This window comes from Gymnodraco acuticeps, unplaced genomic scaffold, assembly GCF_902827175.1.
Source record: "Gymnodraco acuticeps unplaced genomic scaffold, fGymAcu1.1, whole genome shotgun sequence".
Taxonomy (NCBI): domain Eukaryota; kingdom Metazoa; phylum Chordata; class Actinopteri; order Perciformes; family Bathydraconidae; genus Gymnodraco; species Gymnodraco acuticeps.
Genome location: NW_022992258.1, coordinates 306,489 through 376,530, shown reverse-complemented (window position 1 = coordinate 376,530; position 70,042 = coordinate 306,489). Strand labels below are relative to the sequence as shown.

At 40.7% G+C, this 70,042-nt stretch overlaps 3 protein-coding genes across 4 annotated transcripts in view; 2 read left to right on the top strand and 1 right to left on the bottom strand.

Moving 5' to 3' along the window:
* Positions 1-35,950, bottom strand: part of xkr6b (XK, Kell blood group complex subunit-related family, member 6b) — a 56,486-nt gene extending 20,536 nt beyond the window's left edge. Inside the window, exon 1 of the mRNA XM_034206910.1 lies at positions 35,024-35,950. Within this exon, the coding sequence (XP_034062801.1) occupies positions 35,024-35,589 (566 nt within the window). The 5' untranslated portion in view covers positions 35,590-35,950. The remainder of the gene's footprint in view (positions 1-35,023) is intronic.
* Positions 35,951-41,651: 5,701 nt separating this feature from the next.
* mtmr9 (myotubularin related protein 9) lies at positions 41,652-52,157 on the top strand. 2 transcript variants are annotated; one of them, XR_004568152.1, is made up of 11 exons: positions 41,652-41,736; positions 42,106-42,295; positions 43,061-43,169; positions 43,265-43,390; positions 43,494-43,667; positions 43,769-43,986; positions 44,958-45,119; positions 45,226-45,368; positions 45,985-46,205; positions 46,597-46,748; positions 49,745-49,884. XR_004568152.1 is itself a non-coding variant. In XM_034206941.1 (11 exons), the coding sequence occupies exons 2-11, from the start codon at positions 42,114-42,116 to the stop codon at positions 49,906-49,908; spliced, it is 1,647 nt and encodes a 548-aa protein (XP_034062832.1). In that variant the 5' UTR covers positions 41,652-41,736; positions 42,106-42,113; the 3' UTR covers positions 49,909-52,157. The 2 variants fall into 2 exon arrangements, 1 of the variants encoding a protein (XP_034062832.1); XM_034206941.1 differs by having other exon boundaries at positions 45,230-45,368; positions 49,745-52,157.
* A 6,858-nt stretch (positions 52,158-59,015) lies between these two features.
* tdh (L-threonine dehydrogenase) lies at positions 59,016-67,699 on the top strand. The gene is made up of 9 exons (XM_034206944.1): positions 59,016-59,170; positions 60,577-60,771; positions 63,881-63,923; positions 64,054-64,124; positions 64,732-64,881; positions 64,969-65,141; positions 65,330-65,420; positions 65,671-65,940; positions 66,314-67,699. The coding sequence occupies exons 2-9, from the start codon at positions 60,585-60,587 to the stop codon at positions 66,451-66,453; spliced, it is 1,125 nt and encodes a 374-aa protein (XP_034062835.1). The 5' UTR covers positions 59,016-59,170; positions 60,577-60,584; the 3' UTR covers positions 66,454-67,699.
* The last annotated feature ends 2,343 nt before the right edge of the window (positions 67,700-70,042 follow it).

Genomic DNA, 70,042 nt, shown 5'->3' with positions numbered 1-70,042 from the left:
GCTAAGTGATGGTAACTGGACTCCAACATGTTGCAGTCTGGAAGTCTCCTGATGAATAGGACAGAGAGAGGGCAGTGGAGGGGGAGGGGGGGAGACAAGGAGAGAACCGAGCTGCGTAATGTACGGGCCAGGTGCCAAGGCGTCCATTTCATTCACAAAACCCCTGAGCATGTCAAACCTCAGGCGGAACAATCTGCTGCTACTCAGCCCGGGGGAGGGGGGGGGGGGGGGGGGGAGGCTTCTCTCCCTCCTGCATCTTCTTGCTCGCTTTTATTCTCCTCAGTTTCACCATTATTTTTCTATTTTTATTTCCTGCATTATGCCCTACCTTTTATTTTCATAAGATGTTGCCTTTTTATGCACCATTACTCTGGATTTGCCGAGAACAAGCAGCCAAACTGTTGTTGTTTTGGGGGACATTTTTTTAAATGTTGTTAATTATACCTAAAGTCTGACCATTAGCTTTCAGGGCTGTGTAACTGATGTTATTAACTGAATCCAATTACTTAGATCTGAGTGGCAATATTACCCCCTTACTTTTTTCATAAAAAAGCATCCCATCCCATTTAGCAGCTCAACTCACCCTGACAGGGTGGTCATTTGAGTCAGAGGAGTTTCTTCAGCCTGACTGGTCATCATTTTGACAACAGAAAAACAGCACACACAGAAATATATGCTTGTAAAAGATGAAACTATAATTTACATCACTTTGGTTGAGATATTGAAGACTTGTCATTAACAAATACAAAACGTTCCACTGACATGTAGAAGGTAACTCTTTGAAAGCACATAGGAGCAAACTCTTTCAAATTTGTATTTTATATTTAGAGAGCCACAGCCAGCTGATACTCACAAAGCTGACCACAAAAAGTACAAACAGCTGAGCTTCAACATAGATTGGTTGTTCAAGGATAAAGGGATACCTCCTGCATTGCAATGACTCATTACAGTTGTGTGTTTACATACATGTCTATGGGTGTGTATGTAGGTGTATCAGAAAATAAATCTAGACGCATTGTTTCCAAATACTACCATTATGTGGGCCTGTGCACATGTTGATGCATATGTACGTGTGCAAGTTAAAAATGCTGTAGTTATTCTTGGACGATAAGGAGTAATGGGTGGGTGGACAACCAACATGGGCGTTGGAAGAAAAGGCACAAAGCTCAACAAGGAAAAATGGTATGCAGCGTGATTTTGTGATTCTTAAGCAGAGGCTTGGAGCATGACTTTAGGAGAGGGTAGGGAGAGAGGAAGATTAGGAGGGGGAGAGGGGGAGAGGGGGAGAGGGGGAGAGGGGGAGAGGGGGAGAGGGGGAGAGGGGGAGAGGGGGAGAAAGTAGGACAGAGATGTGTGGGCCTGGCTCTGGAAGGACGGTGGCTCTAATCAGGACCGAGCAGCTGCTATTACTCCAGCGCTCTCTGAGGGAGGCCAGGCAAAACCCTACTCATGCTTTAACATCGGAGGGACACCTTAATCTCACAGGGAGCGATGTAAAAACAGAATGTTCCCCTGTCTTGCTATATTAAGACATGGCGAGGGCTGTACATGATTTGGTATATTGATCTGCAGATGAAGAGGATCAGGGTGGAATTAATGAAAAACCTTCTTATCAGTACACTTCAACCAAATAGTAGAGATTGATAGATCTAAGCCTTTTCTCTCAACAGGCCTGTCGAGCTTTGGGCTTCTCGACATGCCCAAACTGCATGCCTGGGAGTAGAAGAGATGAAACCAAACATGTAAGGGACTAAATCAAACATTGTGGTTATCTGCTGGTAAGCTGCAAAAGTTAGCATGTCCACTTAGCTACAGAAGCAACTTAGCATGTCATAAAGGTCTGAAAGCATGTCACGCGCCATTTGGGGGGGGGGGGGGGGGGTTCACAGATTCAGATTACAAAAAACCACAGTGGATGTGCTAGCAGCTAGTCCAAGTCCACTGTGGCTGAAGTATTTACCTAATGTGTGGAAGTTGGTTTGGGATGCTAGCAGTCTATAGGCAATTCTGTACTGCACATATTGGATTAGGTGAAGTTTCAAATTCAGCAACCCCAGCCATTGTCAGCCAAGGTAGTTTGCCGACACAATGGTTACATCACAACTTGAGAACTTTTCTTCTTTTTCATTTTTTAAGTTTAAACATGAAAACGTTGTCTTATATAACGAACAAGCATCTTAGCTAAACCAGAATTAAATTAGTTGATCTTTAACAGGGGGGACGCACAATATGTTGTTTTTTGTTTGCTATCCCTCTGTCCCTGCATCCCTAGCTAAAATACTATAGATGAAACTGAAATAAGGGCATGGCTAAGAGAAATAATTGTTAAAGAAGAGTCAGTGCGATTTCAGCACCACGGACAGCGCCATGGATTCATCAAAACACAGCACAGTTATGGCGCGTTTCCACTGCAGGCCTCGCTCGGCCTCGCTCGGTTTGGTTAGGCCTTATTAGGCCCGGCTCACTTTAATGCTGCGTTTCCATTACAGTTTAGGAACTGGGGCAGTTACTATAGTAACGCAGTGTAGGCGGAGCCGTGACGTCATCTTCAATGAGAGCCCCAGAAAAACAACACAGCCGTTAGCTCTTAGCAATCGGAGCTCACAGCTCTTCATATCTGTTCAGAAACTTGACAAAAGTTAAACAAGTACAAACCACAGACTGCCTGTGTCATGGCGAATACAGTCGCTGGTTTATTTATGTCTGTATAGGCCGTTGTTGTGAGTGTGGACGGTCGGAGCATATATAACGTTAGCTTAGCCAAGCTCCATTTAGAAAACACGCATTTTAAAAGGGTTTTTCGCCTGCCGTCTGTCTGCAGACTTGTCAAAGCATTAATTCATGGTTTTTACTAACCGGTATCAGTATGTTGTTACTTCGGCATCATTTTGAAACGTGTATTACAATTAATTCACGGTCAAATATGTTCATCTTGTTGTAGTTGTAGCCCCCTTGCCAGCGATTCTCTCTCTAGTTTAGCATACTCAGCCCGACTCAGCCTGGTTGTTCCTGGCCCTAGAACCACGATTTAGTCGGGCCAGAAAAAAGGTGAAAAAGTAGCCCCGGGCCAAAACTAGGCCAAGTGGAAACGCAACCAAAAACGGGCCCCGCACGGCTCGGCACGCTTAAAGCGAGCTACCCGCTGAAGTGGAAACGCGCCATTAGGTTCCGGATATTCCATAGCCATGATTGGGAACGCACAATATATTCCATATTGCTTGTTTAGTTGCTGGCTTGTTAGGCATAGCTTAAGAAACTATGGGGGGCGGGGCTTCCACAATGTTAAAGGGCCCATGTCATGCCTTTCCGGTTATTACTGTAGAGTTATATTTGTATTTATTCATGTTAGCAAACTATGGATAAGCTTAAAATCAGAATAATTTGGGTAAAACTGTGAGCTGGATATGGGGCCTGTTGACATGTGTTTTTGAGGACAAAGGAAGATGGGGGAAGGTGAGAGCATGTCCTGATTTGCATTCAACTTAGATCTAGCTACCGTGTTTGTGATATTAAGAGAGGTCCCTTGGGTTTCTCTGGTGCTTATCAACAGTAGCAGTTAAGTGAATACTGTTCAAACAATACCTGTGTTTGTGTTTTATATTGATTTCTCTGTTTTATCCTTTCATAAATGTAAGGACTACAAATGGCTATAAACATTCTGGGCTGGTTGGAGTAAACAGGGTTTTATTGCTCTGTGGGGGAGGTGTAGGTATGCAGGCCTTGAGACCTTTTGTTGGAAAGTGAGCCTGTTTGGTTTCCTGCTGGCCAGAGTTGCGTCTCCCAATGAGATGACCTGAAGAGATGACCAGCTGACCTAACACCAAACCCCTCCTTCTTACTCTGGTATATATCCGGTGGATCCCTGGCGTTCGGCCTCTTCTTCACATGCTGCCCTCGGGTGAAAGTAGCTCTGCAGTATGCGAACCAGGGCAGGAGTAAGCCGGTATTACTCCTTAAGCATTACAATATAACTGTAATATATCATGTTGTATTGTAATGATTGTATTGCATTGTCATATTGCCATTAAAGTAGATTATTGTTAACTGTTACTTTGTAGATATGGATTCCTTCCTGTATTATAACCAGCTTCATAGGAACGCGCGGAGATTTGAAAAGCGGACCAGTTATCCCTCCAAATCTCTAACATTACCCGTCCCCTTGTGTGTTATGAAGGTTTGTATGCATGTAAACGGTCTGCAGAGTCACAAAGTACACCCTGTAGCGAGTAAAACTGTAACACAGAAAAGACGTGTCTACAGTATGCTGCCCCAGAACGCCTCGTTGGAGATTTATCTTTTTCTTCCTGGGTACAATGACGTGCCCATACCCAAATGGACCTATTGGTCCAAATGGACCAATCCGTGGAGCCGTTAGGTCCGCGGAGCCATTAGGTTAAGTCCGTGGATTGGTCCAAATTGACCAATCCACGGACTTCCTCACACACACATACTCAATATTTTCTCAGCTGCAGCTCCGCCGATTTCTCCTCCCTGAGACAGCGGGACGCAGCGAGGCTGTGAGTCACACAAACTCCCAGCCAGGCTGCGGGTGTGTGTGTGTGTGTGTGTGTGTGTGTGTGCGTGTGTGTGTGTGTGTGTGTTCGGGCTGGGTTTCGCTGTGTCTCGCTGTCTCGCAGACGGACACTGGGCTCATAGGGAGGGGGGGGCAGGAGCTCCAACAAGCCGTTTAGGACAGAGAGTGAATACACATACTATACAGAGATGCTGTGAGAAACCAATGAGATTTTGGAAAATTGCACAATATAAATCTATTTTAGTAGACCTCAACAATGGAATTATGATCAGAAATGACATGGGACCTTTAATGAGTTGCAAAACCTTGACCAGCGACACAAATTATATAGCAGTTTAAAAAAAAGTTTTCATACCAACTTTTATCGGCACACATATTGTTTTCATGCAAGTCACCAAAGCCCTAATCGCTGCAGCAGACCCTCTAGCAACAACACCCAGAAACGCCTCACACTGAAATATTAAACGGCAAATGGGAAGCGACTGTCTCTCGAACACTCAGCACTTTGAAAAACAAGCTGTCAATACGAGCACCCTGGAAGCACATGAAAACTTGAAAGAGACAGACAGTTACAGAGATGCAGAAAGAGATGGAGGACACGCTGACGTCTTTGTCGTCGTCCCCCCCCCCCCCCCGCTGTGGGCTAAGGTGCTATAGACTCTGACAAGGAATCGTCGATCTATATCTAAAGTGGACAGCTGAACCAGAGGAGCTCATGTTCACCCAGGAGGCCATGCAAGCCCACAACAAATACTCCCTTTGCATTAGACACTTGGAACTTTTGGAGGGTGAAACTGGTTGATTGTGAGGTTTTGAACCATTACAATTTTGTTATAGGACTGTATCGCAAGATTTTCTTCTCACTGAGTGAAAATACACTGTGTCCTCAGTATATGTTAAGTACATCCACATCCACATTGTTTGATATCTACATACAATTGTGCGTCATAATTTGCTGTACAGAATTATAGCTATCTGCTTTGTCACAGAAAGTTGTTTGCATTTGTCCGTCATTGACGGAATTGTATGCTTTAGTTAATTATTCACTTTTCTGTTTTGTAAAAATGATACCAAGTTAATACTGTGATTATTTAAGGATAACTCAAACTACAGATTCTCTATCCAAAAGCCCAATTATCAAATGTAGGAGTCAATACAACTGATAGCACAATATTAACATCAATGCATCTTATGTGGGGCATGGTGTGTTTGTGCATTCTGTGTCATTATGTAGGATATTGATATTATAATAACTGCAATTTCAGTATCCATCCGTATAACCAAATCAAGGATTTGTTGGGGTAAGGGTCTGAACTAAGTTATCTAACCTTAAGTCCTACTACTCCAACAATTACTCCACATCATCAAGAATTTCCAACTATGCCCGATAATCTCTCATAAGAAGGTAGAAGAAAAGTTGCCATACATTATTGAAAATGGAGATCTTCCCTCCATTAGAGAAACACAAAAATGTTTGTCGTCTGATCAAACTTTGAGTCGTTATCAGTGTACAGAAGCAACATCCAATATGGCCCCTAATTTGAACCCAAATCAGTTCCTAGATTGTGCTTAATCAAATTAGCACACGGCCATCAGGAGGCCAGCTAGTAACCTTATTTCCTTGTTGGTGTCTCATTATAGGAATTCCCACCGCGCCAGGTTTGCAAAGCATCCCAAAACTAAACAGCTGGAGGTGGAGAATTAGCCAATGTGCGTGCCTATCTGTGTTTGCACCCAGGTCACCTCCCCAATTTGCATCAGACCACATCAAAGGGCTGCATCTCAAGTCTGTGACACACTTCCATCAAAGGCAGCACACAAGAGAGAGAACCGTCTTCAGAAAGGCTCAATATGCTCCGGTCGAGTTGCGTTCCTAAAACAGGCCAGGATATAAGCGGCATAAAGCACACTCCATGACACACATACACACAAAGTACACTGCTGGAAATGGAACCAAGGTTAAAAAAAAAAAGACACACACAAGTTGTATTCAGTAACAAAAACAGGACTTTTCAAAATAATGCAGAACAGTCCACGGCTGAATATATATGCAGCTTATAAAGCTTTTTCTAAAATGAGAATTCTCCCTGTACATCGGTGCTATGACAGGAACATTCACCTTGAAGTATTTCGTACATCTTCAGAGGCTTGTGTTTTCTTGGCTTTTTCCTATTTTGACTGTATCCTGCACAGTGACTGCCTGTGTCAGAGTGCAAGACAAGGCAGCGTTGACTTCAAACAGTCTTGTCCCATCGAACAACACTTCACAGGCCTGCCAGCTCTACCTTTGAAGCACCCCGGATGGAGCATGCTCAGTTGCGCTCAGTCAATAAGTCATTATTGGTGGCTTTAATGGCAGCTGCTCATCGTGTAAGGTTGTGCACTGACCCAGAGTCAGACGAGGGACCACCAGCGCGCCACTCTGTACACTTCATCTTACAGATCAGAAGGACAAACAGGAATGACTAAATGTCTTTGGAGGATAGGTTAGTGTTCTGTATTGGCTTCCATGTTATCTTCTGCTCATAGACTGAATATGAGAAGTAGACATAGTAGTCAACTTAATATCTTCCATTTGTGTGTGGACTGTGGTTTGAAGTCTTAAGTTTTGCATTGTGGTTGTCTTAGGCAACTTAAATGTTACAATTGACTTTTGTAAACTGAGTATTCTTTGGGAGAGAGTTTAAGTTTTAACACGCAAAGGCAGACAACACCAAGACCGGACAATACTTTTTTTTTATTTCTTTTTTTAGTCAATTTATTGAACATGTCAGAAACAAAAAACATATAACAATAATACATTTTCTTTTTAAATAATAATAATAATTATAACAAAGAGATGCAAAAAAAAGAATCTCAAATCTCTCTGCCATGTTCAACAGGGGCAAGAAGAAGCTTAAAAAAACGTTTCTGGTCCTACCCCCTCTAGCGTACATTGTTCTTGAAAATAAAAGATTAGGTCATCGTCATCAGCGTCATGTTCATCATGTTGAAAACAAATCATTTTCTTTTGTACGAAACAACCGAAAAGAAATAACTTTTACAATGACAATACTTCTTGGTAGTGACCTGTCAATCACAAGATAGTCCCGCCTCAAAGCATGACCTGTTTTATTCTCTTTATTACTTGAAACGGGTCTTCAGTTCACATAATGAACATCAATCTGCATTGAATTTATCAAGACCATTTTCATTAGGTAATAAATCAAGAGAGAAATAGGCTCATTTTCTCATAGACTTCTATAGAAGTGGACTTCTTTTTGAACCAGTGGAGTTACCTTTGATTTAGCTAAGCATCATTATTGGTGCCTTTGTATTTACAATACAGACATGAGAGTGCTATCAACATTCAAGTCTGGGAAGTCTGGCACTTCTTCCCCTCAAGTAGGTCAAGCTATTAAAATATATTTTGTAAAGATCACTGTCATCCCCACAGAAGCATTCATGTGAAAAGCATTGACACATCCTTAGTTATGCTATCTAACCTTATACTACAGGAGACTTGCAGACAATAAGACTTATTAGAGTTTATTCATTTGCGCTTCAAACATTCTGGTTAAAGCTCTGCCTTAAAGTGGACCTATCATGCTATATTTGAAACATATATTGTTGGGCCATACCTATATAAAACATGTCTGTGAAGTCTTTTTTTCAAAATACCAAACAGATCATGCATTTTAGCCATGCCTCATTTCGCTCTATTTGCTCTTTTCCAGCCCTGTTTTTGCAAGGGCTGATTCTGCTTTTGTGGCAGACTACAGCGCCACTTACAGGCCTGGCATATGTACTACAGCGTCTCCAGCGCTTTCGAACGGTCTCTCATTCCCCTGATAGGTGGAGAGTTGCCCATATAGGCGGAGCACCCCTTTTCTGACGTCAGAACAATTCAAATAATAATCAGCTCCGTTGCAGCCCCGTTTTTAGAGATTTGGGTATGGAGGAAAAGAGAGAGGGTTGTGTTTTCTGACACTTGGTGAGTTCCCTGACACATCGGGACACATATTCATGTATAAAAGACGTACACAAGTGCATTTTGCATAATAGGTCCCCTTTAAGTTAATTCAGGTTAAAAGGAGCAACAATGATCCACAACCAGGGACTGTTTTTGCTTACAAGAATGGCTTGAATTGGAGTATATCCATCCTTTCTTTGGCAGTCAGATAAGACTTTTCTGTGCAGGCAGCCAATGTGTTTGAAGTACTACTTCCCCAACGTTTAGCCAAGAACCGAATACTTGGTGAATGTTATTTTGGAAGTAGCATCTAATGGTGGTGTTGGATGGAAAGTCAGAGGATTACTAAAGCCCTTGCAATTTATCCAAAGTACCACATTGCATACATGTACGTAGATATTTTACTTTGGATTGACAAAATCAACAAACTTCTGAGAGTGAGGATATTAGCAAGCTATACAAGGCAATATACTGTAGACTACTGACTGGATACTGTAATTATATGTATAATAACTACATTTCTTTAATAAATAACTGCATCAGTGTAATAATAAGCAAAAACAATTTTACAATAAACTGGATAAACTAAGGTTAGCTAGATTTACTCTTAAGTACAGCATCTGATACCAGAGCCTCTGCCTTAGGTTCCCCATCATCCCTCTAACGTGAGGTCCCTCCGTCCCTTGTCAATTTCCTCCGTCTCTACCAGATAGTGACTTTGAGAGAAACTGTCATTTCCAGGGAGAGGCGAGGAAACCGTCTCAGTAACGGCACAGCCTGGGGCCTGACACGCAGCTCCTCTGCCCAATGCTCAGAGGAGCTGCCTGTAACCAGAACCATACCTGACGGGCTAAAAGAAAAAGCAAGGCCATGAAGCCTAATGGTGGGTGGAGCCCAGTCACAAGATATTCACATCCACCCTTGGGTTCTGGTTGCAGTGTACTCCAGGAAGAACTAAGATAGGACTGAGCTGCTGGGATGTGTTTTATAGGTCATTAATATGTGCATTGATCCAGAGGAGGCACATCATTAACAGGCCATCATCACCACTTCAAATGTCAAAGATTACACCAAACCCATCTTGCATCATGACTCTATGAAACTCCCTGCCATCTTTCTCACACTTTCACAATTCAGTGAATCTAAAGCAGGAAACCTTCAAGTTTACCGATTTACCTATAGACTTAAGGATTTGATAAATAAAATATGTATTTTCTACAGCTATAGTGAGGCCAACAAACGTATCTGGTTGGATTAATATTCCCTGAGCTGTAACACCAAAACAGGGTGTTAGTGCTTTTTAGTACTACCAGTTTCAATGAATCCCTAGAATATCTTTCTGGGTATCTTTCTTTTTCCCTCAAAAAGACCAATGCAAATGTTTGACCCCTCTTCACATGTTCAATATGAGCTGTAAGCAGTTCAACAACAGTACATTTTCCTTATAAGATTGCTTGATTTTAAAGGTCACCTATTATGCAAAATCCACTTCTTCATGTCTCTTCTACATCAACATGTGTCCCCTCTGAGACTCTGAAAGTTTCAGGAAAAAAGATTCTCTCTCTTTTTGTCCTGATCCATTTATATAAAAACCTGTCTGAAAATGAGCTGATCAGATTTTGGCCACTTTATGATGTCATAACGATTTTTTGGCTTGTGAAACCATTAGCCAATCACCAACCAAGGTCACACCCCCCACCTTATCACCTGAATCTCCTCCTAGAGCACCATTGTGTTCTTTTTAACCAAACATCTCTCAGAGGGGCGTGGGGAGTGGCTCCTTATGTTCATCTAAAGTAACAGACAGAGAATCAGCACTTTTGAAACAGGACTGAACCAGAGGGGATTCTGGGATGCTACAATGCATGAACTGTTTGGTATTTGGAGTCAAACACTTCAGAGACATGTTTGTATTTATCTGAGACCTATACTGTAATATATTGATGAAAAACAGTATAATAGGGGACCTTTAATTATTTTCCGAGTGGAATGAAAAGCAAAACTAAGGAGTCTTGTCAAACAAGTGCTATAAAAACTCCATGACGTTATTATCCAGAGCAGATCTGCCCCATCAAACTTTTACACAGAGCAGCTCTGCGGGGGGCTCTTGCCTCTCATCACCCTTCACAATAAGCAGACTGAGACAAAATGTCTTGTGCAAAACAACCGACCAAGAATCCGCCCACTACTGACTCTCCAATAAGTTGAGTGGCCCCCCTGCTGTGTGGCGCGTTGGAATGACACCATCTGCACAGGGCTTGAAACGCCCCCTCACTTGAACCTCAGCGGGGGGGGCGTTTGTACTCGCAAGTGATTGCTATGGTAACTACATGTGAGGTTTTTTTGAACACCCGTCAAATGATATCCAATGATACCTGAAGAACATGTGATAGTGTGGCTGAGAGACGCTATTGTGCACACAGTACAAAGAAAACTCAGAGACTGCATTATAGTTGAGATTCTTAGGGATTCCCTGTCCTCCCACCTACCCGCCTTTCTCTCTTATTCCCTCCACCAGTGTGAGAGACTGCTCGTATAGCTGTTTTCTCAACAGTTCACACTGCTTCCACACTTTATTCAGAGCTTGCAAGGAGACAAGAGTCTGACAGAGACGGGGCAACAAAGGAGGGGTAAGGGAGAAGGTGGGATGAGCCACACTGTGCAGCGTCTGGAGTGTCGCCGCCATTGTGTTGTTCCTGTAAACCAGAGATCTACCACAGAACCTTGCAATCCACATGATGCCGATGGAAGCCGACGTCCAGTTGAGACAGTAAAGAATATCGATGAAGCTAAGTGTTGGGAAAATACTGAATGTACTTTTCCGATATCAGAGTAGCACATGATAACAAAGGCCCAACTGTAACTGTGTACATGACAGGGTGTAACTACGCAAGAAATACAACTTGAAGTGGTTACCTGTTACAAATACTTGGGTATCTGGCTTGATGACTGTCTCACTTTTAAACTTCATGTCAATAACCTGCTTAAAAAGCTGAGGGTTAGGCTAGGTTTCTTTTACAGAAATAAGTCCTGTTTCTCACTTGAGGCCAGGAAAAGGCTAGTCACTGTGACCTTTTTACCTGTGCTGGATTATGGTGATTTGTTATATATGAATGCACCTGCCAATTACCTGAGCAAGTTAGATGCTGCGTATCACAGTGCACTGAGATTTTTGACAAATTGTAAAGCACTTACGCATCACTGTACCCTGTATACCAAGGCGGTTATGCCATCACTTACTGTACGGAGGCTCAGTCACTGGTACTTTTTCATTTACAAAGCCATGTTGGATAAACTACCATCTTATATCTGCTCCCTGATCTCTCTGCGAATTGAAAGTACTTATTGCCTGAGATCGCATGCTGTGGTTTTATTAAATGTGCCAAGTGCTAGGACTGTCTTAGGGAAGAAAGCTTTTAGATGTGCAGCTCCACTAACATGGAACAGTCTGCAAAAAGAATGGAAAATTACCAAGCTAGTACCACTACATGTTTTTAAAGCTCGGTTGGATGCTACAAAATCAGATGCTGTTGGTACCTGTACTTGTGGTTAAATATGTCAATTGTAATCCCTGTACATTTTGCTGTATGATGTCCTTTTGTTGTTCTGTTGTTTATGTCTTCTTGTGGAACCTACTGCTGCAGGTCTCCCTTGAAAAAGAGATCATTGATCTCAATGGGATTTTACCTGGATAAATAAAGGTTTTGAATTTAATTGAATTGTGTATATGATTGCCAAGAAGAGCGTCAGGACACACAGTTTTAGGCATATGAATGGTAAATGGTAAATGGACTGTACTTATATAGCGCTTTATCCAGTCTTTACGACCCCTCAAAGCGCTTTACATACTACATGTCATTCACCCATTCACACCCATTCATTCAGAGCAGTACCACTTGCTCTAGGACCTAACATTCACACACCGTTGGCCATGCCATCGGGAGCAACTCAGGGTTAAGTATCTTGCCCAAGGATACATCGACATGTTGCACGGGCTGGGATCGAACCCACAACCTTCTATATGATAGCTATGTGACAACGATTAACATGATGATTCAGCCTCTATGGAGACAGGCATATGACAAGCATGATCATTTCTGAACTAAACATTGTATACTGCTTTGAACCGGTATTCCTGCATCTTGTGACTGTGATACCCTCTCTTGTATATAAGCATGTGAAGGACACTGTTCGAGGTACCATATATTCTGTATGTGATGATACTTCCATTCTTGCAAGGATAATAAATACATGTATCCTGTTGAAGCTCAAGCCGGTGACGAGTGATATTTTTCTGATACTAAGCGTCCAAAATGCTGCAACAGCCATGGTCATCTTACACTTATGCACGACTCGCAAATGCCTTTGAATATCACGCAACATCTGGTTGTGGGGGGGAGGGGGTGAACATCTGCATAAGGGTGGGTACAGATGGTTCTTTGGTGCGGACCAAAAAGCTGTGGAAAACGACAGTGGTAAGGCTCAGTTAGAAACTCCTTAGTCTCCTTCAGTGCAACCGGGCGACTAAAGGCTCTCAGGGGAGCAGTCACACTCAGCCCACTCGTTGCCATGGCGATTAAATGTCAATCAAGAAATGGCAGGGGCTCTCTGCATTAGATTTGACACCCACATTCAGCCGCTCTCAGTCTCACACTTCCCTTATTCAAGCTAAAGCACCAAGGCAAATAAACATAAACATACGTAGGTGGACTGGAGGTCACTAATCATGTCAGGAAAATCATCCATGCTCGATGGAAAGGATTTGTTTAAAGTTAAAAAATAAATATTCAGTTGGCTTGAAATCATTTAGCGTCATCGTTTCTTTTTTTAGATTTCATTACGTACTGTATATACTGCTGTCTATCTGTTTTTCAATATTTTCCATTTACTCCCCCCTCGCCTCCCCCTCTCTTTGTCTCTGTGGCTCACACTGTGCTGCTGAGTCTCAGTGGGGCTGAGCAAAAGTGACCTCGCAATCAACTGCTAATACAACTGTCAGCGTCTGCTGCCCACCAAGGCTCACCGGGGGTAGGTCTGGGAGAAGACGCAGGGAAATGGGAGATAGAGAGAGAGAGAAAGAGGTGACTGTATGAGCAGAAATGAGTGAGAGAGAAAAAACAAAAAGGCCCTGGAGGGGAGAGAGCTGTAGCATGGTGAGCATACAGAAGGAAGGCAAGACATGCACAGTGAGACAGAACTTATGTCAGTGGGTGAGCAGGAGCACAGTGGGCTGCAGAGACAGACTGCTCAGACCGCCGTGAGTCACCGAGGTCATCGTGTGACAAGAAGGCAGACTGTAGCATCAGGTCAGCAGACAGGTGGACGGCTCTGAGGAGGCGGTGTGTTCTACCACCGGACACAACAGGGCGCACCTGCCACCGTGCGCTGTGGAAAAACAGGTGCAAATTCACCTAGATACGTGTGCTATTTGATCTCATCTTGGTCTACATCATCAACGTCCACAACATCTAGAATCTGTGGGACCTGATCCCCTTTTTCTTTTTACATAGGACTACTTTTAATCAAATTCAATTCAACGGTTTTATTGTCATCATTATGCACAAAGCTACAGTGTAGAAATGGCAATGAATTTCTTCTAACCTGAGCTCCTCCGACAATGCAACATATATAATAAAATACAAAAATACAAGATAAAAAGTAGTGCAAAAAGTCGATATACATGTCAATAGAATATGGGATATTCAAGAACAGAATATGAAATTAAATAGTGTAAATTAAGACAAAATTAAATGTGGTTTATTGGGGGTGATAACTATTTATATACATGTGTATATTGGAAGATGACAACAGGTTGATGTGCACACAAAAAATGTTCCCCAAAAAAATACAAGCCACTCCAATCCAGCCACAAAGTACTCAAGTCTGTACAACGGACTACACAAATATGTGTCATATTCTAGGATGACTTAAAACTGTACCAAACCTCTTTCAAAGTGATATTCCAATAAAAAGATGAAGAATGCACATCTTCCGGCGCAGACTGAAAACTCATCTCTTTCGACTCCACTTTGAGCGATAGAACTATTAACAAAGCACTTATATACTAATAAAGGACTGGCTTATCTAAAGCCAGTTGAGTAGCACTTGAAATGTTTGGCTCTATGAAACCTGATGTACTTATATGATTCTGTTTTCTTCAAGGTTGTGTCTTCCTGGTCGAATGCACTTATTGTAAGTCGCTTTGGATAAAAGCGTCAGCTAAATGCAATGTAATGTAATGTAATGAATGCAATACACCTATTTTCCAAAACACAATAGGACACTTGCCACCAGATTCTTCTTTGTAATCCCCCCAAAATGTTTAAAAAATCTATTAAACTTTATCTGAACAGCTCCACTTACCGATCATATATTCTCCAGCAGATTCATCCCCTCACAGTTCAGACACTTGGATAATGAAGTGTCCGATTTTTTTGTTGTAATTCTGATGGGCAGATGCTGTGCAAAGAGCTAATTAAAACTGCACCGGGATTTCAGTGGCGAATAATTAATTGCATTATTACTGTAGCTTCAGATGATCTGTTTAATAATTCTCACTGTAGAACAAATGAATTCAGACAGTCCCGCAGACAGAGCATTTTTACAATCCTCATAATCAACATCCACCGAACGCTTTCCGATGATCTCTTCGTCCTTTCTTTGTTTTTCTCTTCTTCAATGATACACAGATATTTTCCTATTATTATTTTCTCTCTATCGTACACAGATTTAGAAAAAAAGCCAGAAGCTTTAATGTGAGGCTTGTTAATAACTAGTTGGGCACTTTGGGAAACCGTGGGCAAATGAATGTTTTGGCTTAATTCATTTCACAGTGTCTCTGGCAAGGACAGGAGTAAATGAAACCTGACGCATCAAATCATCATCAAGCGTCTAAATCCAGGGAGGAGAACGCACTAACACACAAGCCAGCCTGCACACACACACAAATACAAACATACCATGTTTACATCCCTTCAGGGGACATTACATTGACTTACATGCATTTCCTGGAGAATTATAACCTTAACCATAACCAACACATGCCTAACCCTAACCCTTACCCTAACCAAGTCTTCACCCTAAAATTAATGATTCCCCTCATGGGGACCTCCCTTATGTCCCCATAAGGGACGTGAGTCCCCACACGTGACTGTGTAAACAGATGTAGGTCCCCACAAGGATAGTAATGCTAGGTCACACACACACACACACACACACACACACACACACACACACACACACACACACACACACACACACACACACACACACACACACACACACACACACACACACACAGCTGAAGTGTAAAAATGACCGTACAGCAGGGGTGCCCAACCTTTTTTGAACCGAGAGCTACTTTTAAAGTTGCCAGTCTGCCGAGATCTACCAGTCCAAATAGAGAGGCGTAGCCATTACTGACAGCCTACTACCAGGTAAATACACACTTCTACTTGTATAAAACTGACCTTTGTACGATGAATACTTCATAAAATACTGCAGATCCTTTATCTTACCTCTTTCTAATCTACACACATACAAGTATTTAACTGAAGTTAGACAACAGTGTTGTTGATACAGAGTTGGTGTTTATTCACACGTCACTACAGTGGGTAATGTTTTCAAGAAACATTGAACAGTGCTGCCACATATGACACATGGAAAAAAAGAAAAGTCTCTGAACCCTTTCTTTGCCATTATATACAAATAGTGTTGCTACAAAAGTATAAATGAGGCTTACTAATAAGACAACTCAGATCTGAAGCTACACAGGAATCTGCTGCAACAGTGCAATAAAAAAGACAAAATTAATAGAATCAAACCCTTTTTTTGTTGCATTTTAGTAGAGTATAAAAATAAATGCCTTTTTAAAATAGGATGCAAGCAACACTAGTTTCTTAACCTGAATTGATAATAGACTATAATCAATTTAAGTTTGCATTCTTATACCATTTTGTACAATAATTATAATGAATAAGTTCAAACAAACTCAAACTTACAGCTGATTAATAACGGTATCTAACTTGAGTTTTTATCATATCAAAAACCTGTTGAAATGCTACTGTTATTTTATTACGCATCGGCAGCCTTCAGGCACGCTTCTTTCACAACTTCGCCGTCTTTGAAAGACTTCATGTGTTTCTCAAGAACGTGACTGACACGATAAGATGCTCTGGTAGCAGCCTTGCTCTTGTTGTTGGGCCTGGTGAAAATGGACTGCTGTGCATTTAGCTGTCCTTTCAGGCCCCTCCCCTTTTGGAGCGTAGGGCAGAATTAGGAGGGAATTCCGTCTCATAGCGTTTGTGCACTGTTTTGAAATGCTGCTCCTAAATTACCCTTCTTCGATAAAGCCACGCTCGCATTGCAGATGAGACAGATGGACTTTGAATTGGAATAGATACAAAAATAATGATCCTCCCACTTGGAGTGAAAATTATATATGTTTTGCTTCTGCCATAATTGCGGTCTTGTGTGTGTGCGGACCAGCGGCGCCGGATTCATTTCAGAAGTGGGGGGGGCCAAAAAGTGCGTGTGTATGTGACATAGCCTACTTGCCAACCCTCCCGTTTTCCTCCCGGGGTCATATTTATCCCGCATTTCTCCCGATTTCTGACTAAATCTGATTTGTTTCATTCTAACATAACGCACCAAATGTTACTGTTTCCACTCGGACTTCAATACAGCTACACCATTGTTTGGTTTCCATGGTAACGTGTCATTTTAGTAGCGCGAGCAAATGAAAGTCTGAGAGGGTCTTCAGGAGGAAGATATTCAGAGAAAACAGAACAAGAATGGACAACTCAACCCTCTGCTCACTCCTTTCCTGTACATTAAACTATACAGACCAGCCCACACATCATTCCATCTCTTCTTTTTTCCTGCTACGCTCTTGTTTGACAAGCTGAATGTTGACTGGTGTTTGACTGAAGTAAGCTCTGTGAAAAGTTCCAGTTATTAACTCGGTATTTACAAAGCTGTCATCTCCACATTTGGAGAAAGTTACAAGCCGTTTGACAGCATCACATCTGCATATTTCACAGAAGGCTCGTTTAGTGGTTTTGCAAAGAATGAACCACTCTCTGTTTTTGTACCATTCTGCATTGAAGTACCTTCTCTTTGCCCAAATAAGCTTTTATTGGCCCATCACAATGTCCCGACAACAAACCTCCATGCAGTCGGAACCGCCTGTTTCGGTTCAACGATGCCGGCGGCGGCGGTTTTGACAGCCTCTGCGGCCGCAGAGCTGCTGCTGGGGTTCATCTGCGCTGGTTCTATGGTTGAAGGACCAGGCTCCGGAGCTGGTTCTATGGTTGAAGGACCAGGCTCCGGAGCTGGTTCTATGGTTGAAGGACCAGGCTCTGGAGCTGGCTCTATGGTTGAAGGACCAGGCTCCGGAGGTGGTTCTGTGGTTGAAGGACCAGGCTCCGGAGGTGGTTCTATGGTTGAAGGACCAGGTTCCGGAGGTGGTTCTATGGTTGAAGGACCAGGTTCCGGAGGTGGTTCTATGGTTGAAGGACCAGGCTCCGGAGTTGTGGATGTCAGGGACCTGACATTCAAGTTGTTGAATTTCAGCTTAGTTTGACTGTATTTTGTTTTCTTATGCGCAGGTTCTTCTGACATGTTGCAAGTTTATCTATCTAGGTTAACGGCTGACACACACTGAACAACGTAACACATAACGTAAACAACGTAACAAATAAACACATCTAAGCTTTGTTATTGGTTGTAATGTACATGGATACATTTGAATGGTGTGACAATGTCCTATTTGATTGGATTAAAATGTACATATTCTTCCTGTTATGTCTGCCTGCTGTATTTTACCTAATGCAAAGTGACCTGCTCCATCGAAATCAGTCATATTGATCCGAAGACACATTTTGAGTTGTATACACTGTTGGAAAGAGGAGATTCCTAGCTTTCTAATGATATCAGGATTGTTTTTGTACTATAATAAGCAAAAATATGTCACATTATATAATGACTGTCACCGAGTCATCATTTTGAGAAAAAGGCCTTAAAGTTTCCTCTTCTCTGGATCGATCTGATTGATTATTAGCGGAGCAAATTATCAAAGTAGTACGGAGGGAAGATATTTTCGTTTGGATTACTGGTCTGGGGGGAGCTCGCGAGTGTGTGCGTGTATACCACGTGTGTGTGTTTGTGTATTTTTGCGTTTGTTTCCCGGGGAAAACTTTCAGGAGAAACACCGGCTGTTGTTATGCTTGCTGTGACGTCAAAGTACTCCGTTCTCCGCTTGTAATTATGCCGGTAAAAGCTTCAAAGCTGTATTTATCATCTGAATTTGCCGAAACAAGTTTAATATTCTGAAAGCCAAGACTTTGTTTATTTGAAATCAGATGAAAACAAACTGTAACGGACCCTGCGGTGTTATCTATGATTACTATGCCTTACATTCATAATGTCAGCGGAGGGAGGGGAAGCGGCGCTGTAGAAGAGCAGAGTGGCGAGTGAGAGGCGAGCTGTGTTCTTCCCTTTACAAGCTTCAAAAATGCCTGTAGCTAATGAGAGTGAATATAACAATCAACAAAAACAAAAATATACACAGCTAGATCAGATGGCGTTCTTTTTAGATGCGACTTTAGAGTAGAGGGGAATTATTGAAACGGGATGTGTACAGGGTTCCGCGGCATCAGCTGCTGCGAAAATGTGGGGCAGGGCCGTAAAGTGGGGGGGCCAATGGCCCCCTGGCCCCCCCGCTTCCGGCGCCCTTGGTGCGGACTGTCACTCCTGTTGACACGGACAACGTTAGCGAACTAGTGCACTGCCCACTGCTCACCAGCCACGCCCCGACACATGGGGTCACGCCGGCCAATCACAAAGCTTTGATGCGTTCAAGTGCATTATTCTGGCACAGGAAAATTATGTTACAGGACATTAACGATAAAACAGAATATTGTTGTTCTATTTTTAGACACATCTCGCGATCGACTGGGAATCTCCCCGCGATCGACCGGTCGATCGCGATCGACTGGTTGGGCACCCCTGCCGTACAGCATATAAAGCATTTGGCTTGATATATAAATGTAACAGGTATGTGTAACCTTGCAGATTGTGGAGGCATCATATCAAAACTCAGAGGGAATATAAGTGTGAGTGAGCCCTTTCAAATTCCAAATTTGAACCATTTACTGAAATCATTTAAATAAATCATGAATATACAAAATGATATGGCAAAAGACTTCTAAATCTAAATTGAGAAATTGCCACCCTTTTCCATTTGTCTTTGGTTTTAGTTAATGATTTACAAAGATGTATATTCTACATGTGTGACAGAATAATAAAATGCATTAATGATTAATATCAAAAAATTTCTTTAGAAGGAAGGCACTCAAGAGTCTAGGCAACTTTTTTTGTTGGAAATCGGGGGTAGAAAATACTTTGATTGGCGCTCTAGTGTGTCAGATCCTCTGTAATATCTGGCCTTTAATTATGTCATATTTTGGTTTAAAGAAAATAGTCACATATTTGATTAATAAAGTATAGGTATAGACATTTATCAAAATGTTAACTTTAACATTTGGTTTGTCAAAATGTTACCCAGACCCACATTTAAAGATGTTGTTATTCATGCTGGTTTAAAAATGTATTCCTTACCGATTGGAAACTGCACAATTTCAACTTTTAAAGCCAACTTGTTTGAGAAGTTCTGAAAATTCTCAGAAATATGGGAAAATGAGCATTTATGCTACAATGTGACCTCTGGCCTATAGTTGCTTAGAACGATCGGCTGACAATCTTGTGAAAAGATCGACTCGTGTTTGCCGAGATACCTAAAAATAGCCAATATATTTTAGGCTAGCTCCGATTTAAAGCAAGAATCAAGGCACATAAGCACTGCATGAGGATGGCAGAAATACTATAGTGTTTATTACACTCAACCCAGAATGCTGAGGTGAGATGAGGAGAAAATAACAATTGATATGTTTTAAGATCACCTTCAGCAGCTTTACTATACGAAAAGGTTCACATGTAGCTGTGCTTATAAGAGTTTGGTTAGAGCGGCCTGTTCCAGTAGTAGCTATGTGATCCTCTGAACTAAAATCCTGATGAAAAGCAGCCTTAAAGTCTCAATTTTGGTGATGTCCTCCAGGTTGAGACTGCAAATAGGAGCATAAACCCATCACTGTGCAGATAGGATGTCTGCTGTACAGTTCTGCGTATTGCTCCATGTGTTGTTACTATGGAGTCAGATTTGTATGGAGTCAGATTTGGGTCAATATTCTCGCGCGTAAAACAAGCTACTCACGAGCGGAAAATGTGCTTTTACACGCGCATAAAATGACCCTCGCACGCAGATTAAACCCCCGCGAGCGGCTCTGCGCCCGCGAGCGGCTCTGCGAGAGAGAGAGAGACAGCCCTCTTACTTGCTCGCGGGAGTGTCAGCCTCGCGGAGTCTGTCTACGCGTGCGTGAAAAGTTTCTGGCACTTTGGGGCGGAGCCACTGGACTTTGATTGACAGCTGCCAGGAAACCCGGGGTTGCCAGGTTTGATAAATGCCTGAACTACCAAGAGCCGAGCAGTGACGCAGCAAAATCTAGGTGCGTACAGCAGACAGTAGCTAGCAGTTTTCGACGGACACAGCCCACTGAAAAATATATTGTTTTATATCAAATTAATGTATATTACATTACATTACATTGCATTTAGCTGACGCTTGTATCCAAAGCGACTTACAATAAGTACATTCGACCAGGAAGACACAACCTTGAAGAAAACAGAATCATATATATATATATATATATATATTAGCTGTACACTTTACGAATATAATAGTTTTTTATGGACAACTTTACCATTCAATCTCGTCCAACTGATTTTGCTGCCGTCACTGCTCGGCTCTTGGCAGTTCAGGCATTTATCAAACCTGGCAACCCCGGGTTTCCTGGCAGCTGTCAATCAAAGTCCAGTGGCTCCGCCCCAGAGTGCCAGAAACTTTTCACGCACGCGTAGACAGACTCCGCGAGGCTGACACTCCCGCGAGCAAGCAAGAGGGCTGTCTCTCTCGCTCGCGAGCGCAGAGCCGCTCGCGGGCGCAGAGCCGCTCGCGGGGGTTTAATCTGCGCGCGAGGGTCATTTTATGCGCGTGTAAAAGCACATTTTCCGCTCGTGAGTAGCTTGTTTTACGCGCTAGAATATTGACCCAAATCTGACTCCATAGTAACATTCACTTGTCTTCAAAGAGCAGAGCTTTGTGCCCAGTGGGAAGGTGAGAGAGAGGAGAGCTCCACCATGCCAACAAAGACAAAGACCAGTCTGGAATCTCTTCTGGCAGTGAGGGGAAAAAAGCCAGAGGACAAAAAACAAACAACCACCTCTCTCTTGAACATTAACGGTTTGGGAAAAGCCTCAAAGTCCTGCACTGAAAACACAATATAAAAAAAAGTCCAAAAATAAATAAATAAACAGACACTCAAACATTTGATAGTGCTGCTTGATTTTGTATTCCCAAGGACCAGACAGTACAGAGGAAAATCATTCCTGTGCACTTTGTCGTTTTTTTGTGCCAAACACTCAGATAAATGTTAAGCTTATTTCAAAAGGCTCCATGATTAAACAACATGCTAATCTGGCCGCGTTCTGCATAAAACGACAAAGAGCATGAATCCTCTTATTGCAAAATGTGAGGAGAGTCAAACGCAGTGGCGAACCGTGTCTATCACAACTGGACCTTCTGTAGACACACACACCCCCCCGCCACCGAGGGAAACTCTGAAAGAATACGCCCATTGGCTACAAATCAATATATGATTGGTTGATCAAACTGTCAGTCCAAACGTACGCTCTCATTCAGTGCAACGGCCAGGGCATTCGATCAAGGATGTAGAATAACCACTGAAACCACTGAAATGCGTAGTGCATGGTCCGAGAAGGACAAACAAATCAACGTAACACTGTAATATTACAGATCAACAACACAGATACGATTATCATTTATTCATTTTATATACATTTTATTACATTTTATTTATATAATTAAATCGATGTTTTTTGTTTGTTTTATCTGAGTGTTCCAGGGTATTCTCTGAATACCTTGAAGGCCCTGACGGTTCACCACTACGTAGACACAGAAGCCACAAAGGTAAACAGGGCAACTTTATAAAGAGTGTGAAAAGATGTGGTTGCCTTTATCTACTGAGAGAGGTTAAATGTTGCATGTGTGAGAAATAAAAGGAAGAGAAAGACTGAAAGTGAGTTTGTTCCGTTTGTTTGTCCTTGTCCAAGAATGAGCAGTATATAATATAGCAAATAGGCTTATATATATACATTTCAATCAATCATCAGATGTAAACTGTATCCAATGTTTGCATTCCTTATATCATTTTCTTCATTCCCAAACAACCTTCTCTCTCTTAAAAATCAGCTTCTTTAAAGAGCTATTCCTGGTCATTTTTGTGGCTTTTTATCCAAACCTGTAATCCAAATGGAGGCGATGGAGTTGCAGCAGCAGTTTTCAAACTGTTATGGCCCTTAAAGGAATACTGGACTAATCCACTCAGACACGGTGGCTGAAAATATCTCACTGACTCCATTTCATGGTGAAAACACTGCAGACCAAGTCCAATGTAGAACAATGATCATCCCCATTCTGGACACAAAATGACACGCAGAGCATTCTAGAAAAATGATTGTTATGTGTACATATACAAGTATCATTAAGAAAATGCAGTTCATTTGATGTGTACTGTGCATGCATGTGCTGTGCATTTAAGGTCAAGATTGTCTGCAAAAACGTAGTGTTCAGTTATTATTATCTTCTTAATATTATTCATGTTACCTCAACTCAGGAAACAACCTCTTTCAACGTTTTAATACCAAATTGTTGGTTTGGAATTTGGTATGGCTTTGTCTTGATTTTATACCTTATTATTTGGTAAGTTTGACTAATTGCTCAGCTCTTTGTCTCTAGTTTCCCCCTATTTTCTTCTTTCTGTTCAGCACTTTGTCAATTCTGCTTTGAAAGGTGTTATACAAGTCAACTTTGCATTCCTTTAAAATGTATTTCCACTCATGAGGATCTGAATCTATAATAATCCGATCAACACTCACACCATATCTTACTGAAGAGCCGAACTATGCGCCAAAACATCCGATTTTTGACACTATACCATACGAGATGAGTCAAAACTAATGGTAGCATAAGGCAGAAGAACATTCACACCTCCTATGCACTCACACTCACACATTTACACGTATTCTAGCTGAGAGGCAGGTGGCTGAAGTTTTATATAGGGGCATCAACGGAGGAGTGACATCACTGAACTCTTGCTTTTGGCCCGAAGCTTGCAGGCAGTTCATTTGCAATTCAAACAGGAGGGAGGAAAGAAAGCAAGAGATGAACGAAGAATAGAGTGATAGAGGAAAGGAAGAAGGAGAAGCTGGAACAAAAGGGAAGAAACGAGAGAACAGAAAAAGACAGAGGGTCACAAAGAGGTTTAAGAGTTAGAACAAATAACCAGAAAACTAAAATCACAATTTGGTGTGAACCCATATTTCTGAGCTGATGCCCTCTCTACTGTGATGCTAGTAGCTCTCCCTCAAGATCCCAATGTAGCTCTCCTGGGTTGCCACGGTCACCTGGAGAAAGGAAAAAGCCAGCCAGACACCATGAGGAGGAGAGGAGGGGAAGGACAGTGAGGATATTGTCTGAATATGGGCTGTCCTAAATATGATGAGGCCCCAGTATCATGTCAGCCAGATCAGATTGTCTTTACAGGAAATGAACACTGTGAATCAACAACACATGAGGATTCAGAATGTAGCATTTTTAAGGCAATAGTTGGGAAATAGGCGCACATTCGCCTTGTCACCAATATATAGATATGAAGGCTGATACTAGTGTTATATCTGTATGTTTAACATGAAGCGAGAGCCAGGAGATGACTGGCTTTTGTTATGCTACAGTGTGACCTCTGGCCTATAGTTGCTTATTGTTATTTTTATTTTATTTGCTATAAAACTATAATCTATGGGAAACAGCTAGCTTTATTTGATCACAAATCTCAAATTAACATGTTATATTTTGTGTTTCATCCGTTTAAAAAAGAAAGTAGTATGGGCAGGACATCTTCTGTCTTTCTGCTAAGCTTAGCTAACCATTTCCCAGCTTTAGTTTTATTTTAAACATGACATTAGTACCATTTTCTTTAGTGTACGTCCTACAAGTTAGCAAATAACTGTCCTTGTTTCCCAAAATAATAAACAATTATTTTCTGCATGGTAGATATAATTCTACATCCTAAAACAAAGATATTAATATTTAATGTTATAGCACAATTTGTTTTGTTTATGTTTGCATTACAACCACGTTCTGACAAAGCTACAGCGCCATGTATGACTTAGTTGTTTCATAGTGTCGTCATGGTTTTGTCATAATATTTTTTTGATTCGCATATTAGGTATTAATTGACACCTGGCTTAGTGAGCTGAGACGGCGTGCACACTAAGATGTTATGAAAGGATTGTGCTCTTTTGACTTTGCATGAGGCCTATCTTCACATTGCTCATTTCTCAGTGAGCGTAACAGCTCACTAAGCAGGGTATCACCATGCAGATACGAGAATGAGGAGAGACGACTGTGAATCCCTGTGAGTGTGACACCGTGAGAGCGAGAGAACTAACGGGCCTGTTCAATTATTTATAAGCAGAGATTGTCTGTTTATCAAGCTGACGCCTGGAGCGTCGGCCATGATTAGACTCAAAACAATGGTGGTCCTCTCTGAGCTCTGCTGATGCAGCTTCCAACACACAGCCCAGATATACAAAAAACACAGAAGGCTTCGAAAAGTGCTGAGAAGTGCATGTGTGTGTGTGTGTATATTATCCTTTGAATTAGGATTTGTGAAACTCTTAAGATGCTTTCTTTGTCATTGTATATACATTTCGCCTATAGAAATGTGACCAGTAACACATACTTCGTGGTAATCTGGTGAAAAATCCTTTATTTGGTCGCCCTTTATGACATTATTTGCAAAAGACTGACATTATTTCTTAATCAATATGAAAGTGCCTACATACAGTAACTGTTTGTGTTTTACTGCGTTTGCTAATCAAGTTGTGTTTTAATTATCTGGAACATTATATAAAGTTGCATTCAACTATTATTTTTTTCTGTCCCCCGGGACACATTGAAACTTTTTAAAGAAAATATATTCTTAATATTCATCATAACCTCAGTATTTACTCTTTTTAGGCCTTTATTTGAGCATACAGCTCCAGAGGAAAATATCCGGGTCCTTTTCATTTCCTGATTGTTTGACTTCCTCTGCCTGCTGCTTGTTTTCCTTCCTCTCCTCTCTGGTAGGTTTTGTTCAGCCACTGTACGTGATCTCCTGGGCTGAGTGCAGCTTCCCACAGATGTATGTGAACCAACATTGTTTTGACTCGAGCTGAAAAGTGTCTGACAGCCGCACTGAGCTGCGTCGTGGGGCCAACTCTCAGTGGGACCTGCAGTACAAGCAGCCCTTTTCACAAAAAAACGAGTTATTTGATTCAGTAGCTATATCAAAATCGTATTTTATCCACCTTCAAATGTTGGTATTAACCCATCCAATTTTGCACCATTTGGTATTGATTCGCTCTATGGTGTGTATCTTTTCGACAGACCATAAACAAGCCTGTGAAAAGCTGAACATCCAAAAGAATGGCATGAAGCGTTGAAAGCAGAGGCATTTAGCCACAGGTTGACTCGCGAATCAAGGTGTAACAGTTTCTCGCAGAAATTAGACGTTTTGTCAGAAATAAGGGGCAGAAGTGAAGAAATGAAAAAGATGGTTGAATGTAGGAGATCTGCAAATGGGCTCAGCGGGGAGTAAAAGAGGGACGGGGTGGAAGGATAAGGGAAAGAGGGAGGGGTGTTGAGTAGTAATGGGGCAGGAGCCAGATGCTCCAGTTTCCTTGACAGAAAGGGAGGTCAAGTGCAGCTTTATGTGAAGGCAACACAGGGAGTAGAAGGCCGTCTAACTACTGCAAATAAGGAGAGGATAAGACGGCGCAGTGTGGTGTCTCCTTCCAGGACAGATGGAGGAGGATAAAAGGTGTTATGAGGAGCCTAAGAATATTAATAGGTGTAAGTGATAGGGAGGGATACAAATAAAAACATATGTTAACTTCGCAGGGAGGGCAGTATATAAATAATGTAAATAATAATGTTGCCTGAGCTTGCAAAGAGTATTAATGGATGGAGAGGAGTACAGAGGGAACACATGATCGTCTGAAATTGTCCATCTGGGAGTAAGGGCACCACCTTATTCAGGAGAGAGTACAGGAAACATATATAAGGAATACATATTAAGAAAAATAGCCTTTCCCCTCACACTAGATATCCTCTGGGCCCAGGTAATGATTTTCTCTAAGCAGAATATACAGCAGCATAATGTGAAAACATTAATCGCACAACGTGCACAATGTTTTAGTTGTGAGCGCTTCAGAACGAGCTCAAAGGAAAAGTTGCAACAGGGCAGAATTAGATGTTTGTTGGGAGGAGAATGGAAATAACAGACAGCTGTAGGGAGAATTGAATTGAGGCAGCCAATATATAATTGCCAAACAGAACTAGGCCCACGCCACAATGAACAAACAACAGACTTGAAAGTCAATAAACGCGACATCAGCCAAGTTCCAAAAGCATGCAAGCTACAACTGTAGCAAGTTGAAGAGAAGAGAGCAAACATGTTAACATACTGAGAGGCAATTAGGGAAATACTCTGAACCTGGTTAATATGTGTCAGATAAACAGAGTTTGTGATAAAAGTCAACAATGTAATGAGAAGAATCACAAGAAGGGGATACCCGGCCCAAAGATAAAACTGTTTTCTGCCCAGTGAGTGTTACTCATCTTGCGTAAATGTAAAAAAAAGAAGTTTTATTTCCCAGTTATGCGGCCTGCTGAATATGCACAGAAGTTTATTTCCAGCTTGCCTTGATTACGATTTCCTACTCAAGCCATAGTTTTTATTTTAATCGTTTTTTGGCACAAGAGAGACGTTTTGTTCTAATACTGTGAGAGGCCACTAGGTACAATTCTAACCTAGCCTAACCTTATTCAGTCGTTTTAAACATCCATAACACTTCCAGACTACCATATTATGTCAGTGCATTCAGCCTTTGGGACATTGGTTCCTAAAAAACCGCCAACAAATATAAATAAAATTGGGCACTGTAGCTTTTATCAAACATCACAAACACAGGACTAAACAGTGCATTTATGGGGGACTACTTTCAGCTGTGGATTAACACACATTTAATGCTCTGGTGAGTACTTCTGGCAGGAAGACGGTGTTTGTGGGATTCAATCAAAGTAAACTCCAGTGCCCATGCTCATTATAATAAACAAACATGTCACCCGGTGCAGTGGTGTGGCTCACTGATGTGTTTTTAATAGTTTTAATCTGTGTGTGCAATGGATGACTTTTTCGTTTTTCTAGCCAGGGGGAGGGTGGGAGGAGTTCCTCGTCCACGGGCTGCACAACCTCTCTCTCATCTAAGAGCCTGAAGAAACAGGACATGGACATTTCTAATTGTTCCGTGTGAGACTGCATATAAGGAGGTTTATGAAAAAACAGCTACTCTCTACTCCCCTGAGGTTTGGTTGTGTGTGTGCACGTACACATATCTGTGTGACCTGCATACAAATCTCTGTCTGGTAACCCATCTGCTCATGTGCTTAATATTCCATCATGAGTGCCGCCTGTCTCTGTCTGTTGACCAGTGCTGAGAGACAGCAAGGGGGGCTTCAGGCTTCTACTACAGCATATTGTTTTGTTTAAAAGACAAGCCTTAGGCGGTTAAATCAAGCATCATCATCGTGTGTTTATCCTCATTTATTCTCACTGGATTTAAGAGTCTCTGCAGCACCAGAAATGTGATTACAATCGCCCTCATGTTAGCTACCCATTTATTTAAGTGCTTTTTACCTTAGTCACCAAAAACATTCCATTATGATTTCCATGATAGTTTAAAAGGTGTATCTGCCTGTTTATCAAGCACTGAAACGTGTTTGATTTCAAATAAATCCAGCATGCTCAGTCAAACCTGAATCAGTTTTCTGGCAATACTCTCCAATTCAATAACTCAGCTTGAAGTCAAATCTTGATGACTCTCAACCAAAAACAGCAATTGAATCTCCTTTTTCTCTTCCTCTGCTACTCGAAAAAGCCAGAGCACATATTTCTGTGTCATTTATTCTGTCTCTTTATCCCCAGCTGTGAAACGTTCCAGAGAAAGCGGGCTCTCTTTCGCATTTTGATAGGCTCCTCTGCCGTGTAATTGGGGGTTTTCTTTAAACGCCAGCTTTAAAGGTTTGTCCCCTGTTATCAGTGCTAATGAGAAAATGAGTAGTGTGGCACAGATATGTTCCAGAGCTACAATGGAAGTGTAATGTGCTGTCAGTAAATAACACACAGTGTAGTGATGTGTACCTTAAAGGTGGGGTAGCCTATGTAATTTATTTCAGAAACACTTATTGTTATATTCCATGGAATGCTCTTAACATCCCGATAGCAATGAATATCTTGATGAATAAATACATAAATAACGGCTAAAGTAACTGGATGGCCTACCTGCCTGTCAGCCTTCCATCTGTGCACAAATGTATCTCGTGCCCTCATTGGTCATGTCATTCGTGTGTGTTGGAGGAGGGGCTCTGTAAGGAAGTGGCAGATTTTTTCTGGCTGTGTATTTTCAAATTCTAGCGCACTCGAGCTGGTTTCTCCAAAATTACCTACCCCACCTTTAAGAGAGATAAATGGCTTCTGACTGTGCCTGTGTGCTCTTATCATCTTTTGTTCTCAAATGCATTCGAGGGACTGGTATTTTAATGTTTTTACTATAGAAGGAAGTGTAGAACTTGTAAAACACATTTCCCTCATATGCTTTTACAACAATGGGAAACAATTGGATATATAAGAGACATTCCCACACTAATTTACTCTGCCAATAAACTGAATGAGCAGCCCACTCCAGTCCCAGCCGTCTATCACCCATTCTCCTCTCTCTAAAGTAGAGGGAACAAGATGTTCTCATATTTCGCCATTTTAAACTCTCAATACATAATCATATGGAATGTCACCAATTTATCCAAGCCTTCATCTTTTCCCTTTTGTACCCCGTCAGCTGTTTTCCTTTTCATATACGGGGCAGCTGGTTGCTTTGTATCATCTCATCGTCTCGCCTCACTGCGTGTACAAACCTTTTTTGGCAACTACAAGCAGCCCAGCCAGCCAAGAGAGGCTTTAGTCGACTCCTTCTCAGTCTGAATTAATATTTACCAGGCTGGGAAACAGAGGCAGATGTCAACCATGAGGCGATTTTCGTCGCGTTGCTCGGCGGTGAGCCCGCACTCTTGTTCTGGATTAACGTGTAATCCAAGCATCAGATTTGTGGTGTCAAACATTTCGTACAATTGCAAGCCATTTCTTTGGCTGCTGCAGAACTGGAGAATTCGTCAAGAGCTAAAATGGATTTACAGTTTCAGTCATGTTATAATAAGAAGAAGATATTCGCCAGAAATACTATCACTGTGGTGTCATTTAACCCCTGCACATATGGAAGATTAGCAATTTAATAGACTGAAGTGCATTGCTTCTTAGCACTTAAGTGGAATATATTAAATCGAACAATAACACAACCCACACACTGTCTCCTCGACATAAGCCAGCATTGTGAAAAACAACAGTAATTAACACATTTTCAGTAACTCTCCAGAAACCCACTGCCAGCTCTATTCATTATAATTGACAACTGTACTCAAATTATTTAACTTAATTTTGTATTTATTTAATTTAACTCAAACCAAAAATACACTATAACCAAACAATAATATAAGTTGATTCCACCCCTTCAATATACAATAAACAACCAAGTGTGCACTGAACATAATATTAAGCCTTATATCTTATTTCAAAATATCAAAACAAGACCCACATCTATCAGATTTCATTGTGGCTCTGGTGCTGTGCACAACATTGATGTGCTTGCCTCAGGCCTATGACACCCAATAAGTCAGAGTTAATCAATACAAACTCTCATGTATACAACCTGTGTGTTTCATTTGGCTGGTATAAGGCTGCATGTTGTCGAAATGCAATAAAGCCAGAATGTCAGCACCAGACAGCTCCCGAGTCTTGTTCAACGTATTGCATCTGTTGAGTTTTTAAACAAACATAAACTGGGTTATCCAAAAATGACCACTTTACAAAGACCCCTGCAAACTACTGTCCTCACCGACATCTAATCAAAAGACATCAAAATGGTTATTGATGCCCAGGCTGAAAAGAAAAGGTTTCAATAGAATAATAGATAGGGATGTTTTACGCAAACGATGTATGGTCAGAATAACTGCATTTATTGCATATTGCCCTTGCTAAAAGTGGATGGACTTTCAACAAACAATTTAAATACCAAACAGGCCAACTTGATCCCAACTTAAACCTCCAAAAAAACTGGATCCTACATTTCCCACAATGCATTCCTATAATACATTTTTAATACAGCCTTCATTAATACCCCACTTCTCAAGCTCAAGCCAATGTCATCACCAGCTTTGTCTTTTCAACTCCTACAGAGCAACAGAGAAAATGACACAGCTGTTTCCAGATGTACTACTCACTGTGATAAGTGTGATGAAGTTCATGAGTGAGTGCCCCTTTAATTCAGTGGTAGTTTAACCACATTCAAGTGTTTGGTTACTATTTTGTTTTTTTAAATGCAGGACGTTGTCAGTATTTTTTTTAATAATACAGAGAAATATAAAGTCTACTGAATAGATGTCGATTCTCAGCAGCCACTGAACAAAAGAATGCCAGAAATATGCTACAATAATTATTACAGAAGACAACACCCAACCCAATTCTGCTGGGATTTCCTAACAACAAAGAGCTTCCAAAACTTTCTACAAGGACTTCCTTGGGGAGCCAAGATGGATGCATTTGTTTTTTAAGTCAGATGCTAATTTGGGTTTGCACTGATTAAGCTGTCCATCGTGTCGCCTCTTTGTATGTGTGATCCACTGTGTGCCTGAGCATATGTGAGTGGAATCTGAGAGGATGACAGGACAGAGGTGTGGAGAGACAGAGACAGAACGGGATTACAGACGAGAGAGGGATCCTCCCCGTTCTGTCAGCAATTAACAAGAAAATAACTGCAAAACAAGCTCTGCGGTCCTGTCATCGGCTCGGTCCTCAGGTGCGCAGAGGGAAGGCAGCAAATTGAATGAAGAAATGAAAATAGGCTTGAGTAATGAGGCATGTGTTTTGGACTCCTGTCAGCACTTCATCTTGCTTTCTTATATTAATGATGGCAACACATTTCAAAAACAGATACTGTGGCATCTTGTTAAGAATGCTGAGGACTGGCAGTTCCTTTGAAATCCTGTCATTCCCCGCATGATGAAGAAATATGAGAGATTCAGATAGTGAATTGCACCATATACTGGAACAAAAACGTACTGTTTAATAAATATATTCATACCAATTAATACAATGTAAGTTGATAGCAGATGCTGCCTATTGTTATTCTGGACTCTCACAGTGACTAACAATCTCCATATCAAGTGTTGTAGGTTGTGAACTCTCACTAAGCTGACAAGAGCAGCTTTTGACCTTCGACCCCAAACCAGCATCCAGGCAGAGGATGTCCGAGGGGAGACAGTGGACTGACAAAGATCCTCCGCCCAAAGCTTGGTGCTGTCACAACATACACACCAACACATTATCTTTCCTTAGAGTTCCTCATGAGCAGGTTTCTATGCCGCTATCTTAGGTCAAGATGTACTGTATAGCTGTAAATCTGAAGCTAGTCCAACTGCTGTACTGTGGTTTGCATGGTTCTAATATCCTGGAAAACATTTACTTGTGTCCCACTACACAAAAGTTTGTAATTTAACAACATCAAACAAAGGTTTCAAACCACAAAAGAACCGATTCAATGCTCACATCAATGGAATAGCATTCATGTCCATTACAAATACATTTTCATGCCACAAAAAATGTCTATTGCTTAAAGCCAGCTTTTTTGATCAAGTGTAATGTTAACACAGAAATACCTAAGACACAACAAAGTCGTTTCTTTTTTCAACCTTCATAAAGGAATAGTTTGACACTTAGGTTAATAGCTTTCTATGTAGCTTCAGCTAGCAGCTAGTTTAACTTAGCAATGTTAGCATTATGTTGGAAACAGCTTCTCTGTACAAAGGTCACTATTCTCCTATAAACAGCACCTCCAGGACTCAATGATTCAAATGTTATTTCATTGTTGAATTAGAAAAAAGCAATGCCATTGTACAGATTTAATCAAACCAAATAAAGCGTGTTCGTTAGTGAGCATCTCGAAAGGCTATTAGATTGATTTTGTTAGCTTTGGACAGAACGAGGCTAGCTGTTTTCTGGTGTGTCCAGTCTTTATGGTAAGCTATAGCTATCCTTCTTGTTGCTATAAATTCACTTTGACTTTCGACATGAGAGAGGCAATCTTTGAATGCCTCTGCCAGAAAGCAAATATTTACCAAAAAAATGTGAACTACTGTGTTCGTCTTTAATCCGATAATGTGGCTGCTACAAAAACTTGGACACAATCTAGACATCAATCTTACACAAAGTCTTCTTCAACTACACCGAAGAGACATAAAGTACATTATGCATACAGGAATGATTGGAGGCATGACCAAACATCTAATGTGCTAGTTAGATTATGTGACTCCAGAGAAGTTTGTTCCCCCCACACTGCTGCTTCCTGTCCAGTGACACCACAGAGAGATGTCTGCTGACTGTAAGAGAGAGGTTAGACATCTTGAGATGCTCTCACTTTACTTTCACCAACCACCGTAACCACCAACACAACCAATTACTTTGACATGTGCAACAGTTCCCAGCACGCCACATATCTTCTTACCACTACAGTTATGAGCAGAGTAATCAATTGAACCACACTGGAGTAAATAAACTTGAGCCAATACAACTGCAGGGAAATCAATATAATAGCCTTCAGGTGTAGATTAAAATGAGTCTGATGAGGAATGCAGAGTAGTCTCATTCTGGGAAAACCCATCTTGACAGGGGATGAACGGCCATCCACTAAATTAAACCTGAACATAAGAGTGGAGATGTTCTTTTCAGCCAAAAGGATATTAGGTTTATTTTTAGACTAAATTGTGAGAGTGGATATGTAAAACTGGATAAGGTATTTCATTTAGGCTTGTGGCATTTATTTTAGTTTTAAAAGGTAATTTCAGTTTGGATTTTACTCCCAGTGTATACATGTGAGTAATTTAGCCTGGGGCACACATGTTCTTGTGCATTAGACTTAAACACAATCATGGCATACACAAGCCATTGGCCTGATGAAGAGCAGAGGCAGCTACCTAACCTAACACAAACAACAGAATCAGTGGTCAGTCTGTTGCACAAAAAAACACTACAAAACACTATAAACGTCGACTGAAAACCTAAAAGTCCAGATGGAATGATGTGACCTCTTCCTATGAGTCTTACTGTGTGCTGTTTTACATTTGTTAATCCTTTGGCTGTCCTCTCAGAGCAGCCATCATGCGTTACTTTTTTTCCATTAAATGCCAGCCACTGCGTCTGTCTGCACCAAAAACAACTCGCAGCTTCCACTGAGCAGCCCAAATGGAGTAGAAGGGCTGCGCACACCACTGTCACATTTCACTAGTAGGCTGTAGCCTCTACATGCCACAGATTACGCGCAGACACGTACACCATGAGTATCCCCTCGGTCCCCAGACGCATCAATGTGTATGGTCAAAAACCGGATTTGGGGACTGTAGATGTCGAGCGTCGCCGAGGAGTCGATGACATCATGTCTGAGGGGGGAAGATGTAGTTTTGTGAGCTGTGAAAACAGATGCTCGTCTGGCCTCTATTGCAGAGTTGGAGTATTTGACGCGGAGAGGGAGAGGGGGTGAAATGAGGCAACCGTGTGCACTGCGATGTGAACGGCGCGCCTGACGCTCACTCAGACACTCACACACACACACACACACACACACACACACACACACACACACACACACACACACACACACACACACACACACACACACACACACACACACACACACACACACACACACACACGCACACGCACATACACACAAGCTGTCGGCTACTATGTCTGTCTTTGAACAAATAGCCCTCTTCCCTCCCACACAAGCGCAATGGCGCACTGTGATGAAACAATCACAGTGGTGCTAAATCTGTGCAGCTGTAGCAGTTTGGTCTGCACACATTTGGATGAGGGGCATGGGAATTGTTGCAAAGCGTGTAGAATTTGTATTTTAAACGCATGCATGTTTAACAACACACAGTGGAGACTCTGAGACGAGCGTAATGGCATCACCACGGTGCTGCTTTTCACCCCTGTCAGGTACACAGCAGCGGGTTATACCAGGTGACAGTCAGGAGGAGGTTAGAAGGCTGAGAGAAAGGATAGAGTGAGAGGAGCTGGGAACATTGTGCTTTGGACGTTTTTAGGTGAACTAAAACTTGAAGTTTGTCTTACCTCCACACTTGTCCCAACTGAAAGATGTGTATGACGGTCTGCCAGACCCAGACAGAGAGGAGGCAACACCTGTCTCTTTGCAGACTTGAAACTCTCCGGTTACTCAGCCCCTCCACGGAGCCCAGTCCTCCTCCAGTGTAATCCTGCACAAACCACCTGAAGCTCAGGATCTGGACCAGGACCGAGGGCACCAGCACGAAGAACAGGGTCAGGCCTGACCACAGGAACTCCTGCTTGTGGTAATAGTCAATGGCCAGCCACAAATCGGTCCCCACGTCCCAGAAAAAGACCAGCAGCGCTAGGATGATCCACAGGCAGTCCAGCCAGAGGCGCTCCTCCTGCGGTGGCCGCGCCGAATCTCTCCCCTTCCCCTTCCCCTTCCCCCGGAGGTAATGCAGGCAGGCGCTCCGGCAGCCCCAGTAGCACGACGAGGTGTGGCAGCAGTGGCAGATATGGAAAGAGCTGCTGTTCCGATTGTCATCCTCTCCCGTCCCCACCACCTCGTCCAGGTTGTGCAGCTGGGCGAAACCGGTGACGACCCCGCGACCATCGGATTTCGCTGCCATCTTTCCCTCTGATGTTCCCACCTCCTCCGGCTTCCGGGGTTCGTGACGACACTTCCCTGACACCTGTTTTGCACCCCAAATGTTGGAGCCATCTAAACGCGGGGTGTCAGTGCGTCGCCGTCCCCGGATAGCGCACCAGTGGCGCCACGGACGCAGCACATCTTGTCTTCCTCTCCCCCTCTACTGCAGATCTATTCCCTACTTTTGGCAATAATCCAATCTAAAAGTTCAAACTATTTATTTTGGAACTCGTTTATCCGTCTGGGGTCGTCCACTGTTGTACCTGTGCATTCATCTAATTTCCCACTGCGCAGTCTTTTCCCTCTCTGCAGCTCTCCTCCAGCTGCAAATCGAGTGCCATGAACAGACCGTCCCTCCGCTGTCCCACCCCGACGTTATTCATCCCCCCCACTTCCCCCCTCCTCCCTCACTCTGTCTCCCTCCTCTCTGTCTCTCTCACTTTTTCCCTCTCACCATGGTTGCCATCTAGTGTCTTGTTTGAAGCCCCCCAAAATATGCAGGAGAGACTGCATGATGTAATGCAACATGCCTCATCTCCACCAAAGGGAGTCTTTATGTTGTTTGAGCATTTCAATCAGCCACAGTGACACACTGGGGACACTTTTTGTAGTAGGTGGAACAAAAGCATTAAGCTGTGCTACTGAAAAAAGAAAGAGCATTCCACCCTGAGTTTAATGCTCCATAAAGGGTTTATAATTACCTTACTGTGCTTTTTAGTAATTGTATTGCCAGTATAGTTGTGAAAACATAAATTACCTTTTAACAATCTGAATCAAATGAACTATCAAAGTGAATGTTGGAAGTAGATCTCTGCAATACATGATATATATGTGTATATTTTCTGTAAAAGCATAGTCAACCCAGAATATCAAGAATCAAATATAGGTGGTGAAAAAAGGTGGTGGACAATATTGTGATTCTTCATATCAGCCAACCCTAGTTCAAAGTAATTTTAATGGCATGCCACTAAAGCTATAGGAGGCTTCTACAAGTCCTCTGGGTAAAAAATGGATCTATAGGTGAATCCATCGATGGTTGCTATAGAGACATGCTGGGTTTTCCCTCTTTTTCCGCAGCATTTTTTCAGCACGCTTTAAGGGTGTGCTGTAAGTGACATTTTCCCCTCGGGTTGCATTTGAAAGTAAAGTAAGTCCACTGCAGGCTCAACAACACAGTGATTAGACGGAGCCCACTGAGCTGCCATGCAGGGTCACATCCAGTGTGAGAGTGATTGGATCATGTCCGCCCCCCCACTGCTCTGCTCTCCTGCTCAGATGCAGGATTTGATGTGAGCTGTCCGGTGCTGAAGCAGTGCTGAACCCAAGACAATGGAAAGATTAAAACAGTGTTAAAAAGCACAGGATAATTTCTTAATCATAATCAGAGTGACTGACACATTTGTTTTATACAATTAAAGTTGACCAGAAACACCCCAACCCACAACCTTAAGGTTTATTGTGATAATATTGTTAACTTGAGTCGGATTCATTTGGTCACCCACATTAATTCCAATCCAAATGTATGTGAAGACTGTAACTAAAATGTCTTTAATCAAGTATACTACAGTAATCATGCCACCATAAACCAACAAAATGCCTGGATTAAGAATTGTATGCATTTCAATTGATTATATTACATTACATGTTACTTGTTAGACGCTTTTATCCAAAGCGACTTACATACTGTGGGCAATCCCCACAGGAGCAATTTGGGGTGAAGTGTCTTGCCCAGGGACACAACGACATGCTGACTGCAGTGGGGTTTGAACCTGTGCTCCCTTGGTCCGAACACCAACGCACTATTCCACTGTGCCACACGCCTCCATATATGTTTATATATATCCATATATACGTTTATATATAGCTATTTATGGCACTTTACTTTTCTACAAAGTGTTCTTGTTTGTATTCATCTAAAAATTATTTAACAAAATATGTTATACAGAAAGACGTGTGTGTATTTTTTACTACAAAAAGTATGATTTCCTTTGTAACAAAAATGACACCAACTCCTCTTCCCTCACTCCACCAATGCTTTATAAAATCTATAAATATGCAAATATTTTTTTGAAATATAAATCCGCAGTTGAATGTGCTAACCCATCATTCGGTGAAGCTCAAATATCCAAGAGAAGAATAATAAACCACAATCTTTTTTTGAGTTCCTAACATTATCAACATGTTCACCTCTGCTGGTCTTGTGAGTAATGACATATCACATTGGAGCGAAATGTCAACACATTACAGAGAGGTAAAGCATGAATAGCTGCAGGCTTCTCTCTCTTGGTGTGAACTGCCAGGGTAAGAAATGCTATTGGACCAGTGAGGAGGAGCCCAGAGCTACATTAAGTCACTTCATTATTTCTCATTGGGTTCATTGGACCAGTTCTCTGGTTTTCACATCAAATCACCCATATGTTTTCTTGTTAAATTACAATACCTTTAACACTCGTTTGGAGCTACACTGAATCTAGTTTTTCTATCAAAATGATTACCGATTTCCTGCAGAAATTACCAACATCTACAAACATGCTATGTCACATCTCTTACTTTCATTTCTATCAAGGGTGGTAAGCAGTGGAAGAGGAAAGAGCTTTGTTTCTTAAATGTTTCAAAAGTCACTGTGAGCAGCAAGACAATAATAAGGGTGTAGCTGTTCCTCCCGGGAAGATACCGGAGGAAAACAATCCTAAAATGTGATCGAATGCACGCAAGATAATTGTTCAGATCAGTTAGGCCTCCTCAATGCCTTCTGTGCAGCACACTTAGATCTAATATCCACAGCATGGGCCTCGCAGCGATGAAAGAAAATCAAATCAGTTGACATCAACTCAAATTATAAAGCACTTTTTAAGCAAGTTGTCACAAACCGCCTTAGAGGGCCACAAACAAACATTAGCAGGGCAAATGCAGAAGCACACATTAGATGAGGCAGGAGTAAAAAAAAAAACCTAAGAGGCTAAAATGAGGAAGATGATCGATACATCCATCCAAAAAACGTTTGTCAATTAAATACATCATTTGTGGGCTAAATAAATACAATAGATTCATTGATTCTTTTAAAAACTTTGGATCATGATATTGCCGGTGTTTAAAATAAGAAAAAAATGAAATGAAAAAGGAAATGAAAATTGAAAAACAGCTGTCATGCTTACAAGGTTTACAGCAGCACGTCTGTGGAAGGCGCTACATGTGCTTCATATTAATGAGAACATCAAAAACATCTATTGGGAGCTTTTTCACAGTATTTTTGAGAAGTGATAAGAGTAGCTGTAAATGTCTCAATAAAAAACTCTTTCTGTGACACAAACAACGCTGAACAAACCTAGCCAAGCTGTAATTTAAATATATACTGTAAACCACAACAAGTACAATCAGTACCATAGCCAATACAGCTCTATTCAAATAAAAATCTGAACAAAAAATAAATGTACTATTTGGAATCAAATCAAATCAAGTTTTATTTATATAACACATTTATAAACGATTTTTGGTCGAGCCAAAGTGCTGTACATATAATAGAAATAGCCTACTTGGAAGATACATAATACCATTTGTGAACACTTGATGGAGCTTTAATTAAAGAAATAAAGGATGTTTCTCAGAGAGCCTACGCAACACATTTTGGAATTAGACTCCAAACCCACATTTATGTCATCTTCCGCGGTGACAGACTTCTCTGATTCACTGGACATGCCCGAAATAACATCGCACTATGTAAGAGAATGAACATTAAGCAAACCATCCACAACAGAAGGTTGAATGAGACATTGTCTCTACAAGAAACATGATGAAAAGCATGGGTGAGTAATGGTTTCGGTGTGTGGGCTCAAGCTGCCAATCCTTAAAATGTGCTGGATGATGTTCCTAAATGCTCGTCAAATATGTCAACATCTGATCTGTGTGATGTAAGCGAGCATTCAAATGTGGAAACTCAGAGATAACATCATGATCAGTGTGACATGTTGTAGTTACTCCACCAGATCTATGAATATACTTTTAATGGAACATGTAGATTCGTGTTGGACAAGATTATTAAGATTTTCCTTGAATTCCTCCAAGGCAGTGAGAGCTGTGAAGAGTTATCTCTAAACATTCATCTGCTGACATGAAAGTTAACATTTTATCACTGAAGCCTTTATAAGTAAATCATCTCCTCCTGCACAGACATATTTGTTTTAGCACCCTGTTAAATAAAACATAGAGGTTGGGTTACTCTATTGTGTCCTGCGTAAGGCTGAAGTGAATATTTGCTATGAAAGCACCTTTTTTTTTTATCAGCGCATCTTCCTTTTTTAAAAAGCCACAGCGAAGCAACTTTTCCTCAGAGGAAGGGCAGCTATTTGGTTTGTAAAGCAACGTCGGGTTTCATTTTCAATTGAGCTCAGGCGTCATCTATTGTGAAGCGCAGACAGGCTGCAACTGAAGCAAATACTGCACTGCTTTGCAATGCATTACTCACACACACACACACACACACACACACACACACACACACACACACACACACACACACACACACACACACACACACACACACACACACACACACACACACACACACACACACACACACACACAGATGTGTCTGAAACAAGCCCAAGCCATCTGCTCTTTTTCTTCTTCTCTCTCCAAAAGTGCTACCCCCTTCAGGGAGTCTCCCATCCAAGGGTTGTGTGAGCGTTAAGATCTCAGCATCCAGGCCTCCTCACTCTGCTAAGAACTACAGACAACATCCTCAGGCAACAACTTTTTTCTCACAAATAAACTCCCAGCTGCTATTAGGGAAGCCGGCTCTCCTATGATCTTCAAATAGACTCAAACTCAATCTTTTTAGGAGTGGGCGTAGCTTTCTATTTTACTTTAGATTAATACAGAAATTACAAGGTAAGTCCTTTTTTCAGGGTACCACACCCTCATCTTCACCAAGCTGTATACTCTGCTATATCCACCAAGGGATTGATGTAACCCCTACACCACCTTTCTGCCTGGAACTGCTTTGTAAAGAGCTGAAAATGGTCTTGTATCATTGGACTGATTTTACAGATATCTTAACATGAGATTTACAGTTAAAATATTTTTGTATCTGACATTTAATGCCGTTTCCCAAGCCATGCAAGGAGGCTTACATCTTTGTAATCTCCCTCTCAGATGTTACCTTCTCCATGCTGCTTTGCAATTGCTGGTCTAGTAACATTGTAAAAATACTGTAATTGGTCATTTGTTGTTTATTCATTTTTGTCTGTGGCCATGATATGTTTGCCTACCAGTGCCCAATCCTTTTATGAACCTGATTTAATTAAATTTGGACTGCCAGGTTTGCTGCTTCCCAATAGTTACCGATAGGTCACTGTCATCATGCGGGCGGCCTGTCTGACCAACCAAGAGCTTTTAAATCATTCAGTTTGCCTGAAGAGTCTGCTTTGATATCTGGGGGGTATTTCTCATGCAGATGAACCGTTCAGATATCCTGGTGTTATTGAATTATGGGGACATTCAGATCAGTCCTTTAACACTATGAATCTCTCAAGATTGTTCAATGTCACCACCTTGTGTCCTTTTTTAATATTGCTAGGGGTTTTAACAGCTGGGGAGGAAAACATGGATGAGCCTAAAATGTAAAAGCAGCTTCATATAAACAACAGAACTTGAGACTTTAGTGCCATGGAGGAAATATGTTGTTCTTCAAATAATTCCATTACATACCTATATTTCCCTTAACAGAGTAACTAAGTACAGCTATTTACTAATCTACGAGATGATTTAATGACAAATACTCAACTCTTTAACTTCAAATTCTATGGGCAATTTAGACTCGACTACCAGGATGAATTGAGTATAACCGTTACATACCTACCTACATACATTGACATTTTGATTTTATTGCATATTTTTGGTCCCATTTAGTCCAGAATTGGGTATATAAACGCGTATTTAACAGTACCGTTGATATCCAAAGTGACTGGGATCCACAAAGTATTATTATTATTATTTTATAAAGAATAATATGGGGATCTGCTACTGTATGCAGATTATCCTGAGTGTCACAAGTCAGTTGTTTCCTGTCGGCTTGTTTATGTGAACGTACCAGTCTCGCCCATTCACAAATATAACGAACGAGATTCAGGTAATTGTGCGATTAATCATTTTATCTTAAACGAAACACGTAAATTGTTTCACTGTACACTGAAAGTGTGTGTAATGTTGTAATTTCGAAGTGAATATAAACATGTCGGACGATGTATACGGTGTGACACAGCTAGCTAGCTAACTAAGGTTAGCCACTTCATTTCCTGAGTCTAGCTAACTTGAGCTAGCTGACATGTTATTGCCGCATTAAATCATGTAATGTTAATGGACTTACATGATGTGTTTATTTAGAAGCAACACAGCTGGGCTAACGTTAGCTTGTCTCAGCAGTAGTGACGTTAACTAATGTCAGTATGCTTTGAAAACCATCATCTTGTTTCTGCTGTGTCTGCTGTCGTTTCTTCAGGTCAGATCATGGAGTTTGCAGAGCTGATTAAGACCCCCAGGGTGGACGGGGTGGTCTTACATCGGCCTTTTATGCCCACTGTGGAGGGAACTCTGTGTTTGACTGGCCATCACCTGATTCTCTCCTCCAGACAGGACAACACAGAAGAGCTGTGGCTGCTTCACTCAAACATTGACTGCATAGAGAAAAGGTGATCTTTTTATAACTGTTTTGGGTATTTTACACCTTTTTCCTAATTTGTAATTCAGGCAATGTAATGCTCACACTAGAGTTTCATTAGTTATGTTAAAAAGACACATGAAAAGGTTTGTGTTGTGCAGTGCATTTTGTATCATTGTTTGACCTCTTTATAACACCATTGTGAACACTCATCTAGGTCACCTGGAAACTATTTTCAGAAAAACATCCGGCTGTGAAAGCACCCCAAAAAAACAATTCAATGCGACTCTGTTATTCCATGCAACAAATAAGGGCATTTCACTGCATTTGTTTTCCTTCTCTTTTAGCGTTATGCTCTACTTTTATCTACTTTTGAAGTGGAAAGAGGATCTGAAACTGCTGTGCCAGAAGTTTCAATCTGAGTGTATCTTGTCACTGCAATGTTGGCGTACACTCGGGTTCCGGTGGTTGAGAGTTGATTTTGTATGAGGGAAAAAGTGCAAGAGATTAAGAATTAAACTTAAGCTGTTAAGAATCTCAAACAAAAAAACTCCTCTATATCCCCAACATAACTATAGGAGCAATTTCAAGGGGCAAACTATAGCGCTGAGGTCTGAGCCTTGGTTGAATTTAGATTGGAGTATTACTTAAAGCACACAAATCTTTAGGTACAGAATAGATTTAAGTTCCAGGAGGAACCCCAACCTCTACAGTGTTTTATTCGGGGACATTTTGTCCTTTTTCGCTTCATTTTGAAGTTCATGTTTTTAATCAAATCTTCCGACTTCCCTATTAGATTTGTAGGGTCTCTGGGAACCATCATAGTCAAATGCAAAGACCTGAGGGTGATCCAGCTCGACATCCCTGGCATGGAGGAGTGTCTCAACATTGCCAACTCTATTGAGGTAAAGAAACACAACGGCAAAATATTCACTTTTACCTTTTTTTGATGTCAATTCTGAATGTGTTCAACTGAAACACATCCTTTACTCCTCTCTAGGCTCTGTCCACGCTTGATATACTCTCCCTGATGTACCCTTTCTTCTACCGGCCCATGTTTGAAGTCATAGAAGACGGCTGGAAGTCATTTCTTCCCCTGGATGCCTTTAAAGATTTGGAGACGATGGTATGGACTTGATTAGTGGCAAACATGTTCACACTTAATATTCTTCAAGTCATCTTTTGTACCCAACATCTGTCTTTTACATTGTCACCATTCCTCTTAACAGACAGATGAGTGGAGACTGAGTGAAGTCAACAAGGACTTCATTGTGTGTCCATCGTACCCTCCTCTGGTGGCAGTGCCCAAAGATATTGATGACGACACGCTGAGGAAAGTAGCTAGCTTCCGTCACGGTGGCCGTTTCCCAGTACTGAGCTACTACCACAAAAAGAATGGCATGGTGAGCACCTGGGGAATTGCGTTTTTATGATTTCTGCTGTGAGAAAAGTGTGGATTTATTTTGGCATGTTTTAGTTTTAATTGTACGGAATCTACTTTCAGGTGATGATGCGTTCAGGGCAGCCTCTGACAGGCACCAACGGGCGGAGGTGTAAGGAAGACGAGAAGCTGATCAATGCCACCCTGCGGCCGGGCAAACGTGGCTACATCATTGATACGCGCACAATTAACGTGGCCCAGCAGGCCAAAGCTCGAGGTGGAGGGATTGAGTCCGAGGCGAACTACCCCCAGTGGAGGAGGATTCACAAGGCGGTCGAAAGGTGAGCGGCAATTAAGGGCTCCATTTGATCCATAAAGTGATGAATAATATTTGTGCAGAGTTCTACAAGCTACTGTGTTTGAATGGAATGTGATACTGACAGGGATGATGTAACAAAGTACGATTATTTAAGTATAACTTTGAGATACTTAAGTAAGTATTTCCATTTCTATTTATGCTACTTAATACTTCTATTCCACTATGCTTTGGAAGCCAGATTTAGATTTTTAGCTTTTACAAAATACACTTTATTAATAAACATAGTATGATATATAAGTAAAGTTAAGATATTCAGCAGCGGTAAATAAAGTAATTAAAATGTGCTGCACTCTCATCAGCTGTGCATTAATGCAGTAATAGTCATAATCCAGTCATTTAATATGATTATGGAATTAGCTATTACCCATAAGGAGTACTTTTACTTGCTTATTTGATATTTTATATACTTTATTAATCCCCGTGGGGAAATTGTTTCTCTGCATTTGACCCATCCTGTGTTAGGAGCCATTTTGAACGGCGCCCGGGGAGCAGTGTAGGGAACGGTGCCTTGCTCAGGGACACCTCGGTAGCACTTGGTCTTGCCTTGGGACTTGAACTGGTGACCTTCCAGTTGCTTAGTTTGTTTGGATGCCAATGCTTTTGTTCTTCTACTTCAAGTAGATTTTGCATGCCGGACTTTAACTTGTAACTCAATATGTCTACAATTTATTTTAAGAATTTAGCTACTTTTCTAAAAATAAATGTGTGTACTAACACCATTGCATACTGATACCATTTGTAAAAATCAAGTTTTTCAACATTCGAAAACTGATATTAAAATATATATTATTTAATCAAAGTTTTTGGTATTCAATATTTCTTTTTTTCAACAGCGATTAAATGAGTCAATAGAAAGACCTTCACTTCAGACCAAACCTCAAAAATAAACATCAGTCATTTATTTGAACTTTGCGACTAATGTTTCATTTGCAGATCTAACGTTCTCCAAGAGAGCCTGATAAAGCTGGTGGAGGCGTGTAACGACCAGTCGCACAGTATGGACCGCTGGCTGAGCAAACTAGAGGCTTCCAACTGGCAGACCCACGTGAAGGAGATCCTCACCACCGCCTGCCTGGCTGCTCAGTGCATCGATAGGTCAGGGAACAATGTTTCATCTGCTTTTTATACTAATAAACCAGTAATATGTTTCACAATAAGTCTTCTTTGTTCATACTGACTCACGTGTGTGTGTGTGTCTCAGGGAGGGGGGCGTCAGTGCTGGTTCACGGCACAGAGGGGGCCGACTCCACCCTGCAGGTCACCTCTTTGGCTCAGATCATCCTGGATCCAGCCTGCAGGACCATCAGAGGCTTCCAGAGCCTAGTGGAGCGAGAGTGGCTCCAGGTACACTCATGGAACCTCCGCCCAAATATTTATCACCTTTATGATGTATTAAAGGTCCCCTATTATACTGTTTTTCATCAATATGTTATAGGTCTCAGATGTATACAAACATGTCTCTGAACTGTTTGGCTCAAAACACCAAACAGTTTCAGCCCTGTTTCAAAAGTGCTGATTCTCTGTCTTTTACTTTAGATGAAAATAAGTGCCAAAAATCGTTATGACATCATAAAGTGGCCAAAATCTGATCAGCTCCTTTTCAGACAGGTTTTTATATAAATGGATAAGGACAAAAAGAGAGAGAATCTTTTTTCCTGAAATTTCCAGAATCTCTTTACACAGAGGGGGACACATGTTGATGTATAAAAGATGTGAAAAAGTGGATTTTGCATAATAGGTGATCTTTAAATTACTGAGATTTATAAGGAAAGTCATCTTAAATGCTTGAAAATACACACCGTTCTTATATACAAATTGTTATTCATACAACGGTTATACAATAAACAATATGGGCACAAATAGGGTTACAGAAACATTTGCACCTTAATCAAGTAAGCATTTTGGGTGTGGTCTTTGCACCCCTTCTCCTCACCTCTAACCTATTTACTGTCCGTCCCAGGCGGGTCACCCGTTCCAGCAGCGCTGCGCTCAGTCGGCCTACTCCAACAGCAAGCCACGCCAGGAGGCTCCGGTGTTCCTGCTCTTCCTGGACTGCGTGTGGCAGATCCTGCGCCAGTTTCCGTGCTCATTCGAATTCAGCGAGAGCTTCCTGGTGCTGGTGTTCGAACACTCTTATGCCTCTCAGTTTGGCACCTTCCTGGGCAACAGCACGGCTGAGAGGTGAGTCTGGAGTCTGGTGAGGTTGCTCCACCAGCTTACGTCGGCCATTAGCTTATTGATTTTGTTTTGCCAGGTACACGTATGCCTTATTTAATGCTAGACCTGAAAATGTATAAAAAGTGTCCATAAAGCTTTTTGCAGTATGTTTGTAAAGTGTGGTTTCACTTAATTTCATGTAACAAAGCATCACATATTTTATGTAGCCTTTATTCCATATTATGGATCTCTAAGCAGCTACACAGTTGTGGATTATGTGACTTTTGTTCCTTGTAATATCTTGTTCCTTTTAAGATATTTAACTTTTTCATCGCGGAATATGTAATTGTACAGATTTCAAGCCCAGTTTTTACAATCTGTTGCAACACCTAACATCCTCTCATCCTTTCCATAGAGCCAAACTGTCTCTGCCTGAGAAGACCGTGTCCCTCTGGTCCTGGGTGAACCGGCCCCAGGAGCTGGAGCGTCTGACCAACCCGCTCTACGAGGCCAACAGCCTGGTCATCTGGCCCTCTGTGGCCCCCCAGAGCCTGCTGCTGTGGGAAGGTAGGAGACAGATACCCCAATATATCACAGATCTTAACATTGTTTACAGTTAGTGTGAATACAGCTGGGAAAAACTACAGATAATCTGCCCTAAATTCTCCTTAGTCTCATCTATGATTACTTTTTTCCCCTCAGGCAGGCCTTCTGTAATCCCACCACAAGGGAGAGCTATTGGTTTCACCCTAGTCGATGGTTTCACCACTGTTACATGCTGCAGCATACATACATGTCCCATTTACTTTGGGCCCTATGTTGAAGACATAATTACAGCTGTGCAAATATTTTTATGTTAATGGCAGATTTGTCAAAGCAACAATAAACAGTGTTTAAGTTTTGTTTTTTTTGGGACGTTTTCAATTTATGTAACTTATACATAGAGAATAATAATAGATACAAAAATCACTACTTTTGAAGAAGTGAAAACCAAAGCAAGCTTAGCTGCTTAAAAAAAAGTAGGCAATATGGTATGTTATTGTATATCATTATCATATACAACCATATCCAAAAGTCACAAAGGAAATCCACACTGCTGTACAAACTTAACATTCATAATCTTTTTTACCGTATTACCGATTTTCATTTTCTTTTCAAAAACGTAAACAAATAACAAATTATTGTTATTAATATTAGAGTTTTCAATCTTGTAAATTCTTCTTAGTTTTTTTGTATAATACTTATCCAATTAGATGACCTTCCGACTCACCACTCCCTCTCTGGATATTAATATTTAATATTGTTCAGCACACAGGTATAATAAAATAAGTAAATGTTTTTAGTCTGAAATACTGTGCGAGCTGTTTTTAACCTTCCAGCAGTGAACATCCACCTTGGCTCCTGAACTATCACATGTGGCATGTGGCCTTTTGGCTCACATGACCCTCTCGTTTGGCTCTCGAGACCTTAACATTTTGGACATTGCTCAGATAGCTTCGCAGGCACCTCGTTGACGTGTTTGCCCGCCATGTTTGTCTTATTATAGGTCGCACAGAAGGTGTCCTCACTGGCACCTGAGCAGTTGCGTTTTACTACAAGTTAGCAGTGAGCATTCATGTGCATGCTAATTTTAGTTCTGTGGCACACCTCTATATTTTGTCCTCAAACAAAACAACAATGTCAACTTATTTTTGTTTTATTTGAGGGACAGGTTTTTGGTTTATGCTCTGAACTTCATTTCAATTATGCAAAATACTTTTGCCACCTTTTTAATTAAAATAAATGTTGTGTTTCAATGCACCAAATGATGGAGCCAGCAGTGAAACAGTGAGGTTTCATTATGCTTCTGCGTGGGCGAAGTGTATGCATATACTGCTCTTTTCTCTCTTAGTGCCCTTAAGCCTTAAACTAACCTCCATACAAAACACAGTGAGAATGAGATTATATCACGCCGCTTGTTCATCCTACACTCATTACAGATTTCACTTATTGTAAGTCGCTTTGGATAAAAGCGTCAGCTAAATGTAATGTAATGTAATGTAATTTCAGATTTGTTTCTAGTGATTTATGGTCGACTTGAGTATCCACTGCTTTCCCAACATGTCATGAATTCTGGGATATTCAATGAATCCATTACACACAACACACATTTAAAAAAAGTCTGAATAAGTTAGTATCATTGCTTTCTAAGTTGCTTTATTTAAGATGGACAGTGGAAGTTCCTAAAGGATGGAGATGTCTCAAGTATAGCTAACAATCGGCAACTCACACCAAAAACAGTCTTGATGAATAAATAGCCCGACAGGTAAAACGAAAGCGCTTTTTTTATTTTTATTTCGCGGAACTGTCCCTATAGTGAGCTTTAGTTTAGAATGTGATAGGGGTTTTCCAAACACAAACTTAATGATTACCTTTTCTTTGGAACTTCAAAGGGATTACGTAGATTACAATAATTGTGGGTTCAGTTAAATTAACTCCAAAAAGTCCCAGTGCAGTCTATTTTCAATTTGCTGACTCATCAGCTCAAAGCAGACACCATTCATAAAGAATAGCAGTGTGGGGGGGGGGGGGTGTATGAAAGAGGAGGGGTTACTAGGTTCAGGCGAACCTGTTGGAGGGGCCCCCTTTCTGCTTAAAGCCTCAGCCCCTGATTCTATATGAAGTATGAGAACAACTCAAGCACGTGAAATTCAACAGACACCCGGCTTATGTGAGCCTTTGAGAGTGACGCACACTCAGGGGCCAACCAAAAAGCCCCCATGGACGTCCATATCTGTAGCTCTTCTAGTTGACACAAAGAGGGACTGGAGCTATGATTAGATGTGTCGTCCATGTTGGCTCACTGTCGTGTCTTTGCCTAGCATTTCAGAAACAGGGATGGTTAAATCATTTCAGTAATGTTTGTTCCAGAAATGTACACATTGAGCTCCAGTACCCTGCCCCAATTTCATGTTATAATATGTGTATTCTACTTCTACTAATCTGGAATCTAATCCACCAGTCAAACAATTGAGACAAATACTTTTCTTTTCTATTTTTACAAAATTTAAATGAATAAAATGACAAAATTATTCGCAAAAATAAGTGATTTCTTAGCCATATGGATTCACAGTGAGTTTTACACTATTTGACGATCATCTATTTTGACAGCAAAGGAGTTCTTGGATTTCATCATTTCACAACATTTCCTGCAAACTTGACTCAACATGAAAGCTCTATTTATTGCACTTCTAGAAAAGCTATTGTGACATGATTTGATTTCAATGGATACAGTTTCATAAAGATATCAGGATGTTCCCTCTAGTTAAGACATGCTTCCAGCATACTACAGCATTTTGAGCATTTTGTGTTTATTATTCTCGGTTCAATAATGCTAAACTATGATGGTAAATGGTTCTGTATCCATCTAACTCAAAGCACTCAAATAGCCGCTAGCAAAACTGTAGACTCGTAGTGTTGTTTGAGCATTACAGGGAAAAGAGACACCACTTCCTTGTTATACATGTTGTACTTTATAAATACTTCATAGATAATTCACTGTGCTCTCATTTCTTGTGTCGCAGGAGTGTTTCTTCGTTGGAACCGCTCCTCCAAGTGTTTGGACGAGGCCTATGAGGAGATGGTTCATATCATTGAATACAACAAGGAGCTCCAGAACAAAGTGAACAGCTTGCGCAGGCAGCTGGCCCAGCTGGAGACGGAGGACCCTCTGCTGCAGACGCCTTAGAGAGGAGGAGAGAGGGAGGGAGGGAGGGAGGGGAGAGGAGCGAGAAGGGAGAACGAGGTAGAAAATGTGAAAATATAACTAAACAGATAACAGGCCATTATTTTCACATGTTTGAGAGTATACAAGTCAAACCATTATATCTAGGAGAATGTGTGCATGATTGATGATGGCACATTTTGGTTTCCTAACAGATGAAAAATGTAAAGGAATGGCCTTAAACACAAATTAAGATTTTCCACTCGTGCAATAATCTTATGTCACCCAGTTTACATAACGGAATAGACTGAAATAGTGCCCTAAAGCATTACATTCATAAAGCGTCAATTTAACGCTAATTTAACCATGTATTGTCATTTAAGTTAAGCCGGAGTGAGACACAGAAACAAAAATCACATAATCTCAGAGTCCCCTTAAATAAATTGAAACAATTAGTCTATAAACCAATCAGTCAATCATCCAAAAAATAATTGAAAGCTGTTAAGTTATAAAAAAATAAACATTTCAGTAATATTTGAAGACAATACGGCAAACATTTCCTGGTTACACTTTCTAAAATGTCCGAATTCGCTGCTTTTCCATGTCATGAATCACTGTAAATGTATTATCCGTCGGTCAGGCAATTAGAAGTCATCTTGAGGTCTTGGACATTTGTAAAGGCATATTTGTTTCCCTTTTTGGCATCTCATTACCTAAATGATTTAAAAACATAGTAAGATTAATGACAATGAAACTACCTTCACTGAAGAATTAGTGCACAGCTGTGTGTGCAGAAAATAACTGATCATTCCGAGGAATTTCTGGGCATTGTTGTTGTTCATTAATTTACTACAGGGTACTCGTTTTCACCAAACATCCTGCTGAATGTATATTCCACTAAAGCACTGCAGAGTAACTATGGCAACATATAGGGTGCTATAAGACGGCATGTGACTGCTGCACGATGAGATGATATAATAAGCGTAGGAAGGGTCAGCGCCTACTCTACTGTATGTTAATAAGGATCTGACCAAAATATCTTGTGTAGTTATATGGTCATTACGTGACATTCCAGTGAGGAGCACAGCTGGAGGCATTGAGAAAGACTTATTTAACACAAGCTTATACACATTTAGCATTTTTTCAAACTGTGTAATATTAGTCAAATGTGTTTGACATTGATGCAGAAATGAAAGGTCTTGTTGCCACAGTGATGCTGGCCATGTTGGTCAAATGAATATAAGCAAGACTTAACAGAGCTGATGGAGGTTTAAAATATTATTTTAATTTCATATATCACTTTAAAGACCAATCTACATTTTGGTTATTGAAGTTATGTTGTAATTGTTGCTTTCAAGTACATTCTCAAACTAAAAGCGTATCAGCTGTTTTTAGTTCATAACTAATGTCATTTGTGTTAAAGGCCTCATCAATAATTAGGAAAATATAATATATTTCTTGTAATGAGCATACTTTTTGTTGTCAGCTTGTCAGTACCAGTTGAACACATTAGAAAGTATATGTATTTTTATTATAATACATTACAAAAAAACATGCCAATATATCTAAATGATGTCAAACTGTAGCAGATATCAAGGCTTTATCCAAGTGATCATTTTCTCAACAAATAATTTGTGTCTGCAAAGTTACATTACAGCTCGTCTTTCAATGCTGCCCATGGGTGAAGGTAGCCTCCTTAGCATTAGACTAAGAAGAAAGCTTTTTGCTGCACTTTAAATACAAAAAATGGCTGTTCTTAGGTTACAAATCCACAGTGGTTGGCCAACTGTGTTTGTTTTGCCAGTAAGATATATATTTTTCTCTGCTGGTGGTCATCTCATCTTCATACTTTTCATCTATTTTGCTTTAAGAATGATTTTATATTCACACTAAACACAACCGATTCCAGCCACTACATTAAGCTGCTTTGTAAAGGGAACGTTGTTTAAAGCTGCATGTTTTCCTTCTGCCAGAAACAGAGAACACCTTCCATTGCTTTGGTGTGTATGAGTGGAACCATTAAGTCAAGCTAATGGTTAGATTTACACGTTTACACATTTCCTATGCTTGCCAATGTGAATAATGTTATTGTTTATTGATTGTAGCTTTGCAACTAAACTCTACTGTGTTTGTGCAATGCCTTACTGCTAAATCAGAACAAAAAATAAGTAATTGTATTACTGCTGATCAGTTGTTTGTAAAACTATATTATTGTTTAAAAGATTAAATGTTTTTTTCAAGTTTTCAAGCCATTAAACATTATAGCTCAACAACATGTTTGATTATTTTATTATTGAAGTATTTTTACTATATTTGTGCTTAGTTAGCAAGTGGAACATTTAGCAGCAATTGAACTTAGATATACCTTAATCATTACAACTCTATATGGTGACTAAATGACGTTTTATTGGTCAAATACAGGGGCGGTTCTAGGGGGGGGCAGTGCCCCCCTAACACTGACCTCTGACCCCCCTAACACTGACCTGTGGCCCCCCTAACAATGAAAAGTTTTTTTTTTTTTTTTTTTTAAATGTATATTTTCTGGTACTCGGTTTGCCAAAAACCGCAGGATTTTGTTGCTGTAATGTGAGATTGTGCAGACACCCTTATGTAAAGTAGAGATGTAACTGTTCATTGCCTTTATTTTTTATATAAATATGGTGTTAGTGCAAACATTGCACTAGGGCTGTGCGATTATGGCAAAAATCATAATCACGATTATTTGGGTCAATAATTGATATCACGATTATTTTGACGATTATTCATTGACCATTTATTGAACTTTAAAACAAATAATATTTTACCAATAAACAAGATCAATAAATGTGTTGGAGCGCACTTCCAAAACCATACTAAACATATATTAATATGATAAATAAAAAAAAATTAGAAAAAATAAATGAAATCAAACATGTTGCAGTGCACTGTCACAACCTACTGAAAACTCCTTAACATATAGCCAACATTTTGGTAAAACATATTCAACATATTCCACTCAGTTAAACGTTGAAGGCTGGCCAACCGTCATGGTCCAGAAGTAACAGGAAATAAATGTTGAACTACAATTTAAGACCAAATAAAAATGTTTTGGCCACCATGACAAATGCTGGTAGGGCTGCTCATGTCATCTCTTAAAGATTTTTTGCAAGAAACACCAGCCTGTTTACATGGTCTGGTTTCAGAGATGAGCGCAGGCAGGTGACAATATTGCCACCTGTACTGAAGACCCTCTCTGAAGAGGAACTTGTGGCAGTGCTGTCACATATGACACAGGACAAAAGGAAAGACTCTGAACCCTTTCTTTGCCATTATATAAAAATAGTGTTGCTACAAAAGTGTAAATGAGGCTTACTAATAAGACAACTCAGATCTGAAGCTACACAGTAATCTGCTGCAACAGTGCAATAAAAAAGACAACATTAATATAATCAAACCCATTTTTTGTTGCATTTTATTAGAGTATAAAAAGAAATGCCTTTAAAATAGGATGCAAGCAACACTAGTTTCTGAACTGATAACAGACTATAATCAATTTAAACAGAACAGATCTTAATGTTTGCATTCTTATACCATTTTGTACAATAATTATCATGAATAAGTTCAAACAAACTAAAACTTACAGCAGATTAATAACGGTATCTAAATTGAGTTTTTATTATATCAAAAACCTGTTGAAATGCTACTGTTATTTTTACTGTCCCACAAAAGCGTGTCGCAGCCTCCAGGAAAGCTTCTTTCATAACTTCGCCGTCTTTGAAAGACTTCATGTGTTTCGCAAGAACGTGACTGACACGATAAGATGCTATGGTAGCAGCCTTGCTCTTGTTGTTGGGCCTGGTGGAAATGGACTGCTGTGCATTTAGCTGTCCTTTCAGGCCCCTCCCCTTTTGGGAGCGTAGGGCAGAATTAGGAGGGAATTCCGTCTCGTAGCGATTGTGCACTGTTTTGAAATGTCGCTCCTAAATTACCCTTCTTCGATAAAGCCATCATTCGATGAGACAGATGGACTTTGAATTGGAATAGATACAAAAATAATGATCCTCCCACTCGGAGGGAAAATTATATATTTTGGGCTTTTTTGCTTCTGCCATAATTGCGGTCTTGTGTGTGTGCGGACTGTCACTCCTGTTGACCATCCATGCTGTTGACACGGACAACGTCAGCGAACTAGTGCACTGCTCACCAGCCACGCCCCGACACATGGGTGAGGCCGGCCAATCACAAAGCTTTGATGCGTTCAAGTGCATTATTCTGGCACGGGAACATTATGTTATAGGACATTAACGATAAAACAGAATATTGTTGTTCTATTTTTAGACACATCTCACGATCGACTGGGAATCTCCCCGCGACCCTTATTTTTAACTAGTTGCTGCTCTTGTTCTGACATCTTCGCTCGCGCTGAACACTCACAACACATGTCACTCCCACGTGGCCGAGTGGGCTTTTAGGGAGGGGCGAAAGCGCACCCAGCAAAATAATCGTATTTAGTCAATTATGCTGTTTTCCTAATCGTCGCAAGCCATAATCGTAATCGCGATTAAAATACGATTAATTGCACAGCCCTACATTGCACTATAACTTAAGCTGAAGCTAACAGTAATAACTATAAGATCTATCTGAAATAAATAAGTGTACTGAAACAAATACCAATAACTGTATTGCATTGTTTTCTTATGCGCAATTACTTCATACTGTCTAGTTCTCTTTTTCGCCCTGCATTTATTGTGCCCCCCTCAGAAAATAACTGGCCCCCCCAGTCAAATTGGTCTAGAACCGCCACTGGTCAAATACCAAACACTACAGCATTTTTACATAACATATCTATTAAATGTCTCATTCTATTCCCCTGCTTAGTGTCACGTGCAGTTCCAATGTATTGGCAGGTCACTTTCCCCTTGTGGCTCGTCCAAAGATTAGTAAACAGCAACCCACCTCCCTCACAAAATATGTTGCCATGCTCTGCCTGCAGAATAAATAGCCCCGGATCAGCTGACTGACGGAGGCATGTGATGGCTGCCAGTGTTTACAATGCTTACGTACAACCATCACTCTTCTCCTTATTGATGTGGCCTTGGGTTTGTTGCCCACTAATTTAAAGGACGACAGTAGGCTATGTACTATCACTCGGGTATCAAGTGGAAATCTTGTATCTTTGCTAACCAGATATTCTCAGCCAGGGTTAGACATGGTTTATTAGTACACTACAGTAGAAAAAAAGGTGTAATCTCCCAGTTATCAGTTTTTCTTAATATGTCAGTGATTTTTGAAAATAGAAGCAATCTTATTTGAAGAAAACCTGGTTTTGATTTTAGCGCCAGTATATCAGTTTACATATTGACTTGTTTTCCCGCTCAGTGATTACAGGCGTGGGTGTGTGCACTCGTCGACCACTCACAGACGAGTACAGATTTAAAGCCATCCTTTACTCGCCCTGCTCAGATGTTGTCAACAATTTGTCCCTCTCCTATCTACTGCAAACAAACGTCAATGTCAGACACACTGTCTGCACGTCATATCTTTCCCCTGATAAACATGAATATTGATGATTCTGTTAAAAAAATAAAAGAGTTTAGCTTTACGTGTATTGCAGCTATGTTTGTTTAACATATTGACTATAGACGTCGACATGTGAACTAATTTTGTCCTACTTGCTGTTACCGTCCTGCTGCTTTCAAGGACATGCGCTTCTGCTGTAGGCTACTATAGTGAGGTTTTGCTTAGACTACAGCGGACATAGAGGTATAATAATCACTTTCAAACCAACAAAACTTCACTTTAAATTCAAAATCCCAAAGTTATATCTCAGGCTTTGTTAAAGCAATTGTACAATGTTTCATAATCTTCATTTATGCAAGTTTAACATATTGCCATTTGGGAGTAGAATTAATGTCCAGCTCCAAGTGGAAAATAGGGTAAACTTGAAATGTATATAGTTTTACCTACATTTGGATACACATACGTACTATTGTATGGGATAGTGGTGGTCTAATGGATAGTGAGGTGGGGTGAAGATCGGAAGGTTGTGAGTTCAAATCCACTAGTGTGCCCTTGAGTAAGGCACTTAGCCCTTAGCATAGCTGTGGGAACATGTTTCAAATGGGGGGTGCTGTGGGGATGACACCAGGGCCGGTTTTGACCAATTTGCTGCCCTAGGCAAGATTTTAGCTGGCAATGAAAAACCTCTACAAAAGACCACTACACTACAAACAGAGAAACGTATTGACATGGTGGACAGCTTATATAAAAAGGCTTCAAATGTATTTAGTATTGCATGAACATGTTTTAATTGGGGGGTGGACTTCACATCCTCTAGGGGGGTCCGGGGGTGCCCCGGGAAGATTTGTTTTAACATTTTAAAGTAAAATGCTTCAATCTGGTGCACTTTGAGCACACAATTACTAGAGACTGATCTAGGGGATACAACTCTAAAACACCCATATGAAAAAGATCGGTTTGCATTTTAATAATCAAATAAGTATGTGAACATAACCGATAACCTACCATAGCCAATAACAAATACATGTAGGCTAACTTGTTTTATTTTTGTGGATCATTTATATCTTATTTTATCAGTTAACATTTATTTATTTTACATATTTTTAAATCTCTTCAGTTTTAAACGATATGTTTGGTTTACTGAGTATACATTGGAATGATTTCAAACCTGTTTTATCCCAATAATTATAAAGGAGTGCCTTGGAAATATTTGTTTACATAAATTGTGATCAAAACGTTTGAGACCCACTGAGACAACTTAGACTAAAGTGAACTATCTAAACACTCAGAGTCCTTTACCTCACTGTGCCTCTCAGTCTGACAGGAGAGCTCTCCCTCCACATTATTGTAGAAACAGCTTCTTATATCCATTAGCGCAGCAGAAGCTAACAACATTCCCCGCCGGTAAAATGTGAATATTTGCTGGTTTTCTTGTAGCCTTCTTTGACAGTACGCATAAAAAGGTGGGTTTTAAATGATTTGTCTTTCATAACAACCGGACAAGCTTCTGATAAAGACATATTTTATTCTCTGGAAAATAAAATATTTCCCATAGAAATCACACTTTTCCCCTGAAACTCATGATAGAAACGATCATCTCTGGCCTTTCTGGCCAAATGTTCAGAAATGTTATTAAAATGCACTGTCCTTGTCAAACAAACTAATCAACAAAATTATATCTTGACATTTTTAACAATAAAAAAAAGAAAATTGAAAGCAAAACCTAATTTAAAGAACAACAAATTGCCGTGTTTATAATATACCATATATAGCATCAGGGCCGTTTCTTCCTATATGCGGACTATGCGGGGGCATAGGGCCCCCGCGGCCACTAGGGGGCCCCCAAGCTGAAAGTATATGTATATTTTTTATTCATCCGAAAAACAAAAAAAGTTTAATTCATACACACAAAGATGAACAAAATTAGTAGAAGCGGGAGGGCTGAAGCATAGCTTGTAGAAAGTAGCCCTCCCGTGCATCATCCTAATACAGCGGCATTATTGCGTCAAAAACGTATAGAAATGAAGGAGTACAAAGAAATAAAGAAAACAGGAGAAAAAATTAAATAAAAGTTAGGGCAGGAAAACAATAAATGCATATATATATATATATGAAAACTAGATATAGGGTCATTTTCTGCACATGTCAATAGCAGTTTCAACTATCTTGTTTTGGAAATTAAAATACTATATATAAATATATACATAGGTACACATGCACTTGGCAAATTAATAATAATAATAATAATAATAATATATGCGTAATTGCATATAAACATTGTGAACACTTATTTTCAAGTGACTTTTTTTACATTCATATGTTCACGCTGTGGTTTGGAACTGCTTTTGAATGTTATTAGGCATTTTGTTATGGAAAATGTTGTGCATAATCAGTACTGTTTTAAGCTGTACTATCTCAACACATTTTAATAGATTGAGTTTTTTTTAAATATGGGAGTTGTGTGTTCATATTTACCAACACCACAGACTATTCGTAATACTTTTTTTTGGGATGTTATTATTTTTTGTAGATTTGTTGAGTACGTGTTTCCCCATATTTCGGAGCAGTATTAAAGGTAAGGGAGAAATAGACTGTTATAAAGAGTATATTTTCTTCAAGAATGTTCTTAGTATGATACAAAATACCTATTGTTTTTGACAGTTTAGTCTGTACATAATTTATACAGTGCTTCCAATTGAGTTTTTCATCAACAAGCAGTCCTAAAAATGTACATGCACCAACTTTTTCTATCTCTGTATTGCAAATCCGTATAATGCAGTCATTTCTACTCTCAGACTTTGTATTGAATAACAAGGGATAATTTATTAACTGCAAACCAGTTACATAGTATTTTGAATTCTGCATTCACAATTTTAACAAGATCTCCAAGATTATGATGGGAGCAGAGAATTCAAAGTTCAGGTTCAGCCTCAATATATTTGGGGAGAATTAAAATGAGCCGTCTTTATTTGTAGACAGCCAAGCCCCCTCCTGTGAGTGTTCGGTGAAGTATTATATGCTTACAAATCCAATGTAGGATATAAACACGACTAAACTGCAATGATAGCAAAGCTGTGGCTTGGGTTTTTGGGGTAATAAAGTCCAAATCATCTTTGGGCTGACAGCTGAGAAAATGCTGCATCTCTTGCATTTATTGACATAGAGGAGCCTTATTGTTTACCTTTTTAATATCATTTTTTGTAATTTTCAATTGCTTGGTTTTCGTGAAATTAGCCTGTTTTCCTATTAAAGTGTAACAGATTGATGAATCTCCACAGATCATCTTAAAGGCTTCGGAATCCCCCCCATTGTAGTTAAAAAACTGTCAAAAGTAGGGCCCCCAAACAGCATCTTGCATAGGGCCCCCAAATAGCTAGAAACTGCCCTGTATAGCATACTCTTTCAACATTTTTAAATCCTCTAAATGTGACATTTCTGACCAGTCTACACACCAAGAATCACTGAGTATAATCCGTTTTTGGAGAAACGCGTAAACGGTGCTCTGTGAATGAACTCACTGACAGGGTCGTCAGCGGAGGGACAGTCACTCTCAGTGGGTGTGGTTTGTGAGGGAGGACCGCACCTCCGAGCCTCCGCCAATCCGAGAGAAAGCCGGCTCCCACTGAAACCAGATGGCCGCTGATATATAGTGAAGCTGATGCAACACCGGCCGGAGATAACACGAGCATCACGTCAGAGTACTGCAGCTCAGAGGAGGAAACAGCATCTCATCCTCACAAAGCGACTCAGGAGTTTTTACCGTTTACCTCCTGAAGAAGAATAACCGGTGAGAACACTTACATTTCGTGTATTAGTCCGCCGCCCCGCGTTTGTATTACTCCGCTCTAGTTTAGAGACATTTTTAAGAATATATACAATCCTTAATTTAATTTCAACACCCCAACCACGTGTTTTCTGTACGAACGTAGGCTACTTCTTCTATATGCTTTATAATGTCTTCATTTCAGACTACTAGTGTAAAACTGGTGTAGGCTAATTGAGCCAAGAGACAGACTGACTCCGGTGCAATGACCAGGTTTAATCTGTCCGAGTGGCTCACTGTGTCTCACCGATACACATTTTAAAATATACTTAACTTCGTATAGCCTAGTAAGAAAGCGAAAGCTTGCTGGTTATTTGTACTAATTGAAAAGGATCTTCAAGCTCCTTTGACTGTTCATCACCACCATTGCCCACGTGGAAAAGCAGCCACGCTAATTAACCCTTTAATTATGGAACACATTAAAGACATATGTTGCATATAGATCCACCATGACGAAGAACATTACACAACCCGCCTCCTGCATGGGCGTAAAACCGGGGTTGTAACGCAGTGAATTGGCTTTTGGTGATGTGGCAAGGGAAATACTTCATCCAAGATAGAAAAAGATCGCGTTTTTTGCGTAGAATATAAAACAGAAACCTTGGCTGTTCATTTATCTGCCGTGTCATAATAATAGCCTTTCATCTATTACATGATATATTATTTTAAGAGATTATGTTACTCTCTTCTTTCCTTTTTTTGAAAGATCGCTGCACTCTCGGTAAGCACACTTGTGAAAATAATGCACAGATCGGTGATAAACAAAGGAAGCTTTCTTTATAATGCGATTAAACCTTCTGCTCGTTAAAAGTTATGAGGCTGCACTGTGAGAACTGCTTTCAATGTGCTGACACAGTTCTCCATCTTTTCTGTAGTCGTGTTCGTTTCTAAAAATATATGAATATCGACGGGTGTCTCTCATAAAGTTGTGTACAAGTTAACAGACTGAGTGAAACGCAACAAGTGTTTGGGTTGCTATGCGCTCGAGAGCTCCTTTGCGTCACTTTGGAAATGGCATGTCATTTGCATTTAACTGAAGCTTACGTGTCTTCCCTGCTGCTTTGCAAACTCTCAGACCGTTTTCAATGTTCCATTGATTTTGCCGCAGATGCATTTGAAATGAAGTAAACGACCTCCTCAATGCCATTTCTGTAAGCAGTCTGTCTCTTGGCCCCTGAGGTCTGGAGAGAAGCCCAAAAATCTCTTGACATAGAACTTCATGCCTTGGCCACACAGATGTGCTATTAAAAGGAAAAAGGGAAAAGGAGAATTTCACAGCTCCAAAAAAAAAAACCTCATGAAAGAATTTCACTTGTGTCTCTGGCAGTTGACACTATTTAAGCGTAAACACACTTTTCCTTCCTCCACAGGTACCAGCATGCCTGTCCTCAGAGCCCTCAGTAAGGTGGTCAAGCAGACCCTGCTTGGCAGCCCGGGGTGCAGCTGCCAGCCCCTCACGGTGGCTGTGCGCAACATCAGCTTCTCCCCTCGCCAGGTGACGTCTGATGCCAGCTTCCACTCTGTGTCCTTCTCAGAAACAGACCACCCCAAGGTGCTCATCACAGGTACGCAGCATCTGTTTATTTGGTATATTACAAACCTGATAAACATAGTGGCACACCAGCTTTTTGTACACACATGGAAGTTAAGATTATTCAACACCAACAGGATTTGTAACAAGTTTGGCAATGAAAGCATTTAAAAAATGACAGTAAAAAAAACAAACAACGCCCATAGGCGTTAAGCCCTGAGCCTGTTTTTCAGGTTTCAGGCTTGAAAATGCTATGCCCAAAACAAATGACTAACTTAACTTCTAAAAGGGTTATATCAATAATTTATTTTATCAAAGCAAGGTTACATCTGTGAGTTGGATGTAGAAGTGTCAGAATCAATATAGATGTTTGTGTCAAAGTAAATTCAGATGGAACATAGTAAAAAAAGGTACATTTGTACCTCCGCCTAAAAAAAACCCATTACTAATAGTGAAAACCACCCTTGAATGATGGTATGGTAAAAGCTTTAGGAATCCAAAGTATAACATAATAAGTACCCTGTAGCAAGATTGAGGCAAAACAAGTGAAATTTGACCTTTTTTAGAGAGGTTTAGCAAAAAAGACTGACCTTTGGGCACATTTGGATACCATCAGTGCCATTTGACCTTTTTCCAGGTACCATACTGAATGTGTTTTTGAATTGAGGCACCAGGCACTTAGTGCAGTAGATAGGTCTTCACCGTTGTGTTGCCAGCATCAGAGCACCTCCTGAGCGCGGTGGCATCTTCCCCATAATACTTGGGAATGCATACGAGTGATGATGGGGGGGGGGGGGGGGGGAAGTGGTGGTGGTGCTGCAGGGACTTCACTCCTCATGTCTGCAGCAAGCTGCTCCCTGAAGGACTTCTGGGTGTGTGGCTTCGTCCTGCCGGGGTCACCCCTCATCTTGTGCAGCTCCTTGTGGAGAAGGAAGCTGTTCACCACTGCAATGTCCAGAAAATGTCTTGTACCATTTCATGGTTTTGTGGTGAACGTTGTAGTACCCAATCAAAGCATCGGACACATCCACGCAGCCCATGCTTCTGTTGTAGTCCACCACAGTGTCAGGAACGGTAACAATCTTAGTCTTCCACACACCAGCCTGTTTCACTTTCCTCCTGATAGTCTGTCCACTGAATCAGAAGATGCAGAGGGAGGCTGAGTTAGTACTGGTGCAGACATCCAGTGGCGTAGCTTGGATGTTGATGGCTCTGGGGCAACTGTATGCTGATCTGATGCACGTCGTAGCTCGGAAGAGGCAGATGTTGATGGCTGTGATCCAGAAGCCATTTGATACTCATCTTCGTCACTGTGAAAACAAATGTGAAAAAAACAAAATCGATTACTTCACTGGCTTATTCTTTCAAAAATGTAACTCAAATCAGAAATAATTCCTCCATTTAGCGTGTGTGAAATAACAGTATACACATATAGACTGAGACAATACAGCTTTATTTATGAACTGCTAATAGTCAATGTCTGTAGAACTACAAAACAGCATCCATTTGGCGTGTGTGAAATAACAGTGTATATCAGTGACGTGCGGTGAGGTTCATGGCTGGTGAGGCACTGACTCTTTCAGTCAGATTTACAAATATTATATTCTGACCTTAGTCAAAATATTCTGTTATTTTCAAAAGCTTTTTTGGTCTGATGTTTCGATTCATTTTAAACAGACCGTTCAACAAAAGGATACCCACAATCTAAATATTGGATTGTTCTTTCTTAGTAAGAACCAATTTTCATTACCAATGTGGTCTTACCTTGACTTGAAGATGAAGTCCATGCTATCCTTCTGGACAACAATCTCTATTACTTTTTTGTAAAAGTCCTCCTTATCTTCCTCAAGTTTCAAAAGTCTAGTTTGTTGTTCGCGTCTCTGCGTAGAATAACAGTAGCAACAAGAACCTGTGGGCTCACGTGCGCCCCCTTCAGTGCGGCAGAGGTTATGGCTGCCTCCCCTGGTGCTTTTTTCATTGCCGTTGTATGATGAGACCAGCGAGCCTGAATATCATATATAGGCCTACGTGAAATACGTTATTTAGAGACTATGGATGGCGAGGATAAATGTAATAAAAGGATCTACAAACATTACATTGGTGACCTACAGTGAGATGGTGCAGGCATGCGCTTAGGGCCCGCTTTCCAGACAGTTAATGTGAGGTGACGCATTTTGAGGTGAGGCAGATCTCATCTGTGCCTCACCTCACCCCACAGTAACTGGCTTGAGCGCGCTCACAAAATAAGTGCCCGCGCTAAATTAGTGCCCGCGCTCCAGCAAGTTACTGTGGGCTTACGTGAGGCAGAGCTCGTCCCTGCCAGACTCCTCATCGCTCCCATGTAGTTGTAGCGGAGCTCGGCAAATTTGCTGATTTTGACTATAAAAAAAGGTTGGAATCAAACATAAATCACATTTACAAAACAGATCAGTGGAGACATTTTATTATTACTATTTAGTTTTTCTTTAGTTGTTTTTCCGTTACATTGTAGTATGGCCAGTCTATGAGTATGACAGGTGAGGCTCTGCCTCCCCTGCCTCCCCTGACTGCACGTCGCTGGTGTATATATAGATAGACTGGGTTGATAAACAATACAGCCTTATTTATATACTGCCGTGTTATAGTCACGAAATACAATTAATCTATTTATACGTTCACCAACATGATGTTCCCATTGTTTTAGTTTCTCACGGAACGATAACGCTACAACAACAAAGCGGCGTCCATTTTGTATTTTGCGAGTGTGGAATTACTATAGATTACACCGAATACACAACTAATAGATACAAACAGAGAGAGTACATACCTTTCCTGAAGTTCATAATCAGGGTCTAATTGTGGCCGAAGTAGATGATCATCTTCTGACGGAGAGTCAGCGAACATCTTTTCCACGGCGTCTTCAAGCTTATACAGCCTCTTTCTGGGTGCCATTATTTGCTCGAATAAATCACAAAAGCAAATAAATCATTGTCCTTGTAATATTATGTTCTGGGGGGGCGGGCGGGCTTAAGGGTACTCTGACCTTTTTTTCTCAAGGCCCACTCTTTAAATTACTTTAGTCTCCATGGAAACAAACACTGATGATTATTAGCTGCTGATGTTTGTGTTTTCCCCAATGACGCCATTATGTCTCTCTCCATCAGGTGGTCTGGGACAGCTCGGGGTGGGGCTTGCCAAAATGTTAAGGTAAGATTTCTCAGTAACTATCGAAAATCACATGGTTTGCCAGAAAACCTCTTAGTGCCAAATACTTCCCACAATGTGGGAGTTTCTGGTCAATTTTCCAATTGAGTAACATTGACTCCCCGATTCACAGAAAGAAGTTTGGAAAGAATAACGTCATCCTGTCCGACATCAGGAAACCTCCCAGCAGCGTTTTCCATAGTGGTGAGTCGACTTGTGTTAATACTGTACTGTATTCTGCTTCCTGAAATTGATCAGATCTGGTCTGCGCAAAGCACCTTTTTTATTATTTTTAAGCATGGGTGTTTCTGATGACATTTAGTTAATTTGGCAAATGGGAGCATCCACGCTCTTGATTGTCGAGACAATCTTTTATCACATAAAATCTTCAAAAATGTGTTAATGTTTTACAAACGTACTAAACTTTATTGCCAGATAACACAAACAGTGTTTGCAAATAAGGCCTGTCCAGTTATTGATTTTTTTTTTTTTGTGACCTCGTCCTTCTAAAAGTCAAGTAATGAGCTGTCCAAAGACGTAATGAACGTTTGGGCTTTGGGTATTAGAACAGTGCAACTGGACAAAATGTCGCAGGTTTTAATAATAAAACTAAATATTGATTAATAATAATAAGCCTAATTTATAGAGCACTTTTGATACAAGCTCAAAGTGCAGTAAAAATACATGATAAAAGATTATACGTTTTTTTTTTTTTAAATCTTCCAAGGGAAGGGCAGATTTCAGATACTTTATACAACTTAAAGTGAACGTTTGATTTATAAAAATAAAGACACATTTCTTTCGTTTTCAGGCCCCTTCATCTACTCAGACATCCTGGACTACAAGAACCTGCGGGAGATTGTGGTGAACAACCGCATCACTTGGCTGTTTCACTACAGCGCCCTGCTCAGTGCTGTTGGAGAGGCCAACGTGGCCCTGGCGCGCTCCGTAAACATCACCGGTAAGGACGTCATATTCTTAGGTCAAAACACTGAGTCGAAGTGTAGGTGAAGTGTGTTGTCCTTATGTTTATTTTTCTCGTTGTTAGGGCTTCACAACATCCTGGACATCGCAGCGGAGCACGGCCTGCGTCTGTTTGTCCCCAGCACTATTGGAGCCTTCGGTCCCACTTCTCCCAGAAACCCCACTCCAGATCTGTGTGTGCAGAGACCTCGCACCATCTATGGGGTCTCCAAAGTGCATGCAGAGCTGATGGGAGAGGTGAGAATTCAGATTTTATTTATTTATTTCTTTCGAAGTAAAACCCCATACACACCAAACAGGTGCCTAGATATTAGGGATTTGACAATATTTAATACAATAATACAATATTTAACTTGGCAAATTGTAACATGTAATGTAGCATATTGTTTTTTTCCACATTTGTAATCAATATTCTTTTTTGGCAGTATTACCACCACCGTTACGGCCTGGACTTCCGCTGTCTCCGCTACCCAGGGATCATTTCTGCTGACTCCATGCCAGGGGGTGGGACAACAGGTGAGAGAGATGAAATCCAGAACATGTAACATGGTTTCCATTTTAATGGACGTCTATTCCTGTAACCATGTAACCAATGTATTCCTGAAAGTTAACTCCACAGGTTCTAGTTTTAGACCAGCTGATAACTTGATGCACTATCGCCATACTTTCACTTTCATAACCACAGCCTCTTTTAATTTATTTCAAATACCCCTGGACTGCTTTTTTTTATTTATATGTATTTGTTTTAATTTCTGTCTCTATCCAGACTATGCCGTCCAGATTTTCCACGATGCGATCAAAAGTGGGAAATTCGAGTGCAACCTGAGACCCGACACGCGGCTGCCCATGATGTACATCGACGACTGCCTGCGCGCCACGCTGGAGGTGATGGAGGCCCCCGTTGACACGCTGAGCATGAGGACCTACAACATCAATGCCATGAGCTTCACCCCCGAGGAACTGGCCCAGGAGCTGCAGAAGCAGATGCCCGAGCTGGAGGTCACGTATGACGTGGACCACGTACGGCAGGCCATCGGTACGTCACTTTATGATGCACAAATGGTGGTCAAAACTGCGAAATACAAGAAATATGTACATTATCACTTGATTTCTCAAGTGATCTGCTTTTGTGGGCTGCAAACATTTAGAAAACCCGTTTTTGTTTAGTGTTTAAGTTATGTTGGTTACACAGCAGTATCTTTTGTTAAGTTAGATAAAGTTAGCCCCCATAAGCTACTGGTAATTTAGAGGAATTAGCTTTACAGTATAAGCAAAACCTACATAGTCAATGGCAACTACTCAGTTAAACCAATGCATGCTGTGAATTGGAACTACAATGCCATAAATTGTTACTAGCATGTTTTCTTTCTGAAGTTTAATTCTATATCTTGTTCATCTCTTCTTTCCAGCTGACAGTTGGCCGATGAACTTCGATGACTCCAACGCACGGAAGGAGTGGGGCTGGAAGCACGATTACGATCTCCCAGAGCTCATCCAGACCATGCTGAACTACCTAAGCTCGGAGACGCGAGTTGCTCGTGCTAACTGAGGGATGCTCACCATCGGTCCGAGTATTCATTGTACATAATGTAAAGACTGACCAAAGAGAAACCTGGCCTGTACATAGTCATTCTCTCACTTCTCTGTAAAACCAGAAGGGCTCTGCTTGCCTGGCACACCGTGTCTCCAGAATGAAAAGGTCAGTGCAACGGAGACACTCCTCCCGCTCCCGTCTACTCCCTGCTTCGCTTTTGCCTCATTTTTTCTGCTTGAAAATCTGGGTGAGGAGCAGTGTGACGGTGGAATGTTGTCTGCAGTGTCAAGGATAACAACGTGGCCTGTGAAAACTTGTTTGGATTAAGAAGAAGATGACTTGTATGTTAATGAATTGTTGCAAAAATCTATTTAACAAACTGAGAATGTTACCTTTTTGTAAGTGTTTCCACTTGTTATTCTTTGGAGATCCAAATAGTTTTGCTTTTAAAGGAATTTAAAAAAAGCTCCTGTGGCTTAAATCAAGTTAATTTAGTTTCCTTTTGTTGTGTCCTTTGATGCACTTTAGACAGATTCCTGTTAAAATTACTGACATTATCTTATCACCTGCAGGGGGCAGTGAATCTGTATTTTGAGCAGTGTGCAGAGTTATTATAAAGAACTGTTCTGTTTATTCCACGTTATTTATTCTCTCTGGGTGTTTCTCAATGTCGAGGAAGGCTACTCCAGAGCCACTATTTCAAGCATACTACGTCATCGAGTTACTTGGAATTCTACTGAGGCCGGCGTACTTCGTAGCGAGAAATTTCGAGGCTGCACATGTATAGACTCCGCCTTCTTAAAATCCCCACAATGCTTTGCGCACGGACCAATTTCCAAATCTTTGGCGGAAGAAGAGCTCCCTTTAAGGCGGGGCCTCGAATATGACGCACACTTGTTAGCCTGTTCCACAATTCTTTGTTTTCCGAGGCTAGGAAGGAATCTTGCCTCGCTTCTGAAGCAAGTGACTCGGAAGACATGTGCTACCAAGCAAGCGTCCTCGACATTGAGAAACACCCTGCGTTTGTCTTAAACATCAGGGAGCTTCACCGAGTGAAAGCATTCCTTAAGTGTTCTACCTGTCCACTTTAATATATATTTTTTTTTCATCAACTATGCTGGATTAATTTGAAAATGCTTCTTTATGCCACTTTTGTGTTTGCCACATTTAGTGGTTTCTGTATTTGGACATTTGAAATGAAATCGGTTAATTATGTTCTTCCAATCACACAAGCTTTGACAATAAAATATTTTTCCACATACTTCTGCATCTGTGGTCATTTTCACTACTTCACACAAGATCATTTTGAACCCTAAAATGATTCATCTTCATTCTCTCATGAATTTAGAGCAAGCCTTTTAGCCTCAGTGCTTTACCCTCTGGGAACATACCATGGCAACATTTGAGTTAAAGTCCTCACACAGTGGTGACTTCATTCCTTAGAACAAGGGTGTGTCTGTCTACTCTTAAGGCAATGTCATTATTTTCATATCTAAAGTAAATGTTTTAAAGCATTGAATACAAAAGTTGCAGGCTGTCGCACATTAGATAAATATCTCCCTCATAAGTGTTCTTGTGTAACCCACAGCAGATGCATCAGAGCATACATTAAGTGAACTTGATGGTCGTTCCGTAGATTCAGGCTTCATATATTGTGACATGCAGAATCACTCTTCAATGCAATTTGTAGATTAACCTTAAATAAGCCCTTGATTTGACAATAAGTCAGATCAGTAGCGTAGGCAGAAATGTACTTTAGGGCGGGCCTGTATAAAATAGGGTGGGCCAGCTTTTTCCAGGGGGAAAAATGACTTTAAGGTAAGTCTGGCCTATAATAATAATAATGCCCATTGCCAAGCATCGTTGTAGCAATATCAACGTAAGAGCTATAAAGACACACAAATAACAAATAAATGTAGGCTCCATCCTAGAATCCCTTTAGCATACTACCAAAAGTTAACTGTAAACAGACGGCAAAGCTACAAAACAGCATATAAATGTATTCGGACAAAGCCCAAATGTTTATATTATAGTTAATACCAACCTTGTGCCTCTTCGGGGGGTGCTACACTTAAACATAAACTTTATCCTTTTACTTTCTCCGTCTTTATATGTAGATTAATCTCCGCTCCTTTTCTCCGTCACGTTGTTTCCATAGCAACAACAATTTCCTGTCAACATCGTAAACTCGCCTTCAAAATAAAAGCATCTAAATAGCACAGGAATTTAACCTAAATTACATTTAAGACATATTTACAACTGCAACGAAAGTAACAAAAACAATGTAATATCCTTTTCAGTTTCACAGAACACAAATTGGGTTATTTCATCTCACAATGTCGCTTGGGGCCCCAAGTTGGACAGGGACGGCCCTGCTGTGCATTATACTTGTGTTGTGTAGTTTATACTGTATTCCAACTTTAAATATTTTAATACCTGAACACACTGCTGCTGTAAAATAATTTCCCAATTTGGGATTGATAAAGTGTCTGCCTGTTTATTTATTTTATAGATATAAAAAAAACACATCTATGTATTTTCAAGCTAAAGGTGATACACAATATAAACTGTATACTGTTATTTTTTTCAAAGACATTTCAAAAGCATATATTGCTATGTTTAGGACAAACAATTAAAAACTGCTTTAATTTAACAAATTCTACAATATAAAGTGGCAGATTCGCTTTATTAAACAGACCAGACCTACGTTGCATACCAACACCATCACATCTTACTATGTTGGTCTGAAGAGCTGAAGCATTCATACAAAACGCCACTGAGTCAAATCGCACGTCCTCCAGCATTCCTGAACAGGTTGAAACCTGCATTGTCTGATTGGATATGTTATAAAATAAGCAGAGAGAAGCGGTTTTAGTAACAGCTGTGAAGAGATTATACTGTTGGCAACTACAACCTGTAATTCAATTATTTAAATAACTTTCTGTGTCCAACTAAAGTGATTCAAAGCAACTCCCAACTTGAAGAAGTATCTAAGAATTGTACAATACATGCAAGAAATGTTGGGGAAAAAACCACATCCAGCTGCCAAGACTGCAGTTTACACATTGTGCACCCGCTACTAATGTGTCTCCTAAAGTCTGCAGCTTACCCTTGCTGCCATTTACAGTTGGACTCAAACTGAAATTCCTGTTTTATGAGTCATACGCATTCTTTTTGCAGGTGCAGTGGCGCACCCGTGATCGACTGTGCTGTTCAGCCAGTTAGGATGACATTGCATATTTTAAATGATGTAATATGGTTCAAGACAAATTCCAATGTTTTTGGAAAGTAGTTTCTTCATAGAGTGTAGAAATGTAAGTAAATTAAACCTTCTAATACTGGATGTGGATACACAGTAAATTCTGTGGTATTTAGATCTATCTTCATATGTGATATTTACTGCAAAGTCAATCACCTGTTAGTAACGCATACTCAAATATAGCATGATGTTAACCTAAATGTTGGATTTGTTTTCCAACTATTACAGATATCCAATTGATTATTTATACATTGCAAAAGTGTTCATTTTGCAAGCATATACTCATATTTAAGCCATCTATTCATAAGGCAAAACAAACTAACCCATCTTTTTTGTGAAAGGCCC

Bases quoted from the DNA above. Each gene is read 5' to 3' on its own strand.
- tdh (XM_034206944.1), top strand. From the start codon at position 60,585: ATGCCTGTCCTCAGAGCCCTCAGTAAGGTGGTCAAGCAGACCCTGCTT. The intron at 64,882-64,968 runs GTAAGGACGTCA...TCTCGTTGTTAG, and splicing joins GCGCTCCGTAAACATCACCG to GGCTTCACAACATCCTGGAC. The intron at 65,142-65,329 runs GTGAGAATTCAG...CTTTTTTGGCAG, and splicing joins ATGCAGAGCTGATGGGAGAG to TATTACCACCACCGTTACGG.
- mtmr9 (XM_034206941.1), top strand. From the start codon at position 42,114: ATGGAGTTTGCAGAGCTGATTAAGACCCCCAGGGTGGACGGGGTGGTC. The intron at 43,391-43,493 runs GTATGGACTTGA...TCCTCTTAACAG, and splicing joins TTAAAGATTTGGAGACGATG to ACAGATGAGTGGAGACTGAG. The intron at 43,668-43,768 runs GTGAGCACCTGG...ATCTACTTTCAG, and splicing joins ACCACAAAAAGAATGGCATG to GTGATGATGCGTTCAGGGCA.